Raw genomic sequence first — 71677 nt, forward strand, 5'->3', positions numbered from 1 at the left:
GTTTTAGATATTTCCTTGCATTTTGCCTGCGAGGACGCATGGAGAATATGCTGGTCCCATTGATTTGTCCTTGGATTAATTAAATTAGTTACATAAAGGATTAGGCTATCAGGAGGTCTTACACTATTAATTCTAAACTTTGGTAATGTTGGGATCCAAGGTTCATTCCACACATCAAGGAAAGAAGAGCCTGTGACATTCCACCTTAATCCAAGACACAGAGCTTCCCTCCCTTTTAGTAAGCTGTGCCAAGCCCAAGAGCTATTGTACCCTTGATTTGCATCTAGGAAGCTTGAGTATAGAAAATATATTCCTTTAAGAACTCTTACCCAAATGGCCTATGGATTCTTTAAAACTCTCCATGCTTTCTTGGCTAACATAACTTCATTAAAGAGTTCCAAGTCTTTGAAACCAATCCCACCTTCACTCTTACACCATGACAGCTTGTTCCACTTTGCCAATAGATATTTGATTTATTGTATGCTTGTCACCACCAAAACTTAGAAATAAGCTGGTGAAGCTCACTAATTAGAGATTTGGGAAGCTTGAACACCTACATTATGTAAGATGAAATGGCTTGAACCACTGGTTTAATGAGAGTCTCCTTGCCCGCTTGAGAAAGACAAATGCTATTCCAACCCTGCAACTTATTGATGATTCTTTCCTTAAGGAAAGTGAGAGCTTGGTATTTGGAGCTTCCCCACTCTACTAGAAGTCCCAAATATTTGGATAAAGATCTACAATTTTGAATGTTCAAAACTGTTGCAATATCTTTTTTCACTAGTTGAGGAGTGTTTGGACTAAAGGTGATGTCAGATTTGCTATAGTTAATGTGTTGGCCAGAAGCCTTACTGTATGCATGTAAAATCTCCTAAATAGGGTTTGCTTCCTCCAAAGTTGCCTTACCAAATACGATGGCGTCATCAGCAAAAAGAGATGGGTAAGAGTGGGACACTGCCGTGTTATTTTGTATCCAGAAACAAGATTCCTCTGTTGGGCTTGAACAAACATTTTGGAAAAAATATCAAAAATCATAAGGAAAAGGTAAGGTGAAATGGGGTCACCTTGGTGAATTCCTCTTGTGGGACAAAAAGAACAAGATGTTGTTTCATTAATAGCCACCGAGTATTCCACGGATGATATGCAGAAATAAATCAAGGATATCCGTTTTTCACAAGTGGACACTATCATAGGCCTTGTGGATATCCAATTTGATAGCCATGGCCCCCATTCTACCTTGTTTTCTCTTCTTAAGACCATGAAATGCTTCATGGGCGATTATAAATGAATGGAAAGATGAGATCTACCAGGTTGATATTATCTTATTCTTTATAATATTATAAGTGCGATGCTTACTATAAAATTTCATCTCTTTTATTAATATTCAATTTCGGATTAATTAATTTTTATCTTCCAAATATTTTTAATACTGATTATATGTCTGCATATATTGCAAATGAATCATACCATGATTTTAATTGATAAATGAACTGAATTTGCGATTGAAATTAAGTTAAAAAAAATCATTAAATAAAGAATTTATAATCATGCTTCTTAATCGTGAAATTAATATGGCTGGTCAAATATATATGAGATTTGACAAATGATGATTAATCTAGCTTAAGGCGAATAAAAATCTATTATGGATTCAAGAACTCATCCGAGAAATATGGCTAATTGCCTGGTATAGTAGAATCTAATAAGGAAAATTCGACTGCTGTAGTAGAAAACTTATCCAAACTCCAAGAAAACCATTTTGTTAGACCAGATAAACTAAATTTCCAAGCAATTTCAGTTCCATGAACAGACTCTTGACTATGATAGTGTTGTATCACCAAACAGCAGTCCCAATAAATGATTATGTATCATCACTAGTTCCTCTATAAGTTTGTACACTTGGAATGAAGAGCTTGGACTGAAAGAGGCATATCATATGTCATTCATGGGCATAAATCTATACTATATTCGAAAGAATGTTGAGAGAAGAAAGAAGTATGCAGGTGCAAGTTGGTAGGTAAGGATTTGAAGTAAAGGAAAAATACATGGTTATGAGGGAAACATGAACCAATATTTTTAACTGGTCTAAAAAATGCAGAAAAATGAAGCTACAGATTAGACACTGTAGTTAATTCAAACTTTGCAGGAAGTTTGTATAGTTTTTACCCATAAATATGTCAACTAAAGTTGGCATCACTAGTGGGCAACCACTGCCAAATGGGATGTTAGCTAGTGTCATTTCACAAATTACACAGGTAGGTGGAGTAATTACAACAAAATTTTCAGATGGTTAATCAATTTGCTCTAGCAATGCAGCCTGCACCGGATCAATAGGACAAATAGTAGTATCAGCAGAAACATCCTTTACATTTTAAGTGACATTAATAAGCTTTCTCAAACCAGCATAGGAAAATACAGATGAAATTATCAAATGATATGAATGTCCAATATAACTGCAATAATTAAACTACAGAATATTGCCGGATTTAATGCTTTGATACGAAATTGAATGATTTCATATTGTGTCTTAAATCATAGTTTGGTTCTGCGGATGTTAAATCATAATCAGTTTGGTGCAAAGAACATTATAAATCCTCAACTGGCTAGAGAGCAAACCAAAGCATGTACGAGTTGAAACTAGAATGCTGACCTTAGGCCTGAGAAAATTGCTCCACCTATTGCAAGGCTCAAGATCAGCTTTTGCAGTTTCTTCCCAATACTCCAGCAATCAATGGTTTCTGCAGGGAAGGTGCCTGTACATTATGTAGCAGGTCTTATACCAAAAGAAGGAAGAAGAGGCAACGTTAGCTTATGAGTTTCCTACACCATCACTCTTCAATTACTATCATAAGGAGCATATGATTAATAACGTTCTTGTCGTGCTTTTCCCAAATTCTTTATTTCTGGAAACAAAATTTTGTACTGTTTTAGTCCAGTCTAAATCTTTGCGTCATTTTCCAGACCATAGAAGATACACCACATGATGCAATCTTGTTAACAGATTCAAAGAATCCAAATGAGAGAAAACACCCATGATCTTGTTAAATTTTATAATTTAAAATTACAGAGAAAACTCCAGTAAGAGAAGGATATGTAAATAGTATCACAATCTGTACAAACTATTTGTCACAGAGATCATACCCCAAGAACTCTCGAACAAGAGTCAACAGCAGAGGGGACAACTTGCAACTTCTAGAGGATTGTTCTCAATCTGTATACTGCAATCACAAGAAAAATCCATTTTATCTCAGATTGGCCTTCCTCATAGCTTATAATTTATGAGAAACAAATTTCAATAGCTTTTAATTTATCAAGCATGGAAAATGCAGGAACATTACTTAGTGCTTAATGAAGAAACTCCAACATAGGCCTATGAACTGAAGAGGTGTTACTGAATTTCTTTCACACCTCAAGGTTGGATATTCAAGATATTAACTTGTATGTATGTGCCCACAGAGGCATTGGTGAGTTTTTTCACTCAAGGGTTGATATTCAAGAAATCTCTGTGCAAACACAATTAAAATGCATCAACAAAGCTTCAAAGCCAATCACAACATTAGATGACATTTAAAAGCTTCAAAAAAATATCCATCTCCATTTGTTTTGGAAAAACCATGGTCTTACCACAGGATGTGATTATACATATGGACTGCTCTGTGTGCCAATTCAGGAAAGTCACTAAACTAATGGTTTCCAAGATAGTAAATGTAGTGAAGTCTATCTCTTGTACTGTGCAGATTAATTGCTGGGACAAGTTGATGCATGAGATAAGGAAAGCTTACAAAGAATTAGGATATCAAGCTCTTCAAGCTACAAAGAATTTAAACCCTGATTTCTGGCACATAGTTAATCAACAAATGTTAGCTGCGAATATTTTCATGGAAAAGGGAAAGATATGGGAGTTAGCTCTTCAAAAGCAAATACGCTGATATTTAGGCTATTACTTTGGTTAATGAATCTTATTCGTTATCACCTATGCATAGTCCTCTTATTTCATTAATGTTCCTGATGTGAAAGATGGTGTTGCCTCAGTGTGAGTGACACCAGCTAGCTAGTTTCAATATTCAACTTACGATAACCCATTACTTAGCTGCTAATCCTTTTTGTGTTTTTAATTTTTACATCGTGTTTGGATTGAGTGCATCATAATTTATTAATTATTGTATCGTACTGTATTGTATTGTATAGTTTTTATTGAAAATATGTTTGGAAAGATGATATAATACATAATGGTAAATAACCTTTTCTTATTCAGTTAGATGGTGTGGTATAATATAATTAATATGAACATTATTAAAATACCCTTATTGTTGTTTTAAATATATAAAGAATGGTTTTAAACTTTGCTTGCACTATTTTAAAAACAATGAATTTTTCTCAGAATCAAAGAGTTCAATATTTATTACTGTTAGAATTATGACCCAAAATCCTAATTGATTTGGAAAATCATTTTCCTAATTTGAGTCAGAACTCCTATTTTAGTTTTATTCTTAATTTGAGTGGGATTACTAATTAAATTAGGACTGAGGGACTAACATTATAAATAGAATAGAAGTATTATGGAGAGATTAATTTAGCTTCGCCCATAGGGAGGGGTTTTGCCGACGGTGAGTGGCTTTGCCCACAGAGAGAGGTTGTCGCCCAATATACAAAGAGGTTTTATCAATTGCTGAGGATTTGACTCTACCCGTTAATGAGGGGCACTTACCCATTGCAGTGGAAAGAAGCTTTAGCCTAAGGTGGAAAAAGAACATAGAATTCTAAGAGGAAGGGATTCTTGTTCATTAGTGAGAGAGCTCTTGCCCATATTGTTGAAAATACTATTTGTGGTGTAATATTGTAATAATAAATATATTGAATTATGTCTAAAGGAGATTGAGAGGGACTAACTAATATATTTACAATAAGCAATTTGATATAGTATAGATTCTCTTGGTTATAATTAGATTTATGAGTAGTATAGTTTTGAGCTTGTAATAATGATTTATTATTTGAAGATAGTAAAGATGGCGTGTTCATGAATGTAGCTCTATATAAAAAGGGTGAACCACGTAAATATTGATATTTTATGTATTTGCTTTATTTCTTTACAGTTTACACGCTTTCGCGGTGCATAATAATTATTAATTGACAAAATAGATGAAATAACCTAGGTATATAAAATGAAATCACTCACCAACAGATAAAAAAAATAGATTCTAGATTAAGGTAATAAAAGAATCAGAAAATCAAACCTAACAATCAAACAAAAACAAAAAAGGATAATTACCAATAAAAACTCACACTTGCGATGAGTTTGGACTATACTCATACTCAAAATTGGTGGCTAAAGCAAGAGTAGAGAGGGGTACTAAAGCATAATTACAAATTTAACAAAGCTTCATAAGGGGCTATGGAGGACCTGTGATATGAGAGACATAGAGGATTAGCGTATGTGAGAGACTGAAAATTTTTTATCAAAAAGAGAAACTAAAGACGAGGAATAAGGAATGTTTATAAATAAAAAGAACAGAGTATAATTAGAATTTTATAAATTGTTAAATATAAAATTTTAATGCACAAATTTTAAATAATCTAAAACCATGGATTTGATAGTTTGAAAATAAATAATAAAATCATGGTTAAAAAACTATCACTTTAAAATACAAAACCATTATTTTTCAAAAACAATCTTACAAATAAGTAGCATTATATCATACATTATAAAATCATAGGAAACCATCATCCAAATAAGGGGTTACTTTCCCTTCTCATAATGTCATCAACTTATTTAGTAGCAGATATGCATAGTTTCAATATGCTATCCGCAGTTGATCTGATAATAACACCATTTTTTTTTTTTTTTCCAGAAAGCGAACTTGGTCAAGCAGTGAAAAGACTCTGCATCTTGCATATCCCATTGAGATTAATTATATGCTTCTTAAGCAGACCGAAGTAACAAACCATAATTAGTACTAACAGAAATAGTATTAATAAATGATGTTATTGTTGTGGACACTTGTCATACAATTCATACATAAGCGAAGATTACCACGTTTCATTATGCGTGTTATGACTATTAATAATCTTTACAACTTCATTATTTTACTATTAATTCTTAGACACGCAGTAACCTTGGACCCCTTTTTATCCAACGAATAATAATAATAATAATAATAATAATAAAAACTCTTTGGACTCGGTTCATATCACTCCTGAGTCCTCTTCCCTTCCGAAGAGCTAATTACATGTTCTGTTTGCATAGAATAATGAAAGTGGCTGAGATTGTGTGGAGATGGAAGACTTAAAATAATCAAATCAACTGCAACGATTGACCGTTTCCCATATATTATAGTTATATATTATTAGCCCTACTATTCCATAGAAAGCTTTGCCCTTTGTCATATCCTAATTGTGCATGAGAAATTAAATAAAGAAAAATAAAGAGAAAGAAAATCTAATTTGCTATGTTGTTTGCTAAACTATTAAAATAAAAGAAAAATATTAATACTTTTTAATAAAATTACAATAATTTTATCGAAACACATTAAACTTTATATTCTATACACACTATCCATCCATAATCAATGTGAGATCCTGAGAGATCAGCCCCGTCAGCGCTCATCAAAATAGAGAATTTAATTTTTTAAATTTTTCTCTTTATTTTTCTTTTTTACTTAATTTTTAAATAAAAAATTTTTTAAAAAAATTAAATTTATTTTCTTTCCCTTCTCTTTATATCTTTCGATTCAAAGTATTATAAACCAGTTTTTGTTAATTCCACAGCCGGCCAACCAAATTCACTAAGAAATAAATAAAATAAAAGCATAGAGAAAGAAAAAAAATCGATATTTTCCTTTCCTTGTCTTATTAAATTGGCCTTGGACTGGGACGTAACTAAAATTTGAACATAAATCTTTGGATCATATGGTCAAATGCGTTCAGATTCTTCAAACATTTTAATAAACCAAGTGTGAATACATCAGCATTAACATCATCTTTTTTTCCATTTACATCAACAAATAAACTAATAAACTTTAGATATATTATTAGCTCCAATTAAGGCTCAAATTTAAAATATTATAATATTTTAAAATGACTTCAATATATATTATTGAAATACCACTTATTAACTTAAACCTATATTCTTATTAAGACGTTACAACAAAAGCAGGTAAGATGTATACATCAGATGATCGAGGAGCTAATTTTGGGGCTGCTTAGATTAATAATTCATATTTTGCTGGACACACTAGAACTAGAATCTTTTAATAATTCTAATGATAAAAAATAAATAAATAAAGAATTCTATATGACCAAATCATAAAATACTTCCAAAGAACCTTTCCTAGTACAATGTATTAGTTATAACCAAATACTTTAATCTAATTGTTTTCTAATTAAAAATCTGTTTGACATTGGCTATTGAAACTGCTGTTGAGAAAAATATTTTTTTAAATTTATTAGTTAGATAGTGTTAAAAAATAATTAAAAATTAAATTTAATTAATTTTAAATATAAAAATATTAAAATAATAAAATAACTCTTTTTCAAATTACTTTTTTTAATAATATTTAAAATAATATTTTATTCAAAAAAATAATTTTAAACTCAAAAATTCAATGCCAAGACTTAAATGTCTTAATAAATTTACTCAGCCAATCGTACCTCATGTTCTACATAAAATTGCTCTGTTGGAAGTAACCAGGAAAAGTAGAAATAAATCCAACGACCAAATTTATAAGGTAAATTATAAAATGTATTTTGTGCGCTTAAAAATTATACACCATAAATTTATATAAAAATAATTATATAATAAAAATAAAAAAATAAGACGCATTAATTTACTAGTCAACGTGAATATATATGGAGTGTAGTTAATAATTTGTCAATTTATAATAAAATTCAAAATGAAGAACAAGAGAAAATACCTGAGGACACCAGTCGTCCGATTCATTCCTGAAAATCATCCAATGGTTTCCTTGGAAACCCAAAAAGCTGAGGTTGCTTCCTTCCTGGGTCAGAGAAGCTCCGTTGAAAAGTCGTGTTCAGCTCTCCATCCTATATATATACCCTCCCTTATCACTCCATCTTCCACTCTCATCCTTCCTCAACCATTTCAGAACATCATCTCCTCCAATCATATATATTCTTTGAAGCGGTCTTGGAAATGGCGACGCAGGCCCAAGTAGCATCTGCTTTGGAGATCATCGAACAGCATTTACTTGGTGATCTTCTCTCACCTGTTGGTATCTCTTGTTCCTCTTCTGCTTCTACCACCTCTCTAATTGATAATGTAAACATGGAGCTTTCCAGCTCTCAGACTGTGTCTGACTGCTCCCGGGCTTCCAGCTCTGACTCTGCCTTCTCAATCGATGATTACTTTAACTTTGACAATATTGATGATGATTTTTTTGAATTCGAAGCTAAACCTCAAATCATCCCTCTCACTATCTCAAAATCCAGTGATTCAACCTCCAGTTTTGAATTTGATTCAAAACCTCAACTTTTCTCTCAACCAAGTAACGAGTTCTTCGACTTTGAATCAAAACCTCAAATCCAAGTTCTAGAGAATTTCGTATTTGAAGCAAAACCGCTTTCTCAACCCAATGATGATTTCTTCAACTTCGAATCAAAGCCTCAAGTAGCTTCTGCAAATTCAAGCTCTCAAGTAAATCGAAAGCCATCTCTGAAAATTTCAGTCCCTAAAAAAACCGAATGGATTCAATTTGCTAACCCGAACCAACAATCGGACCAAATCAACTTAGCTGTTGAAGAGAAAAGGCATTATAGAGGAGTCCGACAGAGGCCGTGGGGCAAATATGCAGCGGAGATCCGAGATCCGAATCGGAAGGGCTCACGTGTATGGCTTGGGACCTTCGACACGGCTATCGAAGCCGCCAAAGCCTACGATCGAGCAGCGTTCAAGCTGCGCGGCTCCAAGGCCATTCTCAACTTTCCTTTGGAAGCTGGGAAGTTGCACACATGCGTCAACGACAGAAACGAACGGAAACGACCCAGAGAAAGCGAGATTGTAGAGGGAGAAACGAAGAAGGTGGTGAAGATAGAAGAAGCGGAGAGGGATGTTGCGTTGACGCCGTCGAGCTGGACGGCGGTTTGGGATTGTGTTGATTTGAAAGGGACAATGCCGTTGTCTCCATTGTCTCCCCATCCAGCGTTAGGATATCCTCAGCTTATGGTTATATGAGTAGCAGCTTTTTTCTTTTTTCAACATATTAGAGTTTTTGATCTTGCAGTGTTGATAATTGATAACATAATTTTTAATAAATAACTATCTGATTTTCTCCATCCTAATCCCTTTGACAACCTTTTTCATGATTGAGTTTTGTTAATTCAAGGAATTATATTGTGTAGCACATGCTCTTCTTATACAAAATTATTCGTTCTCTCTTTATTAATATGAAAAAAAAAAAAAGTAAAATTTGCGTTTAAGAAGCATTAAGCCAAGATTAATCCATCAACATGTAATCCTCTTCATTTAATTGTTTGTGTCTATCTCTCAACCGAAAAAAAAAAAAAAAATCTTTAGTGAAAACAAAGAGTAAGGCTGAGTATTTTGTTATAGCCCTAGTTAAAGTCTGTGAGTGAATTGAACGTACCTAGTGACTGATCTTCCAAAATTTCATATTGTTTGTAAACAGTGTGTGTATATGAATTATAAAAAAATAAATATTTTATTAAAATTGTTATAATTCTAACAAGCATTGAGTCGTGTATGTCTATCTTTTAACCAAAAAAAAAATCAACCGTAAATATTTTTTAAATACAACTGCACATATTAACTATTTATTTTTATCAGTTTTATCATTTTTTTCAATTCATTTTATTTTTTTTTTAATTTGATTATTAGCTAAATTCAATTATTACATTTAGTTCAAACTCAAATTTCACAAATAAAATTTTAATATTTTTAACGTAATTTTTATTTTTTGAATATATATCTATATAAACACACATACTGTCCATTGTCAATCAGCCAGTGCATGTATACCGTAAATATTGAATCATTAAAGATTTTTGAAAGGGGAAAAAAAAAATTGATATGGTTTGCTTGCGTCCTCTATTTGATCACCCAAAACGTACCATACAGACATCTTGTTCACACCCATTCAATTAATAGTTAGACACTCATTAAAAAATAATTTAACCATAATTAAAAATAAATGATTTTGCATGGCTACATATAATAAGAGTCGGTTTTACTGCATTTGGTGATGGTTGCTAGAGATTTACGTCATGTAAACGCAGACATTATATATATTCACGCCATGACATGGAATCCCTTACTCGAATATTATTATTATTTTTTAAAAAGCGTGTAAGTATTAATCTGATGATGATAAAAGCATTTGTAATATGAAATTAACATGAATTAACTCAATGTGTAGGCGTCATCTATTTGTCAATAAAATAATAATTTAATAATCGAATATAATACAAATAGCCAATAATAATTTAAATTTTAGTAATTACCGTGCATCATTTCATTTGAATAGCAAAGCCGTCTTTTTTTTTTATTTGTTATATTCTTCTATTTACTTGTTTTATACACGTAGTTTGAATGATCTCAATTTCTTATATATATATATATATATATATATATATATATATATATATATATATATATTCATTGTTCAAACTATACGTATGGATCATTTTGACTGTACAAGTTTGAATATATCTAGCTTTTTTAGCCACTGCCTATTAATTACTTGTGTGCTGTGGTCAGCTTCTATAGTTGTTTTCCAGAAACGTGTCTTTGCTCACTTCATGACTTTACCATATCCATATATAATTTTAAATTTATTTTATTTTTTTCAATATTAGGTATTAGAGGACATTTTTGATAAAATGATATTAAATACATAAAAAATATAAAACCCTATTTTTCTTCACTTATATAATAAGTTTGAATCATTTGTGTTATAAACAGCTTGTTTGTTAGATAATAGAAAGATAAAAAATTCCTACATTGTTGAACTAAATGAAAATGAAGAAGTGAAAAGATATATATATATATATATATATATATATATATATATATATGTATATATATATTCTATTATAGCACTTGGCATGTATGTACGTATTTGAAATAAAATAATTATTTTATTTTAATTTTCATAAATAAATTATAAATAAATGTGTTTGTTAACAAATAGATATATCTATTAATAAACAGACATGGTTATTACACACAAACAGTTATGACTGTTAAAAGATGTGTTTTTTAATAAATAAATATAATCATATCTGTTAGAAGAAATACCAATTTAAATAAACAATTATGTCTGTTGAAAATAGACAGACTTTTATCATCTATAAATATGAATGAGTTTTCAACTCAAATAAATAACACTTCTATTTCTTCTTCTTCTTCTCTTCTAATCTCCTTAAATTCGGTTTGTATAAAGAGTTCTTAAGAAAAATCTTAAGGAGTTGCTGTCTGCACATTTTTTGCTTTGTTGTATTCTGGAGATATATTATCATAAATTTGATCTAATTTAGTTGAAACAATTAATACCTTAAAGATAGTAATTCATCATGTCTCAAAACCTATTCTACACCTACTGCCTCAATAATTTTAGGGTATTAATCACCATAGAGTCTAAGGTTGTTTCCGTGATGAATCAAGAGTTTGTAAAACTTGATCATTTTGATGGGACAAACTATGTTCGCTGGAAAGACAAAATGCTATTCTTACTTACTACATTAAAGATTTCTTATATACTTGATCCAAGTCTGCCTACCATTTCGCCACCAACACAAAAGATTCTGAACAAGTGAAAGCAGATCGAGAAAAACATGAAGAAGATGAATTGTTATGTAGAGGCCATATTCTCAATAACTTGTCAGATAGGCTATATGATCTATTTACTTTTGTCAAGTCTCCAATTGAAATCTAGAAATCACTGGAGTTCAAATATAACTTTGAAAAACAAGGTGTGGATAAATTTCTCATCATGAAATTTTTTGAATTCCAAATGGTTGATAATATGTCTGTTATGGATCAAGTCCATGAGTTACATATTCTTATTTCAAAGCTTAAAGATTTGAAAGTGATAGTTCCTGAATCATTACAAGTTGGAGGAATAATAGTAAAACTTTATCCTAGTTGCTCCTAGTTGGAATAATTATAGAAAGAAATTACTGCATACCATATAAGATTTTTCTCTTGAATAGATTCAGAAATACTTGCGTATTTAAGAAGAAACAAGAAATCGTGATAAGAAATTTGCATCTGAATCTAACATAAAAGTTAATTTTGTGTAAAAAAGTTAGAATTTTCAAAAGAAAAATTCTGCAAATAGAAGAAAGTTTTCTAAAGTAACAGGTAACAGTACTAGTTATAACAGCAACAACAAATTAAAGAAAAGAAGAGCTTGTTACAATTGTGGTAAGAAAGGGCATTACAAACGTAAATGCAAGTTTCTAAAGAAACATAAAAAAGAAGATACGAATAATAGTGCTCAAAATTCCAATAAAGCAAATATAGTTGAACAAACTACTGAATTGATTGCAATGATATCATATTTGCATATTGGAATGATAACAGAACTCAATATGGCTACAACAACCAAATCCAATGACTGGCGATATGATTCTGGGGCTACTGTTCATATTTATAAAGACAAGACTCAATTTAAAAATTATGAAGAAGTTGTAAATGAACAGAAAGTTCTAATGGGCAATCATGATTCTGCTAAAGTGGTAGGAAAAGGAAGTGTTGAATTAAACTTCACTTTTGGAAAGAAGCTATTATTAGTAAATATACTATATATGCCAGAAATAAGGAAAAATCTTGTGTCTGCTAGTCTATTGTGTAAGAAATGTTATAAGGCTATTCTAAAGTCTAATAAAATAATTGTGTCCATAAATGCACTATTTGTGGGAAAAGGTTACTCATGTGATGGAATGTTTAAATTCAGTATTAATAATAATATGAATATTTTTGTTTGTACTGTTGAGTTATCTTTATCTTTATGGCATGATCATTTAGCACACATTAGTTTTAGATCCTTAAAATCTATAGCTAAACATAGTTTAATTTCATATATAGATGACAATAAAAAATCTCGTGAAATTTGTATACAAGGAAAAATGATTAAGAAATCTTTTCTAAAATTTAAAAGATCTTCTAAGTTATTAGAACTTGTGCATTCTGATATTTGTGAGTTAAATGGAATATTGACTGAAGGAGGAAATAGGTATTTTATAACTTTCATAAATGATTTCTCCAAATATTCTTATGCTTATTTAATGAAAAATAAAGATCAAGCATTCCAAATGTTTCAGATTTATAAATCTAAAGTTGAAAGATAAAAAGATAAAAATTTTTGAGAAGTGACATAAGTGGTGAGTATTTTTCCATTGAATTTTCTTTATTTTGTGAAAAAAAATGGAAGTATACATCAAACCAGTGCACCATATACACCACAATAAAATGGGTTGGCAGAAAGAAAGAATAGAACCTTAGTGGATATGCCTAATTCTATGCTTGTGAATTCTAATTTGCCAACAAATTTGTGGGGAGAAGTTTTACTTACCGCTTATCACTTACATAATAGAATTTCCTCTAGAAAATTTAAGGTTTCTCTATATGAATTATGAAAAAATAGAAAACCTAACTTGAACTATCTAAGAGTATGGGGTTGTTTAACATATTATAGAGTTTCAGATCCTAAAAGGATTAAATTAGGTCCTAGAGCTTTGAAAGGAGTTTTTGTTGGTTATGCTGAAAATTTCAAATTTTATAGAATTTTGAATTTAGACTCTAATGTAATTATAGAATCTAGAGATATTGAATTTATTAAAAAAAAATTCATAATAATTCTATACAAGATCTCATGAATAGTTCAAGTCAAGGCAATGATTCTAGTATTGATGTTAATTTTGAATCGTCTTCTAACAACAAAAGAAAGTTAGATTCTTCCATGAAATTAGAAGAAGTCGACGTGCTAGAAAAGAAAAGAATTTACATCCAGATTTTATATCTTCTCAAGCTATTGTCTTTCTAGTAGAAGGCAATAGATCAGTTGTACTTAACAAAATATCAATTTTGTTAAATGTAGAAGATGATCCTAAAATGTTTTAAGAGGCAATGGCTTCATGAGATGTGGCTTTTTGGAAAAAGGTAATCAATGATGAAATGGATTCATTATTATTTAATAATACATGGGCTCTAGTTGATTTGCCACCTGATTCTAAACCAATAGGATGTAAATGGGTTTTTAAAAGAAAATATAACACAAATGGATCAATTCAAACTTTTAAAGCTAGATTGGTTGCAAAGAGTTTTAAACAAAAAGAAGGAATTGACTACTTTGATATATACACACCAATGGCTAGAATAACATATATTAAAGTATTTTTATCTTTAGCATCAATATATAATTTATATTTACATCAAATGTATGTTAAGACAGCCTTTCTAAATGGTGACTTAGAACAAGTAGTATATATGGAGCAACTTGAAGGTTTTGTTCCACTAGAAAATAAAAGAAAAGTTTGTAAATTAATTAAATTTTTGTATGGTTTAAAATAAGCACCTAAGCAATGGCATGAGAAGTTTGATTCTGCAATTTTAGAATATGGCTTTAAACATAATAGTGTTGATAAATGTATTTATTCCAAGTTTACAGATAATTTGGTATGATAATTTGTCTTTATGTTGATGACATGCTTATAATTGGAATAAATATGGAAGGTGTGTATAATACAAAGAAGTATCTAACCTAAAAATTTAAAATAAAAGATTTAAAGGAGGTAGATAGGTATCGAAATAAAGAAATATAGTGGAAATTTTGCTCTTTGCCAATCTCATTATATTGAGAAAATATTAAATAAATTTAATTATTTAAAAGTCAAAGAAGCAAAAGCTCTATATGATGTTTCTTACAAATTAATTGAAAATTTTGGTAGGGCAATTGCGCAAATTAAGTGTGCTAGTGCTATTGGTAACTTAATGTATGCTATGCATTGCATTAGACCTGATATTACTTTTACAATATGTAAATTATCAAGATACACAAGTAATGTAACACCCCTATTTGCATAGTCTAGTATATTTCACTATTCCGGTGACCGGTGTCGGTTCGGACAATTAAGAGGATTAGAACCACACTTAAGACAACTAAATAAGCCCTGAACACAAATAATTAGTAATTGCCAATTAGTTAAGTATAAATAAGAAAAACAAAACATAAGAAGTTAAACAAGCCGAGAGTCACAGCGATGGGTGACCTTCTCGGGAAGGATTGCGAAGTCGATTTAAACTCAAATTTCGAATCGTAAAATGTGACACTGCTTTCCTTAGGACTATTGCGAACACAGTGGAAAAGAGAAAAATATGAAAAAGAATTGTTAAGCCAGTCAAATAATTAGGTCAGGAATCCAAAAGAAATATTGAATCATTTACAAACCGGGTCGAACCGGCGATGGGCAATTTGGTCAATTGACCTCTAGAGCTGACTCCTGACCTGACTGTCCAATAAAATTGGAGAAAAGAAAAATAATTTTTTTATCCTCTCATCTTCTCCTTGCCGTCCCTCCCTTTCTCTCTCAATTCTCTCATTCCTTTCCACCATTAACACCCATCTCAAGCTTTCAAAAGCTTGATTTTATTCTATAAATTCCCTAACTCCTTTAAGTAAATCTTATTCTTAGATCTTGACAAGCATCTTGTGAACAAAAAGGAAGAAGAAAGTGGAGAATTGAAGAACTAGTGAATTCACAAATTGAGATAAGTGTAACTTCAAGCTTAGATTTTTATCAAATGCATGAATTTAAGTTTAAATGTGATGAAATTTCATTAGAAATAAAGAAAACTATGCTTGAATAATGGGAGTGAGAATTTGGCAGCCATGGGGTTAGGAGATGTTGAAGTGTTTTAGCTCAATTAATTATGTAGGAAGCTTAATTGAGTGATGGAGTGATGTTAGTATGCTTAGAATTTATTAAATGTAACAATTATTGTAGTTAGGATTTTGACACCTAGGGTTTGAAAGAAAAAAATATAAAAATTTGTTAAATGATGTGTTTGACCTTGTTGGAGTTGAGAAATGGTCATTTGTGACTAATTGATGTATGTTGGAAGTGTTAGAATTAGGTTTAGATTCGGATTGGATGTGGGCAGTATGTAGGCAGCATGACCAAGGTCCCTTTTAGGGACCAAAACTAAAAATTTACAAGCCTAATTGGTGTGAGGCTAATTGGAATGAAACTAGATACAAAATGACACATTTTTCATTTAGAAATCATGGCCAAAAAGTGACTAAAACCTAATGAACAAATTGACCAAATATGGATTAGGCAATCTGACCTGTACAAAAATGACTAAATGAACAGTGTTTGTTCATTTGGCCATAACTTGGGCTAGACAGGTCTAAATGACCTGAAATTTTACCAGTAGAAAGTTGAGATATAGACCTAAAACTTTCATGAAGAACACAAATCCAAATTATACCCTTAACCAAGTCATTTAACCACCTAAAATTGATAACCTAAAACTGTCAGAACCAATTTGGTGCCCAGAAAATCTGGGTAAGTCTAATCCGGCAGCCATGATTCAAATAGCTATAACTTGAGCTACAAAACTCCAATTAGAGTGATTCAAAAAGGAGAATAAAGTTAAGACAATAGGAAACATTTTCTAAAATTTTGCCAAATTTTAACAGCAAAATGACCAATGGAACAGTGCAACATAGGATACCAAAACTGAAAATTTACAAATTTACAAATTTACTTAAAAGACATAAGTTTTGAGAAAACAACTAAAACCAACAAAATTGGTGACCAAAATATGGTATGTGAGTATAGTTGAAATTCCCAAACCTATTAAGCCTTAGAAAGTCAACAAATTAACTTGAATAGTATCATGAATAGTAACCTCGAAATACAAAATTTAAAGAATGCTAAGTTTAGCATATTAAAGCTAGGTATAAGTGAATTTGAATTTATTTTTGGATTTATAATGAGTTATGATACTCAAACACTGTGAAACTGTGTGTTTCAATGGAAAAGAATACCGGAAAAGAACCCGAGGGATCGAGTCAAGGCCAAGAGGCGACTCGCTTAAGGTTTGTGCACAACATCAATATGCTTTAAAATTTATTTACAAAGTGCATGAAATGTGTATTATGCTTTTGCTTTGAATTGTTAAAAGTTTATTTGTGTATGTTTGAAATGGCAATAAATGTTTAGTAAATTGTTAAGATAAGTTTTGAAACCATAGTGTCATGACCATATATTTGAACACCTCACTAGCATGACTAGTGGGGGAAATCAGTTTCGAATTTTGATTCCTTCTCTGGCTGAAGTGTTGAGGTGTGTGCCAGTAGAAGAAGAAAAAGAATGGGTGTAACTTCTCCTTAACCTTTGGCTATTGAGATAATATTTGTTTCGAATGGCATGATATAACTGTGTGTTTTTATGTAAATAGTTTTGAGACTTTTGAAATAAAATTGTTTGAACTAAAATCTTGTAAATCATGTTTTGTATTGATATCGCATGTTCAGTTTAATTCTTGAATAAATATGTTTTAAATTCCGCATAAATATTATTTTAGTATGTTGTGCACCACTGAGTCCTAGTACTCAGCGATAGCTGTTATTGCTGTCGCAGATACAGAGACTAGAGGAGCAGCAGAGTGAGCTGCTGAGGATTGTGGAGCGACCTACCCTGAAGTTCTATCGGGTATATTTTATACCCTGATTGTAAAAACTATTTTGATGTATATAACTGTATGGACATGTAAAATTGGTTATGAGCAGTTGTATAAAGTTGTATGGAGTTGTATAAAACTTGTAATAAATTTTAGTTTGGATTTTTCGTAATGTAAAATTTTGTAATAATGTATATAAACTGTTTTATCTTTAATGAAATATGAATGGAAATATTTTATTTTAATTTGAATGAAATTAATTGGTAGTATTTTGATGATTGTTGAATTTTGAAAATTGAGAAATGATATTGAAATTGGTTGGAATGGTTGTGAAATTGATGAAGTTGTTAAGATAAATCTTTGGAAGTGCTTTTTACAGGTATTTGAAGAACTGTTTTCTCAAAATATAGAAGGCACTCTACCGAAATTTCTATAAAATTTGCGGAAAAATAAAATGGGATAAAAATTTTTACTAGTTTTAAAACTTCGAAGAAATGATTTTAATATTTATTAGAAAATGCTCACCACTTATAAAAATAAGAAAATTGTTTTAAAATCCCTTGTAGGGTACTTAATAAGTTATCGGTAGGTGAAGTTCAGTAGTTCATTAGGTATTCTATGGGATTATGTTATGCCTTACAAAGGGGTAAGGAGTGACAAGTAAGCCTACTATTAAACATTGGAAAGTAATTTCAAGAGTTATTTGTTATTTAAAAAAAACTATAAACTTTGGTTTATTTTATAATAAATTTCCAATTGTATTAGAATGTTATACAGATGCTAGTTGCATAACTGGTATAGTATTAATGATAATCAATCAACTTTTTATTGGGTTTTTATCTTAGGAGGATGTGTTATTTATAAGTCATCAAGGAAACAAACTTGTATAACTCATTCTATGATAGAATCAAAATTTATAGCTCTAGCAGTAGCTGATAAGGAGGCAAAATGGCTGAGAAATTTTTTACTAGATATCAAGTTGTGGCCACAACCGATACCTGCTGTTTTCTTACATTGTGATAGTCAAGCAACAATATCTAGAGCTTATAGTAAAATTTATAATGAAAAGTCTAGGCATATTAGCTCAAGACATGAGTATGTGAGATAATTAATCTCTGATGAAATTATTATTATTACTTATGTCAAGTCTTATAATAATTTGACAAATCTATTTACAAAAGGACTCTCGAGAGACGTGATAAAAAATATATGTGCTGGATTAAGATTAAAAATATTCCATTAAATTTATTAGTGATGAGAATCCTATTTTATAATATTATTACTAAATAAAGTTTAAAGGATAACAATAAGTCATTAGTAAATATTGTAATTAATTACTTAGTATACTAAGTTAATGAAATGAGAATGAGTATTTATACTCTTAATAACGTTTAATATTATTACAAAAAAAAACTTCACCTGTATGAACATAGAAAGTTGTGCCGCTTCAACCAAAAGTGAGAATAAATTTTGTAAATGTTTATGAAAACAGGAGATAGCACAAGACTATATTCATGCTAAAATTTTGGTGAACTTTTAATTTGAACTAATCGATTAATGTGTATAGTATTTCCAATTCTATTTAATAAGAATTTAGATTTAAGCTAAGGCCACCGTAATTTTTTTAGAGCTTTAAAATACTTACAGTAAGAAAAAGTTTAAATCGAAATATACTTCTCATTATGCATGAAACAATGGGATCTAACAATACAAGCTAAGTGGAGGATTATTATAAATAGCTTGTATGTTAGATAATAGAGAGAGAAATAATTCTTCCATCGTTGAACTATATGAAAAGGAAGAAGTGAAAAAGATATATATATATATATATATATATATTATTATATTATGACACTTGACACATATGTTTGTGAAATGAAATAATTATCTTATTTTAATTTTCATAAATAAATTATAAACAAATGTGTTTGTTAACAAATAGATTTATCTATTAATAAACAGACATGTCTATTACACAAAAATAGTTATGATTGTTAGAAGATGTATCTTTTAATAAACGAATATAATCACATCTATTACAAGAAATACTGATTTAAATAAACAGTCATGTCTGTTGAAAATAGACAAATATGTTTATCTATAATAAGTGCCATGACTTTTCATCATCTATAAATATGGATGAGTTTTCAATTCAAATAAATACTATTTCTATTTCTTTTTCTTCTTATCTTCTAATCTCTCTAAATTCAGTTTGTATAAAGAATTCTTGAGAAAATCTTCAGAAATTATTATCTGTAGATTTTAGGTTTTATTATATTCTAAATTTATATTATCATAATCTTACAATAATTTAGTGGAGAAAATTAATACTTTAAAGATAGTGATTTATCGCGTTTCAAAGCCTATTCTACACCCACTACCTCAATAATTTGATAATTATTAGGTTATGTGAAAGTCAAAGATTACAAAAAGCCCTGAATATAGAATATTAATGGAGTTTTAGTGTTTCACATTGATTTAAAATTTGAGCTATACATAAGATATGGACAAATCTTTTCCTTTTGAATTAACTTTTAGGGCGAAACTAGACTTACTTTATTTTTTCTACATTGTATCAAAATTTACTTATATTTATCTGTAAATTTCACACTTCAAATGTTCATGTGTGAGCGTAAGAGGGTGTATAATCTCATATTAATTTAAAATAACGTATTTGAGTTATACATAAAATTTTAATAAACCTTCTTCTATTAAATTAATTATTAAAATGAAATTAGACTTGATTCTTTCATTTACAAGTTTCTTTATTTTTTTATACGATTCTTAAATATCTTGAAGTAGTAAGTACTAGTACAAACTCAGATTTGCATGGCTACTAATTTTATTATTTATTGAGTAAATATTATTGAATGATATAGTATTAAGAAAAATACGAAATTCCCATCTGAATCGTCTAAGTCTTGCAATCCCAAACAAACGAGTCTCTGGTATTCCAGAAGAAAACAAATGGGTCGTCCCCTCTATGACTTTTCGCTTCTCCCTCTAATGATATATCCATTCGTTGATTAATTTATTGGAGTTTTTTTTGTAAGACTTTCAGCAAAGGAAAAGATAAATATAATTAATGCTTGTAGGAGACATCTAGATATGTGTCTTCTGAACTTTCTTATGTCATTTTGAGTTATCATTTTATTTTGAGTTTTGATGAATAATTCAATGTTGAAAAACTCTTTATTAAAAGTTTGGTTGACCAAGCTTCCCATGTCATGTCTCTCATTTATTTCGCCTTTGTCAATCGATACGACCCCTTTGTTTTTTTCATGGACAGTCAAGAAATTTATTGCTCGCCGTCTAGAAATTTAAGGGTCATCTTTACTTAATTCTAATTTCTTTTTTTTTAAAGGTTGCAGTTTTTAAATATATTTTTAAGTACCATTAATATTATTATGTCAAGTAAGTATTATGGATTGAAAATGCCCTGATATCATTTTTAAAAAATAAATTAAGTTTAATATATTTAAAAAATAATTTAGTATGAATAAGAAAAGAACATCTAAAATTTTATAAAAAAAACACATTGCAAATTAATTAAAATCATATCTTGAGATTAAGAAATCTCAAGTTTGATTGGTTTACGATTATTTATACTATTTTTTTTATTTATTACATTTGTTGATTTATGTATACATATAAAAATATTTTTTAATATATTTTATAACAAAAAAAAAAGTTTCAAACTAGCTTTCAATTTGGGTTCCTATAAACAAAGAAAACGACTTTGGTTTATATCAGAAAAATCATATGTATCTCAAAAATTTGACTAAATCCCTTTATCTCACTTAATGGATAAAGGAAGGAGATGATAATATGTGTTTTAAAAATTTATAAAAAATAATTATTATATTTAATAAAAATAATTAATTAATATGTATTAATTTTTTCAAAATAATGAACAATTGTAAAAAAAAATGAGAGAGACAGTAAATTTTTTATTTATATATCATAGGCATAGAAATCATTTTTTGTTATTTAATTTTTTTTATTAAGATTGAACACACATTTAAATTAAAAAGAAAATAAAATTACTGTTTAAATTATAATAATTTTAACGTGATTTTTATTTTTATGAATGGAAAAAAAATATATTTTATTTTTAATGGTTTTAGTGTTTGCCATTGTCCTTCATTATTGTGACCTGTTGAATTTGAAGGCTGAACGTTAACCCACATCACATGGGCGATCACTGCTTCCTGCCAACGCTAATGCGCTTCTTTAGACTCATCCGCAGAAGTTTCTTTATGGTGCATTTTACGTCATTGCGTTTTTATGATTGTCTTTATGTTTGACCACAAGATAAAATGGATGTCATGATGCAATGATGAGATCAACCACAGAGAAACTTCTCACTCCAAATAGGAAGAAAGTGAGAAGCATCTTGCCAGGGAGAGGGATGCTTCTTTAGATGCTCGTAGCCATAGAATTCGTTTCGGAGCATTCCTTTAAATACCCTTTATCACTCCATCTTCTACTCAAAACACTCAACTCTTCCTCTTAAACAGATTTCAACTGATTCTCAAATGGCTGCAGCAACTCAACTAGCATCTGCCTTGGACCTCATCAAACAACATTTGCTCGGCGATCTCCTTTCACCTGTTGCTTCATCTTCTACCGCTACCTCTTCTCTAACCACCATCCATCTCCCGAGTTCTCACTGTGAGTCTGAATGCTCCCAGACTTCCACTTCTGATTCTGCCATCTCAATTTCTGATTACTTTATTGATGATGGTTTTTTCGAATTCGAAGCTAAACCTCAAATTATCGATCTCACTACCCCAAATTCTAGTGATTCAACCACTAGTTTTAAATTTGATTCTAAATCTCAACTTGTCTCTCAATTAAGTAACGACTTCGTCAAATTCGAATCCAATCTTCAAATCCCTCAGAATTTTGGAATTGAATCCACTAACGATTTCTTTGATTTTGAATCAAAGCCTCAAACTCATCCTCTAGATTCAAGCTTTCGAACAAGTCGAAAGTCGTCCTTGAAGATTTCACTCCCTAACAAAAACGAGAGGATTCCATTCGCTAGACCGACTCAGAAACCAGTGAATAGCAACTTAGGAGTTGCTGCTGTTGAAGAGAAAAAGCATTACAGAGGAGTCCGACAGAGGCCGTGGGGCAAATATGCAGCAGAGATCCGAGACCCGAACCAGAAAGGCACCCGTTTGTGGCTCGGAACTTTCGACACAGCTATTGAAGCCGCCAAAGCCTATGATCGAGCTGCATTCAAGCTGCGCGGCTCCAAAGCCATACTCAACTTCCCTCTGGAAGCTGGGAAGTTGAATACACGCGCAGACGAGGGAAATGATATTGATACACGAACAAATGAGGGAAACGAACGGAAACGAACAAGAGAAACTAGGACTGTAGAGAGAGAAGCTAAGAAACTGACGAAAAGAGAAGAACCCGAGAGGGATGTTGCGTTGACGCCGTCAAGCTGGACGGCGAATTGGTATAGTGGCGATTTGAATTGGAAAGGGGTTTTAAATGCGGTACCGTTATCTCCGCATCCGCAGTTAGGATGTCCACAGCTTATGGTCATATGAGAACAGAGCTTCCAGCAAATTAGAATGAGTTTTCGGACAAGCGTATATAGTGACGTCCTGTTGAATTGCTCTTGTACGTTACAGCTAGAATTGCTCATACGCAACAAAACTCCTCTGCATGTTTGGCATTCCCCTCCACGGGAGGTGCCATCTTTCTTGTTTATCAACTCTACTTTTTGGAATTGGAATTCTCTTTAGTAGAAGATAGTGATAGTTCTTGTGGCTTGTAGGTTTTTGACATTTGAAAAAGAAAATAGAATTAATTGCTGAATGTCTGAATTTTTTCTTTTTGATTCATTCCTATTAAAACTCAAACTCAATCTCAAGACTCTATAATCCTGAAGTTGAAAATAACTATAATATTTTTAAATTACAATTTAGTATTTCAATTATTTAAAATTTTCAATCTCCTCCTTTTTTTTTTTTTCTCTATCTTCTATCAAATTCTTTTCAGTCTCTTGTCAACTTTTTGGGTTGATCATTGGTGGATGTTTTCATTTATAGTCCCCTTTTTCTTTTTTAATTTTTTCATTTATTTCTTAATATATTAGAAGAAATTATTATTTAATTTTTGTAATTTAACAAAACTAATTACTTAATTTTTATATTTTAAAAAATATACTATTTAATCCCTATAAAAATTTTTGTTAAATTATTTAGTCATTTCATTAAATTTTACGTTATTTATACTATTCACATTACTATTTAGTCTCTTTATTTTAAAGAAATTAATTAATTGATCCCTGTATTTTGAAAAATATTACTATTCAGTCATTCTATTTTAGTGAAACTAAATCATTGGTTTATGTATTTTGAAAAATACATTTTTAAATAAAAATAGAAATTTTGCTAGATTAAATCTTAATTTATATATATTTTTTTAAATTTCTAATTTTTTTGGACATCATTTTTATGTTTTCTCTACTTAGAAATAATTTTTCTTAATTATTTAGAAATTTAAAGAAATTGATTAACTTTTTTATGTAGACAGTTTACACCATTTTTATTGACATATGAAAAAAAAGAGAGAATAAGGGGGAGAAAAGTATGATGTGGAGGAAAAAAAACATGGAGAGAGAAACAAGAAATGATAAGAAATAACAGAGAGAAAATTAGAATAATTTACGTATAAAAAATAATCATGAAACTAAATAGTTAACAGAGTTAAATTATAGGAATTAAATAATGTGTTTTTTTAAAATATAAGGATTTATTAATTAGTGATAGTGTGGTCCGCAAGTGCAGGGTCACAGTAGTATAGTTTTAAAAAAAGATATCGATCCACAGGGAATTGTGCTTAAATTGAAAATAAAAGGATAAGCTAATTAGAATGGCAAAATTTAAAGATATAAAATGAAATTTAAAATTAAAATTGGTATTTGAGGAATTTAAACTAAATCAAACAATTAACTAAATTAATTAAACTAGATTACCAAAATTTAAATTGAAGTTGCTATTTATGAAATTTGGAGGAATTAAATCTAAATTCAATAAAAATTAAAGTGATTCTAGAGATTGAATTTTTCATATTGTTTGCATGTGATTTATCCATAATTTAGCCAAACACATGAGAATTGCAATTTTGAGGGAAATCAATTCTTAAATTTTTGAAACCTTTTTCAAGCATTTCAAAGTTGGTTTTCATTAAATCAAACCCTGTTTTCACGGTATTTCAAACCTAACAAAACCCAATTAAAGCTCTAATTGATTTTGGAAAGTCCCCTTTAATCCTCTTAGCTTATCTCTAACACCAAGAAAACTAAGTTTATTGCAAGATTATCTATCCCAAATATTCACTTTTCAGTCCATCTATTAAGGATTAAAGCTTAACTTAATGAGGGCCCATTCATCAAGCAAGGCAACAAGCTCACAAGCAATAAATCAAAATGTAACAAACCTCATTTAAATGGCTAAATCAGTTCAAAACCACAACACAAAACAATATTTACAAACCCATCTCTAGAATCTCAAATAACTACTCACAAATCATAGTTCCAAGTCAAACCCAAGTGTATGAATGAAGAAATAATGGAAATCTAAGTTAAGGAATAGAAAAACCTAGAAGAATGGTGAAGTATCAGCTGCTGGAGAGTTGCAGAACGTCCTCTGCTGCTGCTGCTGCTTCCTTCACGTGCTCCTCTCTTTCTCTCCTTCTTTCTTGCCAAAAAATGCCTCTCTTCCTCCTTATGGAAAGAAATAGATAAAGGAGGTTTTATATGGGTTAGAGGTCTGCCCTAGAATGGGTAAAAAGGTGAAAGATTCCAGAGAAAGTGAGGTATAAAATCATAGTAATGAAAATGCCACGTCAGCCATTTCCAGTAAAAACGACATAGCTGAATCGGTTGTGTCGCGGGTTGTGTAGCGGGTTGTGTCGCAGGTTGTGTAACCTGCGGCCTGAGAAAAACTGAATATCTAACGATCGACACAACCTGCGACATAAGCTAAATCGGTTGTGCTGCAGGTTGTGAAGCTCTCGACCATTTTTTAACTCAACTTCAAAAATTTTTGCAATTCAACTCTAATCTCCTCTAAATGGCTACTCTAATCAAAATACACCAAATTTCTCCAAATTTAACCTACAAAACAAATAAATTCCAAAAATTAAACTAAGAAGTGTAAAAATTATAAAATTGACTAAATATATGTTAATATCTATAATAATAACTATGAACAAGGGTAAATTATGTGTAAAAATTACACCTAAATGATGATATAAAATGCATGCATCAAATTCCCCCATACTCAAACTCTTGCTTGTCCTCAAGCAAAATTGCATTAAAACTCATTTGGAAGGGAATAGAATCAGTCTTTGAAAACACAAAAATCACTAATCCAAACCACCAACTTACCCCTAGCCACCAACATTCCAAATTCCCACCAGCGAAACACAAAGAATGAAGTAATCACTCTCATAAATTACAGAATAGCTAAGAATTAACTAATCAAACCAAGCAACAAATACCAACCAGCTACAATAGTCAATTGTGCCAAAACAAACCTAATGAAATAGATAGCCAATGTGTCTCAAATAGATGGTGAGTAATGTATGAAAGATTATATTGCCAAATCCATATGCAAGCATAAAAGATCTAACTCTACTAATGTAACAAGCATTTTTCAAAGAATCATTAGGTCTTTTTAAGGGTTGTAATGGGGTCCAATAGGGTAAAATTGTGGTTAACAAAGAAAGGGAATAAGATAAACAAAATATGAGAATAATATTAATCATGAAACTCAAAGTGCATCCATTTTTTTTTTATAATAGAATTTTTTTTATCAAGAGGAAAAAAATTCACAATGAATCTCAAGTGCTATCACAATGATTATATAAAGGGACTACTTTTTATATATTATTATTATTATTATTATTATTATTATTATTTTATATGTGTCCCTATTTCATGTCACACCCAAAATTACCTTTGGGATATTTTGGTGACCCCCTTTTTTTTTATCAACTTTTCACAATTACTCTAACACTTTTCAAGATGTTTCAATCCTCCAAGTTTTTTTTATTATTATTTTTTTTATGCACTTAATTGCTAAAATATTATTCTCATATATAGGTGGTAGTGTTTAGGTTTAATGGCTAGGTAAATGATTTGGGTTCCAAAGAAATTAGGGAATTAAGGTTCAAGGGGGGTTTGCAAGGGTTGAAATGAAATTAAGGTAGGTTAAGGCTAAATGTGAGGTTTAAAATATAAAGGAATGCCTAAATCATATTCTTATCAAATGCAAGTTAAAAATTTCGCTTTGAAAGATCTAAGATGCTTGTTCTAGGAATGGTGAGACGACAATGACCATTTTCTTTCTTAAAAGCTTATTCAGACACTCAAAACACAAAATAACTAATCAGAATCTGCATACCTAGATAAATATATTAATTTTCAGCTATTAAGTAAGAGAAAGAATAATGCTTGAAACTTTGTACCCAGCTGGAACTTTCATTCCACTAACCATCTAAAGGCAAGTTGGATTGCTTGAATAAGTGGCTTATGAAATTCAAAGACTGGTTTAAAAATTCAAAAATTTTAAATGAATAAATGGAATGCATGAATGTATGAATGTATAATGAACCTATATGCAACTAAGTATGCATAACTAAGTGTATGAAGCTATATGCAAGTGTATATATGTGAATATGTACAAGTATGAAGTAATGAATGAGTATGTCACTATATGCAAGTGAAAAAGGAAAAATTATTTTTGCAAAAATTTTACCCTCTCCCCCATACTCAGAATGAACATTGTCCTCAATGTTAAAATATTGCAAGGAATGGGATAATTTGGCTATATGTGCATAAAGAATTATTACCCTGTTTTATAAGTGATAGCACAACTTGTGTTGAAAGTGACACAAGCTGAGATAAGAATTGTTACCTCATTGAAGGTGCAGCCAATTTAATTAAATAAAATTTGGACAGCTGCTGCACTCATTGCAAAAGAAACAATGGAATGAAATCCATTAAATCAATTAAACTCAAAAAGTTAAAATAGGGAAGTTAAGCTCAAAAATATAACCATCAAGTGTAAATCCGAAGTAGCATATCAAAGCAAGTGAGCAAAGTACTAAAGATTCAAAAGAAAAATGTTCGTATGAGCAACTAAAAAAAATACTGAATAAGCAAATGGTTCAAGTAAAAGAAAAACAACAGAAGCAAAATATTAACTAAACAAGTTAAAAAAAATACTAATTAATTAAGCAACTAAAATAAAGACATGAATTTTTTTTTTTTTCAAATGGGTTAGTGGGCTTTTTGGGCTTTGGTTGGTTGCGGGCCCATTCTGGTGAAGTGGGTTCTCAACCTGCAAAACAAACAAACGACACAAGTTAGAACACAAGGATGGGGGTTGTGCCAGAAGTTGTGAAATAATCTGCCCAAATTTTGCCCAGTGAACATAAGCGACGACACAGCCAAAATCGGTTATGTCGCAGGCTGTGAAATAATCTGCCCAAAATGTGCCCAGTGAACACAAGCGACAACACAACCAAAATCGGTTATGCCGCAGGTTATGAAATAATCTGCCCAAAATGTGCCCAGTGAACACAAGCGACGACACAACCAAAATCGGTTATGCCGCAGGTTGTGAAATCTGCTGCCCAAATTTGACAAAATTTCATAGTACCTGAAAAATGAAAACAAATTAGATTTCAAATGATTAGACCTTCATAACATGAATTCTTATTGTTCAACTTGTTATGTTCATCAAATACTCATAAAAAATAATTTTTTCAAAGCACCAATTCACACATCCACATTCAAATAATTTTCTTTTTAAACAAAGATGTCAAAGTTTGGAAAAATTTTCTCTTAAAATTAACAAAAATGGCAATGAGTTCAGCAATATCCACCAGCAAATACTCAACAATAGAAAGATGAAAATTATAAGTGAACAAATTTAAAACTAAAATTTAAAGCTAGAACTAAAACAAAAAAAAATTTTATGCTCATTTGCTTACAATGAATTGTATCCCATCTGTACAAGAAAATTAGAACAATATCAAACTCTGAATAAGGAGTATAGAAAAACTTAAAACAAATATATATGAAATAAATAAAGAATCAATGAAAAATTGTGGGTTATACCCAAAAGTGCTAAGTTTAGGTCTTTAGCTTGACCTTACTCACTCAAAATTTTATGGAGAATGAAAGAGATAGCAGGTTGCTATCTTCTCAATTGGCTCACCAATTGAATAATGCCTCAACCTTTGCCCATTTACCTTGAAGTTACCAGATTTTTCACCAAAAATTTCCACAGCACCATTAGGGAAAACTTTTACAATTTTAAATGGACCGGACCACCTTGATTTTAATTTTCCTGGAAAAAATTTTAACCTTGAATTGAATAAGAGAACCAAATCTCCTTCTTTAAAGTCTTTTTGCTTGATGTGCTTATCATGCCATTTTTTAGTTCTTTCTTTATAGATCCTAGCATTTTCATAAGCATCAAGTCTAAATTCTTCTAATTCATCAAGTTGCAAAAGTCTTTTGTGTCCAGCAGCTTGTAAATCAAAATTGATTGCTCTTATGGCCCAATAAGCTTTATGTTCTAACTCTACGGGCAAATGGCATGATTTTCCAAAAACTAACCTATAAGGTGTAGTTCCTATGGGGGTTTTAAAGGCTGTTCTATATGCCCAAAGAGTGTCATCTAATTTAAGGGACCAATCTTTTCTAGACTTGTTGACAGTTTTCTCCAAGATTTGCTTAATTTCTCTATTTGTGATTTCTACTTGGCCATTTGTTTGAGGGTGATATGGTGTGGCAATTCTATGCTTTACCCCATATTTTCTCATCAATTTTTCAAATTGGTTGTTGCAAAAATGGCTACCACCATCACTGATTATGGCACGTGGGGCACCAAATCTGGTCAAAACAAATTTTTTCAGAAATTTCACCACAACTTTTGCATCATTGGTAGGTGTAGCAATAACTTCTACCCATTTAGATACATAGTCCATCCCTATCGAGATATATTTATTTCCATAAGAAGATGGAAATGGCCCCATGAAATCAATTCCCCACACGTCAAACAATTCAACTTCTAATATGGACTGTTGGGGCATCTCATCTCTCTTAGAAATATTGCCTACCCTTTAGTACCTGTCACACTTGCTTACAAAATCTCTCACATGTTTAAACATATTAGGCCAATAGAAACCTGATGTCAAGACTTTTTCAATAGTTTTTGAGACACTAAAATGATCACCATATTCAGAGGAATGATAATAATAAATAATATCATTTATTTTTTCCTCTAGTATACATGATCGAGGAGCTAATTTTGGGGCTGCTTAGATTAATAATTCACATTTTGCTGGACACTCCAGAACTAGAATCTTTTAATAATTCTAATGATAAAAAAATAAATAAATAAAGAATTCTATATGACCAAATCATAAAATACTTCCAAAGAACCTTTCCTAGTGCAATGTATTAGTTATAACCAAATACTTTAATCCATTTCTTCAACAGTTTAACAAAGCGTTTCCTAATTAAAGCCTATTTGGTATTGACAGTTGAAATTATTGTTAAAAAATTATTTTTTTAAAATATGTTAGTTAAATAGTATTAAAAAATAATTAAAAATTAAATTTGATCAATTTTAATTATAAAAATAATAAAATTATTTTTTTTAAATTATTTTTTTTAACAACATCTAAAATAATATTTTATTTAAAAAAATAATTTTAAACTCTAAAATTCAATACTAAATAAGACTTAAATGTCTTAATAAATTTACTCAGCCAATCGTATCTCATGTTCTACACAAAATTGCTCTGTTGGAAGTAACCAGGAAAAGTAGAAATAAATCCAACGACCAAATTTATAAGATAAATTATAAAATATATTTTGTGCCCTTAAAAATAATACACCATAAATTTATATAAAAATAATTATATAATAAAAATAAAAAATTAAGACCCATTAATTTACCGGTGACGGGCATATATATGGAGTGTAGTTAATAATTTGTCAATTTATAATAAAATTCAAAATGAATAATAAGACACACTACCTGAGTACACCAGCCGTCCGATTCATTCCTTAAAATCATCCAATGGTTTGCTTGGAAACCGAAAAAGCTGAGGTTGCTTCCTTCCTGGGTCAGAGAAGCTCCGTTGAAAAGTCGTGTTCAGCTCTCCATCCTATATATATACCCTCCCTTCTCACTACATCTTCCACTCTCATCCTTCCTCAACCATTTCAGAACATCATCTCCTCCATTCATATATATTCTTTGAAGCGGTCTTGGAAATGGCGACGCAGGCCCAAGTAGCATCTGCTTTGGAGATCATCGAACAGCATTTACTTGGTGATCTTCTCTCACCTGTTGGTATCTCTTGTTCCTCTTCTGCTTCTACCACCTCTCTAATTGATAATGTAAACATGGAGCTTTCCAGCTCTCAGTCTGTGTCTGACTGCTCCCGGGCTTCCAGCTCTGACTCTGCCTTCTCAATTGATGATTACTTTAACTTTGACAATATTGATGATGATTTTTTTGAATTCGAAGCTAAACCTCAAATCATCCCTCTCACTACCGCAAAATCCAGTGATTCAACCTCCAGTTTTGAATTTGATTCAAAACCTCAACTTTTCTCTCAACCAAGTAACGAGTTCTTCGACTTTGAATCAAAACCTCAAATCCAAGTTCTAGAGAATTTCGGATTTGAATCAAAACCGCTTTCTCAACCCAATGATGATTTCTTCAACTTCGAATCAAAGCCTCAAGTAGCTTCTGCAAGTTCAAGCTCTCAAGTAAATCGAAAGCCATCTCTGAAAATTTCAGTCCCTAAAAAAACCGAATGGATTCAATTTGCTAACCCGAACCAACAATCGGACCAAATCAACTTAGCTGTTGAAGGGAAAAGGTATTATAGAGGAGTCCGACAGAGGCCGTGGGGCAAATATGCAGCGGAGATCCGAGATCCGAACCGGAAGGGCTCACGTGTATGGCTTGGGACCTTCGACACGGCTATCGAAGCCGCCAAAGCCTACGATCGAGCAGCGTTCAAGCTGCGCGGCTCCAAGGCCATTCTCAACTTTCCTTTGGAAGCTGGGAAGTTGAACACATGCGTCAACGACAGAAACGAACGGAAACGACCCAGAGAAAGCGAGATTGTAGAGGGAGAAACGAAGAAGGTGGTGAAGATAGAAGAAGCGGAGAGGGATGTTGCGTTGACGCCGTCGAGCTGGACGGCGGTTTGGGATTGTGTTGATTTGAAAGGGACAATGCCGTTGTCTCCATTGTCTCCCCATCCAGCGTTAGGATATCCTCAGCTTATGGTTATATGAGTAGCAGCTTTTTTCTTTTTTCAACATATTAGAGTTTTTGATCTTGCAGTGTTGATAATTGATAACATAATTTTTAATAAATAACTATCTGATTTTCTCCATCCTAATCCCTTTGACAACCTTTTTCATGATTGAGTTTTGTTAATTCAAGGAATTATATTTTGTAGCACATGCTCTTCTTATACAAAATTATTCGTTCACTCTTTATTAATATGAAAAAAAAAAAAAGTAAAATTTGCGTTTAAGAAGCATTAAGCCAAGATTAATCCATCAACATGTAATCCTCTTTCATTTAATTGTTTGTGTCTATCTCTCAACCAAAAAAATATATATATATATATATATATATATATATATATATATAATCTTCAGTGAAAATAAAAAGTAAGGCTAAGTATTTTGTTATAATCCTAATTAAAATTCGTGAGTGAATTGAACGTTCCTAATAACTGATCTTTCAGAATTTTATATTGTTTATGATAAGCATGTGCATATGAATTATAAGAAAATAAATATTTTATTAAAATTATTATAATTCTAATAAGCATTGAGTCATGTATGTCTATTTCTTAACAAAAAAAATTCAACTGTCAAGATTTTTTAAATATAACTACACATATTAACTATTTATTTTTGTCAGTTTTATCATTTTTTTTCAATTCATTTTATTTTTTTTAATTTTATTATTAACTAAATTCAATTATTACATTTAGTTCAAGCTCAAATTTCACAAATAAAATTTTTAATATTTTTAACATAATTTTTATTTTTTGAATATATATCTATATAAACACACATACTGTCCATTGTCAATCAGCCAGTGCATGTATACCGTAAATATTGAATCATTAAAGATTTTTGAAGGGGAAAAAAAATTGATATGGTTGCTTGCGTCCTCTATTTGATCACCCAAAACGTACCATAGACATCTTGTTCAAACCCATTCAATTAATAGTTAAACACTCATTAAAAAATAATTTAACCATAATTAAAAATAAATGATTTTGCATGGCTACATATAATAAGAGTCGGTTTTACTGCATTTGGTGATGGTTGCTAGAAATTTACGTCATGTAAACGCAGACATTACATATATCCACGCCATGACATGCAATCTCTTACTCGAATATTATTATTATTTTTTAAAAAGCGTGTAAGTATTAATCTGATGATGATAAAAGCATTTGTAATATGAAATTAACATGAATTAACTCAATGTGTAGGCGTCATCTATTTGTCAATAAAATAATAATTTAATAATCGAATACAATACAAAAAGCCAATAATAATTTAAATTTTAGTAATTACCGTGCGTCATTTCATTTGAATAGCAAAGCCGTCTTTTTTTTTTATTTGTTATATTCTTCTATTTACTTGTTTTATACACGTAGTTTCAATGATCTCAATTTCTTATATATATATATATATATATATATATATATATATATATATTCATTGTTCAAACTATACGTATGGATCATTTTGACTGAACAAGTTTGAATATATCTAGCTTTTTTAGCCACTGCCTGTTAATTTCTTGTGTGCTGTGGTCAGCTTCTATAGTTCTTTTCCAGAAACGTGTCTTTGCTCACTTCATGACTTTACCATATCTATATATAATTTTAAATTTTTTTTTTTCAATATTGGGTATTAGAGGACATTTTTGATAAAATGATATTAAATACATAAAAATATAAAACCCTATTTTTCTTCACTTATATAATAAGTTTGAATCATTTGTATTATACCAGCTTGTATATTAGATAATAGAAAGATAAAAAATTCTTACATTGTTGAATTATATAAAAATCAAAAAGTGAAATATATATATATATTATCTGTAGATTTCAGATTTTATTGTATTCTAAAGGTATATTATTATAATCTTACAATAATCTAGTGCGAGAAATTAATACTTTAAATATAGTGATTCATCGCGCTTCTAAACCTATTCTACACACACTATCTCAATAATTTGATAATTATTAGGTTATGTGAAAGTCAAAGATTACAAAAAGCCCTTAATATAGAATATTAATGGAGTTTTAATTTTTCACATTGATTTAGAATAAGGTGTTTAAGCTACATATAAGATATGAACAAATCTTCTCTTTTTGAATTAATTTTTAGAGTGAAATTAGACTTACTTTATTTTTTCTATATTATATCAAAATTTACCCATATTTATTTATAAACTTCACGCTCCAAAAGTTCATGTGTGGGCGTAAGAGGGTATATAATCTTATATTAATTTAAAATAAGGTATTTAAGTTATACATAAAATTTTAATAAATCTTCTACTATTAAATTAATTTTTTAAATGAAATTAGATTTGATACTTTCATTTACAAGTTTCTTTATTTTTTTGTACGATTCTTAAATTTCTAAAAGTAGTAAGTACTACTATGACTTCACATTGAATTGCTCCAAGTATTGCAAGCAATTCCCATTTTATCTAATTAAGAAAACAATATTTGTACATAGTTCAAACTCAGATTTGCATGGCTACTAATTTTATCATTATATTGAGTAAATATTATTGAATGATATAGTATTAAGAAAAATACGAAATTCCCATCTGAATCGTCTAAGTCTTGCAATGCCAAACAAACGAGTCTCTGTATTCCAGAAGAAAACAAATGGGTCGTCCCCTATATGACTTTTCGCTTCTCCCTCTAATGATATATCCATTCGTTGATTAATTTATTGGAGTTTTTTTGTAAGACTTTCAGCAAAAGAAAAGATAAATATAATTAATGCTTGTAAGAGACATCTAGATATGTGGCTTCTGAACTTTCTTATGTCATTTTGAGTTATCATTTTATTTTGAGTTTTGATGAATAATTCAATGTTGAAAAACTCTTTCCCATGTCATGTCTCTCATTTATGTCGCCTTTGTCAATCGATACGACACCTTTGTTTTTTTATGGACAGTTAAGAAATTTATTGCTAACCGTCTAGAAATTTATGGGTCATCTTTACTTAATTCTAATTTTTTGAAAAAAAAAATTATTTTTCCTTTTTTAATAAGGTTGCAGTTTTTAAATATATATTTGAGTCTCCATTAATATTATTGATGTCAAGTAAGTATTATCGATTGAAAATGCTCTAATATTATTTTTTAAAAATAAATTAAGTGTAATATATTTAAAAAATAACTCAGTATGAATAAGAAAAGAACATCTAAAATTTTATAAAAAAAACACATTGCAAATTAATGTGGGGTATTGACAGATTTTGATATAGTAATTAAAATCGATATCTTGAGATTAAGAAATCTCAAGTTTGATTGGTTTATGATTATTTATACTATTTTTTTTTTTATTTATTACATTTGTTGATTTATTTATCCATATAAAAATATTTTTTAATATATTTTATAACCAAAAAAAAAAAGTTTCAAACTAGCTTTCAATTTGGGTTCCTATAAACAAAGAAAACGACCTTGGTTTATATCAGAAAAATCATATGTATCTCGAAAATTTGACTAAATCCCTTTATCTCACATAATGGATAAAGAAAGGAGATGATAATATGTGTTTTAAAAATTTATAAAAAATAATTATTATATTTAATAAAAATAATTAATTAATATGTATTAATTTTTTCAAAATAATAAACAATTGTAAAAAAAAAAAATGAGAGAGAGAGTAAATTTTTTATTTATATATCATAGGCATAGAAATCATTTTTTGTTATTTATTTATTTTTTATTAAGATTGAACACACATTTAAATTAAAAATAAAATAAAATTACTGTTAAAATTATAATAATTTTAACGTGATTTTTATTTTTATGAATAGAAAAACAATATTTTATTTTTAATGTTTTTAGTGTCTGCCATTGTCCTTCATTATTGGTGACCTGTTGAATTTGAAGGCTGAACGTTAACCCACATCACATGGGCGATCAATGCTCCCTGCCAACGCTAATGCGCTTCTTTAGACTCATCCGCAGAAGTTTCTTTATGGTGCATTTATGTCATTTCGTTTTTATGATTGTCTTTATGTTTGACCATTAGATAAAATAGATGTCATGATGCAATGATGAGATCAACCACAGAGAAACCTCTCACTCCAAATAGGAAGCAAGTGAGAAACATCTCGCCAGGGGGAGGGATGCTTCTTTAGACGCTCGATGGTCATAGAATTCGTTGCGGGGCATTCCTTTAAATACCCTTTGTCACTCCATCTTCCACTCAAAACACTCAACTCTTCCTCTTAAAAAGATTTCAACTGATACTCAAATGGCTGCAGCAACTCAACTAGCATCTGCCTTGGACCTCATCAAACAACATTTGCTCGGCGATCTCCTTTCACCTGTTGCTTCATCTTCTACCGCTACCTCTTCTCTAACCACCATCCATCTCCCAAGTTCTCACTGTGAGTCTGAATGCTCCCAGACTTCCACCTCTGATTCTGCCATCTCAATTTCTGATTACTTTATTGATGATTGTTTTTTCGAATTCGAAGCTAAACCTCAAATTATCGATCTCACTACCCCAAAATCTAGTGATTCAACCACTAGTTTTAAATTTGATTCTAAATCTCAACTTGTCTCTCAATTAAGTAACGACTTCGTCAAATTCGAATCCAATCTTCAAATCCCTCAGAATTTTGGAATTGAATCCACTAACGATTTCTTTGATTTTGAATCAAAGCCTCAAACTCATCCTCTAGATTCAAGCTTTCGAACAAGTCGAAAGTCGTCCTTGAAGATTTCACTCCCTAACAAAAACGAGAGGATTCCATTCGCTAGACCGACTCAGAAACCAGTGAATAGCAACTTAGGAGTTGCTGCTGTTGAAGAGAAAAAGCATTACAGAGGAGTCCGACAGAGGCCGTGGGGCAAATATGCAGCAGAGATCCGAGACCCGAACCAGAAAGGCACCCGTTTGTGGCTCGGAACTTTCGACACAGCTATCGAAGCCGCCAAAGCCTATGATCGAGCCGCATTCAAGCTGCGCGGCTCCAAAGCCATACTCAACTTCCCTCTGGAAGCTGGGAAGTTGATTACACGCGCAGATGAGGGAAATGATATTGATACACGAACAAATGAGGGAAACGAACGGAAACGAACAAGAGAAACTAGGACTGTAGAGAGAGAAGCTAAGAAAATGACGAAAAGAGAAGAACCCGAGAGGGATGTTGCATTGACGCCGTCAAGCTGGACGGCGAATTGGTATAGTGGGGATTTGAATTGTAAAGGGGTTTTAAATGCGGTACCGTTATCTCCGCATCCGCAGTTAGGATGTCCACAGCTTATGGTTATATGAGAACAGAGCTTCCAGCAAATTAGAATGAGTTTTCGGACAAGCGTATATAGTGACGTCCTGTTGAATTGCTCTTGTACGTTACAGCTAGAATTGCTCATACGCAACAAAACTCCTCTGCATGTTTGGCATTCCCCTCCACGGGAGGTGCCATCTTTCTTGTTTATCAACTCTACTTTTGGAATTGGAATTCTCTTTAGTAGAAGATAGTGATAGTTCTTGTGGCTTGTAGGTTTTTGACATTTGAAAAAGAAAATAGAATTAATTGCTGAATGTCTGAATTTTTTTCTTTTTGATTCATTCCTATTAAAACTCAAACTCAATCTCAAGACTCTATAATCCTGAAGTTGAAAATAACTCTAATATTTTTAAATTACAATTTAGTATTTCAATTATTTAAAATTTTCAATCTCATCCTCTTTTTTTTTCTCTATCTTCTATCAAGTTCTTTTCAGTCTCTCGTCAACTTTTTGGGTTGATCATTGGTGGATGTTTTCATTGATAGTCCCCTTTTTATTCTTTTACTTTTTCATTTATTTCTTAATATATTAGAAGAAATTATTATTTATTTTTTGTAATTTAACGAACCTAACCACTTAATTTTTATATTTTAAAAAATATATTATTTAATCCCTATAAAAATTTTTATTAAATTATTTAGTCTATTCATTAAATTTTATGTTACCCATATTATTCGCATTACTATTTAGTCTCTCTATTTTAAAGAAATTAATTAATTAATCCTTGTATTTTAAAAAAATAATACTATTCAGTCGTTCTATTTTAGTGAAATTAATTTATTAGTTTATGTATTTTGAAAAATATATTTTTAGATAAAAATAGAAATTTTGTTAGATTAAATCTTAATTTATATATCATTTTTTAAATTTTTAATTTTTTTGGACATCATTTTTATGTTTTCTCTACTTAAAAATAATTTTTCTTTATTATTTAGAAATTTAAAGAAACTGATTAACTTTTTTGTGTAGACGATTTACACCATTTTTATTGACATATGAAAAAAAAGAGAGAATAAGGGGGAGAAAAATATGATTTGGAGGAAAAAAATATGGAGAGATAAATAAAAAATGATAAAAAAGAAATGACAGAGAGAAAATTAGAATAATTTAGGTAAAAAAAATAATCGTGAAACTAAATAGTTAACAGAGTTAAATTATAGGAATTAACTAATGTGTTTTTTTAAAATATAAGGATTAATTAATTAGTTTCATGAAAATAGAGAGACTAAATAGTAAGTTGACTGATATTGATTAATAAAAAATTTGATGAAGGATTTAAATAGTTTAACGAAAGTTTATAAAATGACTAAATAGTATATTTTTTAAAATATAGGGATAAAATAGTTAATTTTATTAATATATAAAAATTAAATAATAATTTTTCTAATATATTATTATTGTCAATAATTTTTAGATTAATATCCTTTTGAACTGAATCTGCAGAGTTATCTTTCAATGGTGTGGAGTTCTTAAGCATAGTAATGTAATTAGAGTAGGAGTGTAATATATTATTATTATTATATAAGTAATTTTTCTTAATTTTTTTTGTTTAAAATTATAATCCTATGAAATTTTATACTTAATATTTATGTTCTATAAAGTTCTCTTTAAAATAAAAAGGTTATAATTATATTTATACATAACATAAACCTGAAAATAAAAAGGAAGTAGTCAAAATCTTGATTATTGATAATGGCGGTCATACGGTGGAGCTATGGTTTGACATTTCAAAATGAAGTTTGTAAATTAATCAATTAACAACTCTCATAAATTTTGCAACTGTCACTATCGTCCCAACCGTTGCACAATGTTGTTTCAAACTTACAGAGCTTTGAATTTGAGCGTTCAAATCAAAGTTCATGCCTCGTGGCTTCAGGATTTTGACTTTATATGCAGCATCTTTAATTTCATCTTTTGATTACTGCTGTTTTCAAATCTGTTTCTGCAGGCTTCACCCATTTCTCAGTCTCACACCTCATAATATTTATAATAACCACTCAGTGTTATCCATGTAAATCAATTAAGCGTCTGTCAAAGGAAAGAGTGCTAATCACTTAATTTAATTATTATTATTTTTTTCATATAGTTGAGAATTATGAAAATGAAGTATATAATTCGTAGGCCAGCTTCTTACGATCATGGGGTTTGACTTCTTATGATCACATTCAAAGAATCAAACACCCTGAGATCATATATATATATATATATATGATCCCAGTAATTAAGCAGGAGCGCAGCAGCAATCACACACCAAAGTCTAAAAGAAAGATATCAGCGTGATCTTTGGCAAATAAAGAATGTCATTAATCACAAATATTTTCAATGTTTGATATAATAATCAATCTTTTGAATGCTTTTAATTAAAAAAAGAAAAAAAAAAGAAATTTCCTTGTGAATATATAGTCAAAGTTCATGCTATCCTAATTAACCAATTAAACGAGTCTCTGGTTTAGCAGTGGAAAACAAATGAACTGGTCTTTCTCTAATGACTTGTTCTCATATCTATCCATTTGTTTCTTGTAGTTTTCTATGACTTGTGATTTGTGCTTACGTGAAGAGTGAAAAGACCATCTGCAAACACATTAAACCTTTTTGTTTTTTCGTAGGGTACACTATACCTGTTCTCACCTAGGTTTTTTTTTTTTTTAAACATTTTTCTTTAAAAAATATGAGAATTATATTTCAAATTTAACTTTATAATTATAGGGATAAAAAAGTAATTTTATAATTTTTTAAATCACTTTCTCTCTAAAATGAAGAGAAAATAAATAGTAAAAATATTTATTATTTTCTATCTTTATTTTCTATTCTTTTTAATTTTTCTCATTTCTAAATAAGAGAATAGAGAAAATATATTTATTTTCTTTCATAATTTTCTTTCCTCTCTTGTTCTCCTCCAATTCAATAATAACCCAAGTAACCGCCCCAATGCCGGAACGAAGAGAAACAGCAAAACAACTTTGAAGCCGACAAAGGGAGGAGGTGGAGGACCTCTTTAACGTCTCAAATGCACTTTCGAGTCGGCCATTAACTATTGGCATTTTGACCTCACAAGATATCACCGCTGGATCTACACCCTTACGCCTTTAACAAGGGATGAAGCGACTGCTCTATCAACTCTCCAGCAATGTGCAAAGAGACACAACCACAAGCATAAGAAAGAGAAAAACAACAAGCATAACTTAAATCAATGGTAGCCACAAGTACCCCTCAACGTTTAAGCCCAGTTACTAAAAAATTTCGAAACTACTATTTACAATTCACCATTGTGGAGAAGGAACCCACTCATTGGGTAGGAAGAGGCAAAGATGCCTTTCCCTATTTGGAAAAGCAGAAGAAAACCATCTAAAAAAACAAATTTAAAAATCTGAAACCCTAAGAAAAAACTCAAAAAAATGGGAGAAAGGTCGCCTTTCATCAACTAGTTTTTATAATATATCAAATTCATCTTTTGAATATATATATATATGTCTTTTGGCATTCAATTGTAAACTGTACTTTTATTTGCTAAGATATGTGTCTTATATATTAATCTTAGTAGTTAATGATGTAAATAAATATGATAATGTTTAATTATATTCATTAACTTCTAAATGGATTGTCATATTCACCTACTCTCTCTTTTTTTTTTTTTTTTTTTCTTTTTCTAATCGAAGATAAGATTGCATTGCAGAATCATTGGGGCAAGTTCAGAAAAAGTGAAATTCAAATTGAAGAGTTCTTCCTTACGTATTGGGTTGACCGAGCCGGAATAGCCATGTCTTTGATTCAGTATATGCAGCAGCCTTTGTCAATAATTGAACGTAACTACTCGGACATGGCCATGTGAGCTAGAGGCTTGTGGGGGAGATAAGGACAGTCGTGTAAGAAAATTATGTATTTTTAATGTTTCATTAATTAGCTTGATTTGTAATTTAAACAACTTAATTAATAGCTACAGTACAATTCTACAATGGATTCAGTCATTTTCTATCCTTTAAAGTAGTACTAGTTTTTATTAATTTTTCATGATTGGGTCAAAGAAGTGGAAATAATATAACAAATTAAATTGATGTTTTAAACCGCTAATGTCATTTCTTAAGTAAATTTAACATTTTATAAATGTAGTCAAATCACTTGATTAATTTAATTTGGCAGCTCAGTCCCATTTTAAATTTTATTCTCGTAATCAGTACTCAATAAATAATTTTTAAATCAATGCAATATACGACAATGTTAATGACGGCTTCATTGTTAATGATAGGTGGAAGTGGTGGCTAACAACTGTAGCAGCCATTGGTCATGGCGGCGGAGGCAATGGTAGTTATGGAAGATGCACGGCAGCCGGAGGCGGGAGTATTATATATCATGCAGCTTGCTTAATATGCCTAAAAAATCTTGATTTAGCATATAAAACATTGGACATAATAGGGCAAATAAATTAAGGTGATCTTATTTACATATATCATATCAAACATTTTTAAAATTTTGAACTTTCCAATGCACATTGAATTATCAAATTATTATAAAATACATCATTAGTTAATTAACATATACTTGAAGAATATTTAATTTATTTACAGATGTAGACGATCACATGAATCAATAGATTTGGATAAGGATGAACGTGTCTATTACATGTCACATCTTGTTTATGTAGTGCTTATATAAGCATTGAAATCTATCTTAAAAAAAGAGAAAGAAAACCCTAGATTTTACCAAGGCCTAGATCAAAGGCCGAGCCCTTCGATTGAAGACTACATGGAAGGCCCATTTTTAACATCTGGGCCATTCTTTACTTTAACATGATCTGGTGGTGCTAACTTGTTGCTGGCTGTCTATTTATTTGGAGGCTATGCCCACTGAAATGTTTGTGTGATAATCATGAAGAAAAGAAATAGAATATCAAAAAGCATAAATGAATCAGATAATTCTTGGAGAGCAGCATTCTTTGTGACCTCTTCCCCATGGAATCTAATTAATATTTGAACAAAATTACTTTCTCATTTTCAACGATTAACAAATAGAACAGATGATTGGAATAATAATTTCTTTCTTCAATACATAATATTTTTGTATTTTAACTAATTTTATCATATTCTAACATCGGAAAAATATTTTTTCTATTTCACTAAATCCTATTCAGAAAATGACTTTTTGACCATTCATTCAGCAATTTACTATTAAATCAGAAAGATAAATTAATCTTTTAATGAATAATATCTGAAATTCCTATCATTCAGATAAAATTTAAAAAAAAAATTAAAAGAAACAATTTAAAGTTAAAAAATTAATTTAAAAAATGAATAATACCAGAAAAAGATATTATGTTTCATTTTCAAGAGTACAAGCTAAATCGTCCAAATTATAAAATATATTGAAGAACATGGAGACTTGTTTCCCCCTTTTTTTAGAAAAGAAATCACTTTTGTTTACGTTCGATGCTCACAAGTCCCAACCATTCCAACTTCCATGTCATTGGAGAAATCACATTCCCTCAATTTCTTGTGGATAATTGGGTGTCCTTACTATAAGCCTTCAATTAAGATGGGCTAAACTCTAAAAGAATTGGTCCAGGATGCTGGATCGACTGGGTTGTAGGGATTTCTAAAGACAATGTCGTCAACCTCATGTGCATTAATTTAAAAATAATTAATTTATAATACATATAATTTATTATGAGACCGATTGTATATTATATATATATATACACACATTAATTTCATGTGCCAATTTCATTAATAATTCAAATTCCTCGAATTAAAAATGCATTTTGAAGAATTTTTTATTATGATGTTTTATTTATATATTTCAAAAGGCACATTATGAAATAATTCACCGCCAATTTTAATTTCGTTGGTAATAATGTGGTCCCTTCCAGCATGATGGGATGGGTTCACGAACACTTGTAATATCCAAATTGTTCTTATCCATGTCCACTTGTCTAATTGTGTTCCCCCTTATTACGTGGATTTCACTGGAACGTCCACCGCACATCCATCCCATCCACCTTCTACATAATCATTTTTTAAAAGACCTTTAAATTGTACGGGTTTTTGTTTAGAATAAATTATTTAGAAAAATAAAATTTAATTAAATTTTTATAAAATTATATTTAATTTTATATATTTTAAAATAAAAATTTTTGAGAATTAAAAAATAATTAAATTATTTCATTTTAAATATAAAAATTAATAAAATTAAATTTAATTAAAAAATGTGATGTTTTTAGAGTGATGTTTTTAGAGTTCAATCTCTCTAGTCTTCGTCTAAGAGAATATCCCTTGAAACCTACGATTAGGAAATTTCAAAATTCGGACAAACAAATTAAAGACAAATTATGTATTTGTAGCAAGGCACGATACTTGTAATCAATACTTGTTTGTTTCTCAATTTAAATGTGATGTTGCTTAGTAGCCTTATTATCAACAAAATTTGTATATTTTATAATCTAATTCTTGAATTTGGATTTCATTATAATGAATCAAAAGAAGAATAATTAACCAATTAAATTATTTGCGTAATCAACCTTATTTTCCATGTAATAAGGGTTAATTTAATTGGAATAACTTAGTTTAGGAAATTTAAGCTTTCAAAAAACATGAAAAAAATGATTTATTTGATTGTCATGATTGTTTAATTTATAAGGAAATTGATGGGTTGCATTTCATTTGTGTAGGGGAAGTTAATTCCTTAACATAACTCAAAAAATTTCAACTTTCTTAATATTAAGTTCTTTTATTTTTAACTTTACCCCTCTAAATTTTTTTGCAATTGCGATGTGTTTCATATATAAAAATTTAATTAAACTCATATTTTTTTATTATATTTTATGATAAACTTTTTTTTTATTATATTTTGTTTATTAGTATGTCATAAATACTCTATTAAATTAAATGTGTTAAATATTATAAATTTTTTATTAATAAATTTTTACTTTCTAAGAATTTAGTATATAAGCGAAGTGATGATTCCTTTTAAGACCACAAGCGACTTGAAGAGCATATGATCTGAGATTGAGTTGGTTCATTTGGCACATCTCTGTCACGTGATGTCTCAAAATCACGTGCTGTAATCCTGTCCAAGCAATGCCATTTATTCGTTTAAACCACTTCAGATCTTTCCAAGTACTTTACACGCTGCTGGTGCCATTTCCATACATGTAAATGTAATGTAATAACAGGGAAGTAATATCTAAAAATTTTAATATTTGTTTTATTTTTAACTTTGTTTTTATTAATTACAGCAACAAGATAATTGTGATATTGCTACTTGTCATAGACGATACTGAAAATTAGCAGATCATGGGAATATGCGCCAAATCCATTGAAAAGAGTAAAATACACGTACTTTCTCTTTTCTTTTTATTTTGATTTTATCAAAGTAATATTTAAACAAAATTATCATAAAAGCTCCCCAAATTACGTAGGTTTTAATAATTTAGATTCCCTAATTTCGATAATAAAAAAATAAGGTGGTTTCCCTCGTGTTCTTCATTTAGCAAAGAATGAAATGGAGATCTTTTTAAAGCTGATTTGTTCATTTTGTGCTTTGTTGTTGTCATTTTCAAGTTACACCCAACACCCATTTCACGCCACAAGTTTTCCAAGATTCCCACTAATTTAATCTTGGCTTTTAGCATAATACATGGAGTTTAACCATGTCTTATATTACTCATCACCAAGTGAAGTTGTTATAATTTTTAGTCTTTAGATACTTGTTTGCTTCTCCTCTGCATTGCCAAGATTTACACTTTGTCATGCCAGCTCTAGAATTTGACTCCAAACGACGATGAATTCCATGACATTTTCTTGTTGGAATCATTGATTTTTTTATTCCTGGATATACAACTTTAAGCTTGCCTCAACTGTGTGTATATAAACTAAGAATTTGATGGTGCTTGACTTGTGGGTTTGTGAATACTGTTAATTAAGGTAGTTGGGATTTGAGTACTGCAGTCATTAATGGAGTTGAAATTGCTTGATTCTAAATCGGTGTCCTTATCCGAGATAGCTCTCGTGGGAAGGACATACTCGAGTCCATTTTCGAGTTTAGGGCATGTGGCAGGTGTTAGATTCTCTCCAGAGCTCGGTTCTTGCAGAGGTAATTCATTATTTCTATCTGTTAATTGCTAAATGGGTTGGATAAAATCTTGGTATTAGCTCTTGATTCGTAATTTGTTTTGTTAGATTTTGTGTTCTTTGTCTATTTCCCTTCATTATCTTGGCAATCGAGCAGAACATTCATCCATTTCTACTGGAAAAAGGTTGTTTTTTTTTTTTCTTTATAGGGAAGTTCAGGCCTAGTTTCATGTTTCTAGAATTGGTTTGCGTTTGAATTTGCAGTTCGTCTTTTGCTGTGTTTTGTCTGCTTCTTTATTGATTAGTTCTGAATTTGCAGCATACATTTGTAATTTAATATTCGCTTGGTTTCTTGCGGGCATGGTTTATAGGACAAGTAGAGAACTAGCATTTCATCTTCGCAGATTTTTCTTTTATTTTGGTTCTTTTTCGCAGTTCGAGCAAGCAATTGAAAGTTTTGGTTTAATGGTTTTTTTTCCGTTTCTTTTCATTCTTATGTTTAGGGATATTTCTGAAGGTGTCTAGTTCAAGTACTTCAAATGGTACTTATCTTTCAAAGAAGTCTATTAATTCAGCTGACCAAGAAAATACTGTTCCTGAGAATTTTTTGTATCGGATTAATGGAGCAAATGGTTCTAATTCAAGTCTGTTTTCTGGGTGTATGAAAGAGCTTGATGCGTTTGACGATGAGTATGGTGGTGTAGTTGTTGATTCAAATTGTCTACCAAAGAATTCAGATGACTTTGCTGCTTCTCTTCATTTTTCGCTTGCTCATTGGAAAATAAGGGTGAGATTTGTTCCTATTCTAGGACCATTCACTAGAGGAGATGTAAAGTTTAAAGCTTTTTTTCTTCATTTTTTGCTTTCTCATTAGAAAATTTCTTTAATTTGTTAACTTCATGGATCTAGGTTGGGTTCATAAATATGAATAAGAACCTTACTTAAATTTCCATGAAGCTAACAAATTCATTTGAAGGGTCTAGTCTGGGATCAGATTACAAATTTGCTTGTCTATTTGGTAGAAGCTTTCACTTTTCATCTTCTTCAGACTGAAAAATACTTCATTTTTCTTGTTTGCATATTCACAAACATGCCAAAATCTTGAAATGGTTAACACGTTTGTTGACTTGATTTTAAGTACTTCCCTTTTCTTCTAGAGTCAAACGGCATCACGAGATAGAATGCAATCTTCAAAGAACCTGTTATTTCATTAATGTTCAGTGTTGACTGCAGGGAAAGAAGGGAATTTGGCTTAAGTTGCCAGTGGAGCGATCAGAGCTTGTTCCCATTGCTGTAAAGGTAATTTTTGGACATGAATCTTTAGCATAACGAATTATTTTTTTTCAACCGAAGGTTTCACCCATTATGTTTTAGCCTTCTTGGGCCTGATTATATACAGTTCCTCATATTACCTTGGAGCTTGGATGATTCCTGATAACTCATTCACTCTTTTTAATCTATATGTCCCTGAGGTGAGTAATTTAATTTGCAGGAAGGTTTCCAGTATCACCATGCAGAGCCAGCATATTTGATGTTGACTTACTGGCTTCCTGAAGAACCTTGTATGCTTCCTGCTAATGCTACACATCAAGTAGGGGTGGGGGGATTTGTCATCAATGACAACAATGAGGTGCGTTTTTTAAGGATGCCCACATAAGCTAACATACACAAATAAGGAGCATATTCTTTAAGCCTGATATATTATTTCTTTCTTTGTCATTATTAAAATTGGTGTACTTTTGATTGTGGTTTTTCTTTTGCCTATACATGTTCTGCAGTTCATCCATAGCAATTGGTGTCCTTTCTTGAGATTCTCCTTAACCTAATGTTAGGAGTACAATCACCAAACGTTTGACCACTAGAATCAATGCCTGATTTCTCGAGTACTGATTGAGCAAAATTTCACACATTGTTTCCACCAAAATTCTTGTTCTGAAAGGAAGGTTTACTTAATGATATTGAAATGTCAAAATTCTTGAAAGAGTGAATTTAATGTAATGACGGATGTAATTTTATTTACTACAGCTTCATTTTTTTTATTTGCAGTTCAACTTTATCCATCCTTCGGACAACTTGCACATTAAATCATCTATTTTAAAGATTTTCAATTTTTTTAAATGTTTATGCAAAGCTTTCTGTTTTATCACTTGCAGGTTCTTGTAGTACAAGAGAAATTCTGTGCTCCATCCTTTTTGGGTCTTTGGAAAATTCCAACTGGTTTCATTCATGAGGTAACAAAAGTACTGAACATGTATACAATTTAAATTAGAAGGAAAGAAAAGCATTAATAATTTATTTTGTTTAACTTTCAATTGTTTTATTTTTTGAACCAGTCAGAGGAGATTTACACAGGAGCTGTGAGAGAAGTCAAGGAGGAAACTGGTGTAAGAATCTCAGGCTTCATATATTTTCTCCATAATTCACAACTAAAATATTAGACGGTAGTCAAATTTTTGTCAGGGATGTTAATTAGCTGCCTTCTTGTTTTAAATTGCAGATTGATACTGAGTTCATTGAAGTTGTGGCATTCAGGTAATAACAATGATTTACAAAAGGATTAAATTGTAGATACCACAATGGTTACCAGAGGTAAGAGTACAAGATATATCATAATTGCGCTGATTACAACTGAAACTGGTCAAAGCCAAAGTAAGTTTGCAAATGCAAAGTAAGCAATAAAATATCACAATCCAAACCATCAATTGTGGGACTTGAACTTGGAAACTCTTGGTCCCAAGGCCTAGGCCTCGTTGGCTAATGAAAGAGATTTTGAACCATAATACTGTGAGACTAAGTTTAGCATATCATGCATTTATTGGCTAGCAATGACATAACTAGCTTTCAAGCATGTCCTCTAGAAACCAAAGTGTGGATAGTATTTTTATTTTTACTCAACATCATCTCTAATCTTCACTGTTACTATGATTTCAGGCATGCTCACAATTTGGCTTTTGACAAGTCAGATTTGTTCTTTGTTTGCATGTTGAAACCCTTATCAACTCAGTTCATTGTTGACGATCTTGAAATTCAAGCAGCCAAGGTAAATCATTTACACCAGTAACTGTCAAGCTAAGCTCTTATCAGAACTGTCAAGCGAAGCTTTACACTGTTCATCCATGCGTAATGATAGATATTTGATGGAAGGGTCAGTGAGGTTTAATGGACATTAAATCTGAGCTAGAAGCTTCTTAGAGGATGCATCGAATTTGCTTTTATCTGCATTATCTGTGGACATCATGACTAGTTTCAACTTTTTGAACCTTTTTGTTTCCCTATTGCAGTGGATGCCCTTACTTGAGTTTGTGGAGCAGCCATTGATTCAAGGAGACAGCATGTTCAAGAAAATAATAGATATTTGTATTGCACGGTTGGGCAAACGTTATTGTGGGTTATCTGCTCATCATTTGGTCTCCAAATTTGATGGCAGGCTATCCTGCCTATACTATAATGTTATCGACTCTGCAAATGACAACTGCAGAGGCACCTGAGGCAGTCCAATATAGTACTTCCCATTGCTTACCAAGTTACCATCCCTTGCCTGTTGTCTTGTGGAAATGCATCTCTTATTTCCCCTTGGTGTGTTCATGGATAGCAACAAAAGTGCAAACGCATGGAATTAAAAATTAAAGGGTAAATATTGCAAACTTTCGGAACTACAGCTTATATGTAACATATATTTATGTTTCTTGCTTTCTTTATCTCTGGCTGGAGAGAAGTAACATGTAATTTAAAATCTCTGAATGCAAAATATTCTTAATTTTAGTTTTATTGTACACGTGTAACATTCACAATTTCTTCTATCTCTAATAGATATACAATGTATATTCCTTCTGCAAGCAATGACTTTCGGCACTCGACAATGCCTAGCTGCTAACCAAATGGTGAAATTCTTGGAAGAACTTGGTTCAAGAATTTCTTCTTAACAAGGACCAAGTAGGACTAGGAATTGGACAATTGCTTGTTAGTTGGCTGGTCAAAACGTAATACTTAATTGGGCCGGCAGAATCAACCTCCTTTCTCCCACCAACATGTCCTGGTGAGAGGCAGTAGATAGACAATGCCATGTGTGACATGGTCATGCCAATAAAGCGTGGTCCCAGTTTCTGGCAATAGAATTTCTGAATTTGTAGTCATGTCATGCTAGACCTCTTCTTTCCCAATTATGAAGTGGTCACTTGGCCAGTAACTAGAAGCATTCTTTTTAATAATTAAGAGCTGCAGGTTCTGTTTTAAATCATGTTTTTGCAACATCTACTATTTTTATCTCTTTAAGATTTTACGGCGTTCATGGATTTCAGGTCCCAGAATCGCCTGTCACTTTCCGTCCTCATGAAAATTTGGTAGGATAAGTCTCATTTTCCTTGTGAAAAATTCCTATAATTCACAGATTCCCTTGCATTCTAAACTTCCGTCAATCCTTAAAAAAGAGAGGAGCTTTTTCATCGAAGTTTCACTTCAGCTGCCTAAAATCAGTAGTCAAAATAGGGGAAAAATAATCAGTGAAATTTGATCTCTGTAACTTTTCTTTAATGACATCGCCTTTACCATTAAAATAAACAAATCATTTTTATCTAGTATGGTTAAAATTGACAAGGATGAAAGTCTATTTTTTATTAATTAGAATTTCGGTAGAAGCACTTTAGATTATTTATCTTAATACTTTATTTGAACAGGTGAGAAAGGAAGAAATGAAAATAATAAGCTAAAATAAGTTTGTAAAGATACTTTCTCTTGCTTGAATAGAAGAGATAAAGTAAAGGAAAATAACAAGATAAGTATCATTTTTCTCTAATTTTAGAGAAAAAAAAAATAAGAAATAAAGAGGAAAATTCAACTTTTATTTTCCTTTCTATTTATCCAAACAGAGTCTGTAGACATATCAAATCAACATAGAAGAATGGGTTCTTAAAATTATCTGAAAAGAGACTTAGTGTTAATAAATTCACTCCAAAATATTGATAGTAAATAATAAAAAAATAAAACAAACAGTTCATCTTATCGACATGTACTGCATCTTTCAGATTTTGCAGAGCAACAGTGTGAAAGTGAAGAATTTGAATAGAATCATGATGCTAATCGATGTCATTGTCTTCCTAATGAAGTCCATCGAAGCAGTCAAATTGAAGGGCCAAGCATTTATTAAATAATATAACTTATTTGACAAGAAGGATTGAACATATAGATTGTAGATAAGCTGCAATTGTGACAGATTTTTTTTTTCCCTGATAACCAAATACCCAGTAATCAGGATTGTCGGCCATATGAAATGTAACTTGGAAGAAAATTTATCCAGTTTACTTGATAGAATAATTGTCAACTTTTTTTTTTTAATAAGGCCAACACTTTTACCAATCATTCTGTTAATTTCTTCATAAGCTTGGCTACACATGTTGCTTTTCCTATGTTCTTGTAATGAGACCATCTTGCCAACTGAAAAGGACCATACACACACAGTAAGCAGAAATAACTTTCAAGTCAATATTCTACTTGACATAATACCTCCAAATGAGGCAATTGTTTTTCTTTTATTCTTTTCTTTTTATTTAAATTTGAATTTTTGTCATTAGATCAAGGGTGAAATCGATTTTGTTAAACACTTTAAATCAGGAATTCGATTTTGTTAAATACTTTAAATCACGAATTTTCTTAAAATTCAAATTTTATAAACTATTAAATGTTAATTAATCAGGATAATGGGTAATTTTTTTTATTTTAATTGCAATAAATGAATAATAAATCAATTTTAGTACATTGATTTTAAAGTATAAAATGAGAGAAATTCTTGAATTTAAATCTCTTCAATTACTAAAGAAATATTATGATCTCACGTATTTAAAAATTAGAATATGAGTAATTAATTTGAAAAAAAATATATATATAGGTAATTAATAAATTTTAGCTTAACTAATTAAAATCAATGTCACTTCAAAATAATAACAATAATAAAAAAAATGAATTAATCATGAAAGGTTCACGTTATTTACAGAAGGCCCTAAGTTTCATGTCAGTCCTCTTTCCCCTTTCTCACATCACAGCAAAAAGTGCTTCAATTCCCTCTTTGCTCACCGATCTGAGACCTCTGTTTCAGATTAAATACCAAAAAGAAGAAATCTTTAGTGAGTTTTTTTCCTCTCTCCATCTACATATCTATAAAGTTTCTATTTTCAATTTTTTTTTCCGCTTTATCTCTAATTGTTTGGAACTTCATCAGTTATAGGGTTTCTAGCTTCGATTATTTGGGGATTCTCTTGCTCTCACTTTATTGGTAAGGTCAATTCTGCTGTATTTTCCGTTTGGTTCTCTAGAAAATGCACGATTGTAATGGCAAGAATGAGAATTTTGTTTTATTTAGCCTTTTTCTAGTCTCAAATAGGCGTGCTTTGAAACTGCAAATTACTTAGCTTTTTCTAATTTTTATTTTTTTAATTGGTTAGAGGGTTTTATTGGTTTTTGGTGTGGAAGATGGTGAGCTTCTGATAAAGAATTGGGGCGGGAATTGAAGGACTGTTGATTGCGGAACAATGCGGTTGTTTCCGTTGAGCTCGAGCGCCAGTTCGAGTTCAAGCTCGGACAAGGAGCAGGGTAATGGAGGGAGCAATCGCGCGAGGTTGTATCTAAACGTGTATGATCTTACGCCTGTAAATAACTACCTTTACTGGTTTGGCCTTGGGATCTTCCATTCCGGCATCGAAGGTGATGTGCAGATATTTTGTGTGTGTTTTATGGTGTCGATGTTAGAATTCTTTTTTGCCCATGCTTAATTTTAAATAATTCTGGTTTTATCTAGTTTAGTTTGCGTAGCTGGGGACGTAGCATGGTTAGTGTAAAGACTAGTTTACATGATATGGTGCTTTTTCTCTGGTTGTTGTCGAAAGTTTAAAGAGAATCATCGTTGATAGGTGTATGAAGATCTGGTTGGCAAATCTTATGGAAGACGTATGAAGAGAATAAGAAGCAGAATGTGAAACTGAATAGGTTCTGGCTTTTTTAGAAGTGTCTCCAACTCTAGAAGCTAGTTTAGCATTATAGTTCACAAAAAGCAAATAAAACAACAATGTAGCTTTCCACATCCAGATGCTAGTTTTGTTCCTGAATTGCTGTACAAACTAATAGGCTCCTTAAGATAGTTTTCTTGGAGAAGTCCTATTGTCCTAAACATTGAGACCAGAAATCGCAATAGATTGCTTATGAGAACAAAATTGGTTTGTCCTGAACAGTTCTTTGGACCTAGCAAAAAGAGGAGAAGAAAAGTGAAGGATTTCTTTTGCTTTTGCATTGATACACAGACAAAAATAAGTTTGAGCCTTCTTTATTATATTTTGTAAATGTAGGAGAATATCATCATCATATCCAAATTCAGGCAGCAAGATTATAATCTATGCCATAATGAGCTTGTAGATCATTCTGTATGTTATGAAGTGTGATTTTACTGTTCTTTATTGCAATAAAGGGTCAACTCATATGTGAAGAACCCTTTGCAAATAGAAATTATAATCAATGATATTTATAGTTGGTCATATGTGAGTTGTTAAACGCTGCTGTTATTTAGGTAAGAATTTATTGAAGTCCATTTTCAATAGGGTCCACACCCCAAATGCCAAAAAACCTTAAATCTGAAGGTCTATTCTATATGTTATTAAAAATCAACAAACTGATGCCAATTCCAAGGTGACTGAATTTAAATACCATGCACAGGTTGGAAAACTTATGATGTCTTGTGTACCATTGATATTGAATGTGCTCTTAGTTGATAACTAACTTGGTTGATAGGACTTCAAATTGACGTTAAGTTTAGGCAATAGGAAAAGCCAAGGATTTGTTATGGTAAACTTGCTTTTCTTGCCTTTTGTAATTTTAAAACATAATTTAAAAAAAAAGCAATAGAAGGAAAGAAAGAAAAAGAGAAAAAAAGTTTAGTAAACTAAGCCCATAATAACTAACAGTTTGTTTGGCTAGCTGCTTTTTGCTTTTTCAACAAATGTTGATAGCTTTTAGAAAACAAATGCATTACTAAGAAAGTGAATTTGATGAATATTTGAATTGCACTTTGCATGAGACAAGAAAAAGGCAATTACAACAAGCCAAATATTACTTTCTGCTTCTAAAACAGTGAGAAGCAATAAAGCAAGCAAGCTAACCAAGTGGAGATTAATCTTTGCCAATCATCATAAATGATTCACTTGCACTTCACTCTCTGTCATTTATCAGCATGTGTATACTTCCATTGAGCTTCATTTGCTCCAGCCTTTTTATTTGCAACTTTTATGTTGCACTAACATCATATGTGCCTGATCTATAATCAGTGCATGGAATGGAGTTTGGTTTTGGAGCCCATGAGTACCCTACCAGTGGGGTATTTGAGGTGGAACCAAGAAGTTGTCCAGGCTTCATCTTCCGACGATCAGTGTTACTGGGCAGCACCAACTTGTCCCCTTCGGAAGTTCGGTCATTCATGGAACATCTTTCTGCAAAATATCATGGGGACACTTATCATTTGATTGCTAAGAACTGCAACCACTTTACTGATGAAGTCTGTTTGCAATTAACAGGAAAGCCTATTCCTGGATGGATAAATCGTCTGGCACGAGTAGGTGAGTTGCATGTTTATATTGCATAAGAAATTACTGTACTGTTCTCTAATAAGCATCTAAATTTTAGTACATTGGCTACTCCATTTTCCAAATTTTAAATGTTTATCATTGTAGGAGTAGATTTTAAATCTAGATCCAGGTTTGCCTGGCTCTCTGACTATGAATTAATCTTCTTTTTTTTTTTTTTTAATCTACTTTCTATCTTAGATCTTAAGAAGGCTAATAACTGTAAATAGTGCAGAATTTTATGGAATGAGTTATTTGGTGAAGTTGAATGGTGTGGTAGCAAGCTGATCAAGGAGATCTTTTTTGAAGTTTCAGGTTCTTTCTGTAATTGTCTACTGCCGGAAAGCATTCAGATAACAGCAGTTAGACATCTTCCTGATCATCCAGCTTACTCTGGTAAATATTTGCCGTTATTCTTGTTTCTGAGACTTACTGGTTCAGATTTTGGTCAAATTTTCTGCCTCCTTGCTGTAACAGAATTTCTGTTAGATCGACTGTTCAAGAAGATGACACATCTGCATGAATAAATTGTTTTCTTCTGTGAGAAGATTGATTATGCATTCTTTGATCTCTTCATTGATGTTTTGCATAATGGATCAAATATAAATATACTTGCTTATTACCTGAATATTTTTTGCAAATGCAGATGATGATGGGTTAGAATCTGTTGTATCATCTGTGTCAGCAGAGAGTGAAGGAGAGGATTCAGATCATCATCTGCTGACTATACCCAATGGTGATGTTGCATTTGTAAAGGAAAAACCAGTAAGGCTAGCAAGGGAACTCATGTAGAATTTTCCTGCAATTCCTATTCTTTCTATCTGGGGTCTTTCTGTTTGTATTTTAGCGTATGAGCTTCTGTGTATCAGTGATAGTGAGCATGCCTTTGGCCTAACTAATTAAATCCTTTAGTGTTTATTTCACAGTACAGTGATCTTGCCCAAGACTTCTGTGATGCCTGCATCTTTTTTCTTTTTTTTTTTCTTCTTCTTCTTCTAAATGTATGATTTTACTTACGCATGGTCCTGTATCTAATATTTATACAAGTCATAGTACATAAATTGTTTTGCCTTGTTGATAGATGCTATCAAATTCAAAAAATCTCGTGTTTGTAATTTACAGATTGTGAATGTTGGAGATTCCAAAAGAGAGAATTTTTGTTTTATTCTTTGATTTTGGGTCTTCATAGCTTTCTGAATTCAGAACGCAGTTGAACCTAAGGCCATGGGATCCAGAGTCAAACTGATTGCAATTGGATTTACTATTCCATTTATTCAGATTGGAATTTTATTATAAACTTTGAAAATAAAGTTTAATTTTAGTTTTGTTATTTGGAATATATTATTTATTATATTTTCCGAGTAGGTCTTTGTATTATTTAGTTCGAGACAGAAAGGGTAACGCGAGGTCTTAAAATTTAATTTTATTTGATAACCGAATCATTAGGATTCTAGTCCTATGGCAATTAAGTCTCTGATGTGCAGAGTCCAGCGATAAAGGCCCCAGAAATTGATGTGCAGAAAAGAACTGCCTTGAGAGTAGAAAAATGAAATTTTAACAAGGCCCATTGAATTGATTTTACTTTCCTAGGCAGCACTCGGAGGCAATCTCTTGTTTTCATCCACAAAATAATGAGTTGGGTCTCAGTCTAACCCCTTTTTATAACCTCTCCTAGCCAAATTTCCAACCCAATGACCACATGCGATTCTTGATGACTCAAAAAGTAGGTTAAAAACTTGCTAGAAACTCATTATTTCATTGGCCTCATGCCAACCCAGGAACAAAAAAGGGTCCTAATCCAATAATTCAGTCCATGGTTAAAACTCGCAAGAAACTAATTGCTTCATTGATCTCATGCCAAGTGAATATGCCCCAGCTTAAAAAAAAGAATCTAACACAATAATTCAGTCATATTAGACCTGGCCTGGTCGTCTTACAGGCTCTTCATTCTAAAACTTCCAGTCATTTTTGGTTTGGCCACAAGCTCTATCTTTTCTAATTTTGCTTTCTAATAATCCTAGAACTTGATTTTCTTTGTTTGCCTGGGAGGTTACCTAGAAAAGTGGTTCCTGGTAGTAATGCAAGTCGGAGGGGAAATTTAAAAAAGAAATATATATATTACTTACCATGTAAGCATTTGGCTTCCAATTAATCTTTGCACATTATTCACATTTTCATGTTCTCCATTCTATTTGTATTTGTATTTGTTTTGGATCTTTGGTTGAATGATAAGTTCATATTTTTCTTGCCGTATTTGGAGAGGATGAAACTCTTAAACAAAGAGTCACTTGAGTGAGGTTTTATTTGATTTTGTGAACCTTTGGATAACACTATTTCTATATAAAGGAATTAGAAGTTAGGAAATTTTTTCTTGAAACCAATTCACTACGGATAAAAAATATAAACATATGAAATTTATGAATTTAATAGGTGAATTTTACTTTAGTTCCTGATAGATGGAAGTTAAATCAAAAAATGCCTCACCATTCATTTTATGTCTTGAGTACATACTATGGAGAATTGGTTGTGAAATCCATCTCCTACGATGCAAGAAAACTTCAAATTCCACTTTCATAATAGTCCTTATCTTGCTGATAATAAATTTGGTCTTGCCGCCTTGGTTTAACTTGAAGCTTTCCTGCATGTGATGAAGATTGTGAAGCAAAAGGATGCCAGTGTAGACTCCAAATAGGTCCTAACACAAAAGAAGGCGGAGGTAATTTTCATTTATAATCCTGTTTTCTTCTAATGCTTCATTCAGATTCTCATTGGTCATTACTTATTCAGAGCATAGTTACTTGCCGTGTACTGGTTTTCCAATCAAGTACTGGAATTTAGCTGCCAAGTTCTTGAAGGTTCTGTTATGTATCTTGGCAGTTATACTGCTAGTAAGCATAAACATATATCATTTAAAGAAACCCACTTGTAATTGTAGTCTGCCAAAAAAAAAATGCATAATACAAGTAGGAGGAGCATTGTTGTTGATATCTTTTAAAGCGGGTTAGTTCCAACGTGTATTTAGCAGCAAAATGGAAGGAGAAAAACCTGGCATAAAAATTTTCAACTAAGAATTATGGTATGGGGATTCTTAAGCACATTTGGCTTTTGCCTTGTGAACTTGTATCTTTCTTTTCATGGAAGATTTATGCCCCGGAAAAGATATGATCACAACAGTTGTGTTATTAACAAGAAAAGAATAAAGGAAAGGCATACCCCAAGAAGTGATTAAAAAGGAGTCATCGAATTTAGTGAAGGTAGAAATGCTTCGCTTTTATAGTAGAACCCACTGTTGGGGTTTTCGGAAGAATCATACCCAATTTATTGGTTATTTTATTCAGCTGGTGATTATATCTCTTCTACAATGACATTATGTAAAGAAACAAAATTTTAGCATGAATGGAATGCTATATTTATAAAACAAACAAGAAACAATAACGCTTTGAGCAGAGATCGCAACCAGTAATGTACCCCACCAAATTACTCTTTTTGAACCCTAATTCAATCTCTCTCTGATTCAATCAGATTATTTTTCTACATGACTTCACCTCTCTTTCTGCTAATATTCTCACTACCATGAATTGTTTTGTCATCTTATTAAATATTTCCATATCACACTTATGCCCAAACTTTCCATTGAGGCATCATAATTTTCTCTACTTGTCATACATTCTTGATATTTTCCAGATGGTTCTAGCCATCACAGGCTTCTTGTCACATTTCAGCTACTTGTTTGGGTGGCTTTTGTTGAGGTGAAAATTCTACCCTGACTTGTTTGCAAATGTGTCAGGGGGCCATCCCAGAATACCCAAAGTGATATAAGAAAGCATGTTGTGCCTTGCTTAGTGAATCAACAACAAAGAAGGGATAGCAAAGCTGGGGTGCAAAGACTTCCTCGCAGAATCGCACCAAAGAGCAAAGAGAACAATATGCGGCTGGTTTCAGCCACATAACATCATTTGAAGAGATACTGGTTAGGTTGGCAATGGTAGAGGAAAACGATTCAGATAAGTAGTGAATTGGAATATCGTAATTTACGATGGAATCATCTACATGTTCAACTAATACCAAATTCTTCAGAGCTTTGTACTTACCATTGATCATCTAAACACTTTGGCTGCCACATGCCCATTATTGGAATTTACTTCAACACTACTGTAAAAATTATAATGATTATTATTGATAATTATAATCAATTATTATTATAAAAGATCACTTATACAAGTGTTTCCATAAGCGGCGTTTATGAGAACGCTTGAAAGGCGATTAATGATCATCGACACAACCCGATGTTTTTCAATCTCACTGCCTGCCTATGTGCAACTGGTTTGCGTCCAATGATGTCAGTGTAACAGTACATGAACAAATTTCTCATGAAATGCACCAATATTAGATGAAACATGATCGTTTTTCATACATTTGTGATTCAAGATGAGTATTCATTTCAATAGGGGGTCATGGAAACCACGTTTCAGCACTGTCTAAGCAAACACATTATTCATCAATTATACATTCGAAAATTTTGGAAAAGAAAGAAAACTCGTCAGACCATTTGTATGCAATTTCAGCCGCCTCTCAATAGACATGGATGTCTACACTAATACCTCCCAAATGATTGGCCCCAATTGAGCAGCAGCTATTCTTCGTACTTAGTTGCTTTCCCAAAATCTTTTGGTGTGTCTGACAGCGGAACCAGAGACAGGATATTCTTGCCAGTGCTCTCTTGCCAGCAACCCGAACTCGATAGACCACACTTAGATCCCATATCTCTCTTCTCACAGCATCTGATTCATGAGTGGGATCAAACCCATCAAGGTCTGACTCTGTAACGACAACTACAGAACCATCATCAAAAGCCACAAAATCCTGTGATGGTGCTGGCCTTGGAGTTTTCAAGATGAGATCAGTTGTGCTATTGTGAGGACAATTTCTAACTTTAAGATTATAGTATTCCTGAACAGCCTGCGATGACAACTGATAGTTAGCAACCTCTTATTAAGTAATATGGTATAACAATTACAGTAACAATAAACATGCCAAGATTATCGAGTAGCATACCCCCCATCTTTTGGTACCACCTATATGATATGTTCAATAACATGATGTGCCAGGCAAACTAAACTAACCTTATTATTTATTAAGGGAACTCAACAGATTCCTAAACTTCCTAATACTAAATTGCTGTGAATCTCTCATCAGCTTGGATCAGAAATCTTGCCAGGAAAGTACCTGCCACTGAGCAGATGCTAGAAGCACCCTTGGCCTGATTGACCTGACATAATCAAATGCACCATCAGGTGTCATCTGCTTGTGTTGCACCTGAAAACAAAAAGTATCATAGGACATCAAGAATAGACCAGAGATTACAACAATGTTAAGTCCATTTGAGTACTGACCAGGTAACATATAACAATGGTTGTACTGCGCCCCCTACCAGCCTTACAATGAACATACGTAGTCCATCCTTGCAATACATTCTCTACAATCAAGATATGAAATACCAGAATCACATGCGAGCACATTTTCCACTTCATATAAAAGTTTCCATCCTATCTAAAAATGACATAAGATATATAGGAAGCTTACCATGAATAAAATCCACAGCTAGACAAATATCACTTAAGGATGGTGCAAAGTAGTAGTCTCTTGTAGGAATGACCAGATGGTCAATGCCATGAGTCTAGCAATAATATTTCAATAATTTAATAAAAATATATAAAATTTTAAGAACAGTGAAAAAAAATGAAGCAAAAAAGCATATGGATTCTGATAATTGATGTGCTAAAACTCTTATAAAAAATTACAGAAAAGTACCAAAAAATTAAAATATGTTTACAAAGAATAAATTCATGAAAAATGTAAGACATGGAATGAGAAAGCAAGAAGTAGCAAGTGGAGAATTATAAGCATGGATGGCTTTTCGTACACACACACACAGAGAGAGAGGGAACAAGCAGAATCACACACATGATATAGAGATGTAGGAACCAAGGTCTCATATGGCTCATTCAATGTTATCACTCCATGAACACCAAGCTCCTTTAGGCATGGAACATCTGTAGGGAATGGAACAGCGCCTAACAATATAAACTGCCAAAAAACACTTGTTAGAATTAGGTCAAAGTTTGACTGTCACAATAAGAGTAACCAGGTAAAATTCATTAATTAGAGATTCAATATCCTGTAAAAGTTTAAAATGACCACCAGAATCTTGAGCTTTGAAAAAATAAACGGTAATATAATGCTGTGTTTTAATCAAAGATGCACACAAACACATCATACAAAAAAGAAGAGAGGTGAGAAGAGATTCACAGTAAAATATAGAAACGAGAATACAGATATTCTGTGCAAAAATACAAAGATTTTCCTTGAAAGAATTACAAATGCTTCCCATCAAATTTTAAAAACAAATATATCCATGTTTTCAGTTCTAAACCTTCATCCTAGGATGCAAGCTTCCAGCAGTAATCGTAGAGTTTTAGGTCTAGATAAACTATAATTAATACAAATCAAACTCCATAAGCATTTACAAGTGGCATAAAATTTCTTGGGTTTTGACATCATGAAGTGAACCAAAAATTAAGCAAGGTCCAACCAGTCTTGTACAAAGGGATTGGTAAACGTGATACAACTTTGCACACAATAGAAACCTCCCACTAGAACAAGAAATGCGGAAAAAAAAATAACATTTACTGAATTTGCATAGTTCCCGTGATATGATAAACGTATTATTAGTTTCAGCAGAGCCTTTTGCTTGACATTCGTCTGAGTCAGGAAGTTTGCATTACGCATTGATTGATCCTCCATTGCCCACTTTTCTTCTCTCGAAATAACAAGACTCAAGATACCCTAAAACATGATTAAAAAAATCCTAACTAACAAGGCATAGTACAGCGCTCAACGCACATAACCAGAAAATCAAAAAATTGAATGTCAAAGTGAAAATCCAATTAACAAAATCAACACATTGGAATTTTCCTAAAATAACACAAAATCACATAACAAATGCCACCAAATGGCAAATTTATACCTCATCGACCCTATCCCACCAGCGGAATTCAGCCTGAATTCTGTTCCTAACAACATTGTAAAGTAAAGTGGGGTAAAACAAAGCCCGAGCCCCTGCTCCAATGAAAACCCTCTTCGCGTCCCATGAAACAACGCCTTCGCTATTGCTTTTATTAGCAATTTCCACGGACGATATCTCCTCCGCCTCTCTCTCCACCTCAACACCTTTCAATTCTTCAATAATCATAATATCCTCAATATTCAAACAACAAAACCAAATCACAACGCCACCCAAATTGCACACCAAAAAGCCTAACAAAAGTATCAAATATATACAGATATGCGTATTTATTTACACAAATTGCCTATCAACAGATGAACAACGAAATCTTTCACATCACTAATAAAGGAAAGCCCTAATAAATTGGCAGATATGATTGACAAAAACTGGAACTTTTGCAGGGAAGACGAATACAAAGAGCGAGAAGAAAAGAAGATATTGATTTGGGAAAATTTGGATAGTGATTTCCAGGAGAAATCACAATGAACATGGTATGATTGTAAAAAAGAGGGTAGAATAGGAGCAGAAATCTGTAATTTGTTGATTCTGATAGGGAGAATTTTAGAAAACCCTAACCCATAGGTTTTGTGGTTTGGGATTGCCTGGGTTCTACACTTTAAGCTTTTGAAAGGGGAGAGAAAGAAAGGAAAATTGAAAGATTGGAGATGGGAAGGCCGGAGGATCGAGAGAGACAGATCGAGACAGGGAGAGAGAGGAGATGTCAAAATGAGATAAAGTGACGTGGAGGAGTTGAAGCACAGATGTGAAAAATGGCTGCAGATGACACGTGGCGCAAGTTATTGTGGAATTTTAGGTGAACGTTTGGAGGCGTTTATTGGACCTGGCGTGGACATTGCCGACATTTAATATCACCAGTGGATTAGTTTTTTTTTTTTTTTGGAATTACCAATTACTTAATTTTATTAGCCTATTAATTTCTATCTACTTTTAAAATTCTTTTGAAATTATTAGATTAAATTTTCATATTAAGATTTATATAAAATTAATCATAATATATAAAATAAATATATAAATTTAAGTATAAATTGTGATTTACCAACTGATTGTTTATTTTAAAATTAATAATTTTGTCTTATAATTAAAAATGACTATTAAAAAAAAGTATCAAATGTGGGCATTAGTCCATTGGACACATTAAAAACAAATAAACAAATAAATAGGCAAAAACGAGACAGTTCGGTGAAAGGCAAAGATAAATGCAAGCTATTGGCTTAGGATCGCCACAGACTCAAAAATCGTGGGTTACAATTTTTGGATTATTATTTAAGTTGTATAATATTATGAATTTAAATTAAATTACTATGAAACTATTTAGAAGATGGTTTTTAAATTATCGATTTCGATTCAAATTTTGATTTAAAATGATTTAAAGGACAATTTAAAAAATGACGATTCAAAATGATTTAGAAAACATTTTAAGTAAAAAAATTAGAAAAAAAAATTGTATTGATTTAGAATTTAAATTATATTTATAAAAATATTTTAATTTTTTTAGAAATTTTTTAATTAAAATAAAATAAGAAAAAGGAGAATGAAAGTAATTTATTTTCAAAAAAAAATTTCATAAAAAATTTAATAAGTAAACACTTGAACTTATTAAAAAAACTAGAGGTAAAATTAATTTTTTTTAAAGAAATTTAAAAAATATGTATTAACTTAATTTTATTTATGTATCCCTTTAAAATTTAGAAGAATCAAAATTTCTAGCAATATTGTTTGTCTTTTTTTAAAAATTATATGATAATTGATAATTAAAAAGTATAAAAGAGAAAAAAAATTAAAATAAAAAATATTGAAAATTTTATTAGAGATATAAAATAATAACAGAGTAATTGAGATAGTATTAAAAATTTTTAGTGAACATATAAAATAATAAAGTAAGAAAATTAAGATAGTATTATTAATTAAAATGAGTGTAAAAAATAATTATTTAAAGAAATTGACAGAAATTAAAAGAGTATCAAAAATTAAAAAGAGTATAGAGAATAATTATGTAAAAAATTAATTATATATAAAAATAAATTAAAAGTAGAGTAAAATATTTATTAAATTTTTTTATATTTAAATCACGAATTTAATTCGATTCGAAATCGTTTGTTTAATCTCATTTGAAATTATTGATTTATAATTTCTAAAAAATATAAACTTAAATCAAACTGTAGAATGATAATTTTGATCAATTTAAAATTAATTCTAATTTTAATTAATTTAATCTAATTTTGACGGAATCATTTCCGATTTAATTCTGATTCGAAATAAGGCCGTGACTATTTTTATATTAACACCTGTCAATGTAGAAAGAACCCAAAATTAAATTGATAAGGTCTAGCACACAATTCTAGATTCCCCCAAACAGCCTCTTTCAAACCATAAGGTAAGCTCTGTTGAAGTTGACGCAAACACAATTTAAAAAAATATATATTTAATTATTTTAAATTCTTACAATTAGAATATATTATATTTTTAATTTTAAATTAATTTTTAATACCATCAAACTTATTTAACAAATTATTTTTTTCAATTTTAACTATAAAAATATCAAATGAATTCTTAAATACTATTAAAAAAATTTTAGAAAATACTAAAAAATATTAAATACAGGGATAAAATCTATTATGTTTTCGAAAGGAGAATTCAAGTTTAACCCTTAGAGAAAACATCGATGAAATGACATGGTTGTAAACTGTGAAATGAATATAGACGATACTTCGTTATTTTTAATAATAAATATATTATCCAATCATGAAATTCATAATTCAAAAACGAAGCACACGTATGAAATTCTCTATCAATCCTTGTAGTATATTACATGAATAAATGTATCTATCATCCTCGTCATCCAAGCATTATGGAGCAACAAATGGGAAGTGGGTGCTTAAGCGTGTTCTCAGAAATCAGAATGAGTCCAAGCTCCAATGTGTTGCTTAACAAAGCAAAATGAACCCAAGAAAAACTCTTTCAGATATAAAGGATAAAGAATCTACCCAATATTCAATAATGCAACCGCCCATTCACTCAGAACCAGGAATTTACGAAAGAAAATGGAAGGGTTGGCAAAAAATTCCAAATTCTCTACTGCTTACACAATAGTATATACCAGCCATAAACATTAAAGGAAAAAAAAATAAAATAAAAGTTAAGCCGCCTCATACTAATTGAAGGCAGAAATCTTAGATTGCTTTAAAAAACAATCCAACGAACATCCTAATAAAACATCACCAGTTATGCATTCCCAGCTGGGAAAATTGCTTTGACAAAATGTGTCTCATCAACATTTTCATGTAGTTTTCATTCCCATCAATAGTAAAAAGATAATGACATGACTTAAAAATAAATGATCCTCATTATACATTACAAAGAAAATAAGGTGAAAAAACAAATGAAAAAAAGTAGACAGACATTGGAGGACCTTAATATAAGTGCGCATCACATCCTGGAATATGAGTAGAAAATCCATTCAAGTAGCAACAAAAAGTAGGATAGCAATTGAGAGCAGACAGCAGAGAGAGGATATCGTTAACCTCCTTGATTGAACAACTTTACAAACTACAATAGAAGATTAAAAACTGCAACAACAATATCATTGTGTTCGCCAGGCACTTTCATGTAATGATTTCATTGCAAATATAAATGTCTAATATGAAAACTGTTTGACAATGGCAACTTGGCATTCAATTGAAGCATCCTCAGAATCTCATCCAGCAAACCAAGGAAATACAAACAATTCAACTTCTCTACAAGACTACAACAATGACAAGGACTACAAATTTATATCAGACAGAAACTTGAGTAAAATGGGCAATGTGTCAAATATAAACCACAGCTTTGACACTAAGCATCTCCAGGATCTACTTTTATTGAAGATAGGAAAAAATGAGAAGCAGCAATCATATGTCCTAAAATGAGCAACTCCTGAAAATTCCACGGATGAAAAACCAAAAGAACCAGATCTCACAAACATTGAGAATCCCATGTCTTCTACTCTTAAGGAATTTTAAAAAGATACATAAACAAAAAACGAAAACCAAGGACCATAAACATTTTCCATGTTCCAAAACAATACATCAATCCAAGAAAGAACCAGATCTCACGAACATTGAGAATCCCATGTCTAAGGAATTTTAAAAAGATCCATAAACAAAAAGCCAACACCAGGGACCACAAACATTTTCCATATTCCAAAATGATACATCAATCCAAGAGTAATGGCTACATTGCTACATAGGAGTACTTCCGAATGAATACTCATGACATGGCTGTTCATGTAGAGTTCGGTCATCATGGATAACTTGTTTACCTCCCTTTTTCTGGGGACTTTCCAGGCACCAGAACATTTCATTTGTATTAAGCACACAAGGCACTCCAATTTGGCTAGATGACTTCACCAAGAACTTTTTAGAGCCTTATCTAAATTTTTGCTCAATCTCATTCATCACAATATAAAAGTCAAAGCATCACAACTAGTTAGAATCTAAACTCCCTCTCCTGTACAAGGGAATCATAGAGAACACTAGTGCAAATCCTATATAACCATAATACATTTTTGTGAAGAAAAAAAAAATACTGTTGATAATTTGATCAAACAGACTGCAGTATGAAAGGATGAGCATTGGCTGTCTAAACCCTAAACGCCAAAGAACTCCAAGATCAATGTTTACTTTCCTTCTTATAAAGTCAATTTCTGTAGTTATGTAATACACATCTCACTTGCCAATGCACCAAAAGCAAATTATAGTCAAAGAACCAAATAAATACCAAAGAAAAAAATATAAACCAAAATCACACTAATGAACTACATCCAAGAAGCTTTTCACTAAGCAAAGAGCTTCAACGTGCCATCTGTTGAAGTGAAGCAAAGGTTAAAATTGTTAAAAAATATATATAATAAAAAAATTGAAGTTCAAATCTATCTTTCCTTAATTTGGAAAAGAAAATGGAAGATTTAACAATGCAAATTACAAACTCTCTCATGAAGTCACTATCAAGATGCACCAGACTCCAAATAATAAAAAAAATGTCCACATATCAATATCAATTTAAAAGGTAAACCCCACAAAATTTAGAAGATCTTGCTTGGCATTGAATACAGCATTCATTAATTGATTTGTATTGCTAAAGGAAATAAAAATCAACAAATTATCAAAGCAGAAAACCAAGTCGAAATTGATACTTGCCAATTTAAGTTTGAGATTCCTCCTGCTGCACAAAGGATAGACACCTTATTAGCCTGGGAAAAAACAAAAGGTAAACATATTTAAAGGATCTCCCTTCCCATCATCATAGCAGAAACTCTTTTCGTTTACATTGCATATTTCCACTATATTTCTTTAAACAACTTTTGAGCTTTCTAGCTGGAACTTTCACTCACCAACATTCACTCATATCTTTTCACCATTATGATAAACTCCAAAGCTGATGATAATTTGCATATGATTCAATGGTTATTCATAGAAATCTCAATGTTTCAATTAATATACTTTGAAAGTCAACACTGATGAGCTCCCACAGCCCAATAACAGATTCACATTTTCTTCGAACCAGACACTAGAAGAAAAATAGCTGCAAGCTACTACCAGAACCTTTTCACCAGATCCTTTTCACCAGATCTCTAGCAAAAATTATTTGGTATTCAATCAAATTCTAAGCAACCAAAGGAAAAATAGCCTTACACCTCTGCGAAGTGGCTAACGTTATCTGGAAAACAAAATTAGCTCCCACTTAGGCAAAAGACAAAATGAACAGCCATTTACCATTTATTATATGGCTACACCACAAAAAAATTTCAGTTTCAGTAACAAGCCATTTACATTTATGCAAATAATTATTTAGCATCTAATAACAAATACACACCTGCTGGGAGAGAACCATGTGAACAACAGCTGGCCCATGACACAGCTTTTCTTCTGGAATCAAGATTACTCTCAAATTCATCTTAAGTAAACAATGAGTGATGACTGCCGAAGTTCACTTCCGAAGGCCCACAATTTAAAATGAATCAAAATAAGGTGCAACATCTATATTTTCAAAAATTAATTCTCTTGCATCTCATAATCTTCTTCACATGACAGAATCAATGATTGTATATAGAAAATTTTACTCTAAAATATCCAACAAGGGTCTTCAATGAAAACAAATTCATCTTTTGTTGTGCATTACATTCCAGTGTTAGCCAATTCTGCAGCAAGCTCATTATCCCCAGATTTCTTCAGGTGTTCAACTACTTTATCAACATATGGATGCTTTAGAGGTGTTCCTTTTTCAAGCATTGACCTTGCAAGCTTTGTAGCTTCTGCTGAGTAGCCTTGTTGATAAAGACCAACTAAAAGAATAGAATAGATATCAGAATCAATGGTAGGGAAGCATCCTATCTTCTCAGTTTCTTCATATAAGCAATACCCATCAAGCACCCGGTTTTCCAAACAAAGCTCCTTAATCATGAGACTCCATGCCAAACCATTAGGTTTCACTCCACTGACTAGAATCCTCCTAAAGAGCTTCTCTGCCTCCTCAATTTTCTTAATCCTTATCAAACACACAACGAGAGAACTATAGCAATCACCGTATGAAACGCTACCTCCTACCACAACTCTATCAATCAACTTATAGGCCTCCTCTAGATGGCCTTCCATACAAAGACCTTTGAGCAGAGTACTAACTGTGACACGATTTGGAGCACAACCAAAAGCCTCCATTCTATCCAAAACTGAAAATGCATCCATTGTCCTACCCTTCTCGCATAAACTCTGTATCAAAGACGTGTAAGTAAGAATATTTGGATTACAATCCCCACCCTCCTTCTCCATCTCCCCTAACAACTCCATTGCCCTCTCCACACTCCCAAACCTACAAACTCCATCAATAAGCGTTGAATATGCCACTACGTTAGGCACACAACCATGTCCTCTCATAACTTTAAACAAACTAGAAGCCTCCTCCAGTCTGCCTACATCACAAAACCCTTTAAGCATTGACATATATGTGACCATATCAGGATAAAGATCTATCAAACCCATCTCTCCCATCAATTTTTGAGCCATATTCATATCACCCTTGTCACAAAACAACTTAATGACAATGTTATAGGCATTAGTATCCGCACGTAGGTCAAATTCAGGCATTTTCCTCAGTACCAAAAGGGTCTCGTCAGCAAGCCTACACTCTTTACACAAACTCAAAACGACCTTAAATGTCTTAACATTAACCACACACTTCTCTACCTTAAAAGCCTCGAATAAATCCAGAATAACTCGCGGGTTTTGCTCAATCTTAAACAATTGACAAGCTTTACCATACATAAAAGAACTATGCCTATAATTTGAATGGCAACCAGCCCAGATAAAAAAGCGAAGACCAATTTGAGAATTGTTAAAGGAGCATTTGTTTAAGACCTCATTGACGCACGCTGTGTCCAATTTAGCTTGGATTGAATTCAGAGCTCTCTCAGCATTTTCAGGATTCTTTTGCAAAAGAGTGTAAAGTTTATCTGCCAAGGAAGTGGCGAAGTGTGAAGCAGAGATTTTGGGGATTTTGGGTGTTATAGATTGCGAGAAAAATCGAGTGAATGAAGAGCTGGACATGGGTTTATGTGATTTGGTGGTTAGGGATTAAAAAAAGAAGAAGAAAGAAACAAAAAGTGCGACCCTAAACTTACAAGCAAAAATGGCAGTACCTGGAAACGCCAGATTTGGAGAAAGAAAGCAGAGTCCGATTGCGAATCAACCAGCCCGACCGCTGCCCGAGTCAGCACCGTGACATATTGGCACTGTTAGAATACTGATTTCACGGCATTGGAGGCTCGCGCAGCCCGGCCCAACAGTCCACATCGGCTATAAAAAAAAATTTAACAAGCTTGGCCCAATTCAACTAATTTCGCTACAAATTTTGTATATTTTTATATTTTATTTCAATCAAATGAATATTAATTATGTAAATTATTTGAAAATTATTATCTTTTAAATTTATTATTTTATTTGTTTTCTAATTAAATACATGAAGTCTTTATAAAATGAAATATATAAAATTACAATAAAAAATAATTAATGACACATAATCTCCATATATAAAATAAAAAATTACTTATAAATAAAAGGCTTAATTTAGTCTGCTTATGACGTGAAGAGCGCAGCTCTCTTAGGTTTGAAAAATGGGATGATCTTAAATCAACTTATTAAGCATAAGCACACATATAAATCATTATCTTAAAATGAAAGAGATGATTAATTAAGAATGTTCAAACCCCATGAACATTTTTCAGAAAGCAAAAGTCAAAAGCATACAATGGCAGGATGAGCAGGGAAGCCAAATGCTTTGTCATTTTTCAAGTTTTATTTAAGGTGAAAGAGGGTAGGCTTAGCCTTTAAGTGCTTTTTTTCTTTGGCAAATTAAAAACCTGGAATCTGATCCATTATCTGCAAATCTTTCCAATGTGGATAACTTTCGGCCACAATTTTGAGAAGACAAAGATACCTTAATTATCGATCTAGTCCATCTAATGAGGATTATGGTCCTTTAATATATTTTTAATTATTTATTTGTTTGCTTATTCATTCCTCCTTGATGATGAAATATATAGGCAGTGTAGTGTATCTCAGGTTTTAATTAATTTTATTATTATATTTTTTTTCAAGTATTTTAATTAATTTTATTATTATATTTTTTTCAAGTATTAATAAATAAAAATTGTATTAGCTAGTGAGATCCACACCTTTAAAGTAATTACCAGGGGAATTGAAGAATCCCCCATGCCATGCCATGCAACCAAAACACACTATTCTTTAACAGAGGATTTTATATATTCCTTTCAACTATAAAGAGATTCTTGGCCAGTCTCAGCTGGGGAAAGAAATTAATTAATTAATATTTTTTTATTTTTTTAAGCTTAATTTTTAATCCGTTGACGGGGCATAAAACACAAAGTTAAAGGGCAGAAATTCCTTTCAATTTTGGATTGGAAGGTTCGCATAATATATATGATTATGCATGGGATTTTGGAATTTAATTCTCATAAAGCCAAATACCTACCTTATTATGCCATAAATCGTGAGAATATATTTACGCTTAAATACATTAGCATTTTATTTTTAGAATATTGTATATGCTTTTACTCATCAAGAACCCATTCAACTAAAATAACAAGAGAAATTATTATTTAATTTTTATATTTTTATAAAATTAATTATTTAATTTATATTTTAAAAAATATACTATCTAATTATATATCTTATTTTTATTGAATTTTTTAATTTCTTTTATCATTTTTTAATCAAATTATTATTTAGTCACTGTATTTTAATAAAATTAATTAGTTAATCTATATATTTTAAAAAACATATTAATTAATTTATATAATTTAATTCTATTAATTATAATCTCATAATTATTTTTTATATTTAAACTATTATAATCCTATTTCTCTTATTTTTCTTTTATTCTCTTTTATTTTTCTCTCTCCATTTCTCCTCTCTTTTCTCCACACTCATATCCTTCTCTCATTATTCTCTCTCTATTTTCATTTTTTAATAAAAATGATACAAATTATTTATGTAAAAAAATTAATCAATTTCCATAAATATTTAAGTAATCCAGAAAAATTATTTTATAGAAGAGAAAACATAAAAATAATATCAAAGAAATTGAATAAAAAAACTTAAATAATTTAAGAAAAATATAAATTTAAATTTAAGTAAATTTTTTTATTTTTATCGAATAATATATTTTTTAAAAATATTATATTTTTTTAAAATACATGAACAATAAATTAGTTTCATTAAAATAAAAAATTAAATAATATTATTTTTTAAAACATAAAAATAATTTCTTTTTAAATAGAGTAATTAAATAGTAGTTTAACTAGTTTTAACTAATAAAAAATTTGATGAAAAAATTAAATAATTGAATGAAAGCAAAATATAAGTAATAAATAATAATTTTTTAAAATTCTTTAAATCTAAAATATATATTAATAGAAAACTGACTGTATATACAGTTAATTTGATCTCAAAAAAAAATTATATATATATATATATATATATATATATATATATCATTTTTTAATAAATTAAATGGAGTCCTAATATTCCAACCGTGCAAGTGATGAAGAAATGACTAGGAGAGACTTTGCATCTTCTTCTCTCTCTCTCTATTTTCATTTTGTTTTTTAAAGTAATGGAAAGAAGATTGGTCAGGAGGGAAGATAAAGGAAAGCATTGCCCTCCAAAGTTGCAAACAAACGTTACTTGTTCTTATTATTATAATTTAAGGGTATTTTATGAGCTCCACAAAAAAGCTAGCGTACGCAGTCCAAAAGAAGAATCCTCCGTCTCAGCATCCACGCAACCTATTTGCCCCTCACATTATCCATATTTCCCACAATACCCCGATTCGTGATTCTTCTCCATTTTATCTGCTCTGCAATTTTCCTTCCCAATCCTTTGTACAAATAATGTTCATTTTTTATTAAATTTAAAAAATTTACAAGAGAGAGAGAGTGGAATTTGTTGAATGTATACTAACAGCATTCCTATTCAAAACTTTTCCCATAACTGGACCACCTGTGACCAAAGATCACTTTTTTTTTTTCTATCTAATCCTGATACAAAGTGAGAAAGCTGGCAGGT

General features: G+C 31.1%; 8 protein-coding genes across 12 annotated transcripts; 6 read left to right on the forward strand and 2 right to left on the reverse strand.

Moving 5' to 3' along the window:
* The first annotated feature begins 8053 nt into the window (after positions 1–8053).
* LOC110634426 (ethylene-responsive transcription factor 6-like) lies at positions 8054–9285 on the forward strand. The gene has a single exon (XM_021783411.2). The coding sequence runs from the start codon at positions 8147–8149 to the stop codon at positions 9182–9184; it is 1038 nt and encodes a 345-aa protein (XP_021639103.2). The 5' UTR covers positions 8054–8146; the 3' UTR covers positions 9185–9285.
* Positions 9286–22011: 12726 nt separating this feature from the next.
* Positions 22012–23497, forward strand: LOC110636761 (ethylene-responsive transcription factor 5). Its single transcript, XM_021786590.2, has one exon. It carries the CDS (start codon positions 22198–22200, stop codon positions 23224–23226), a length of 1029 nt encoding a protein of 342 aa, XP_021642282.2. The 5' UTR covers positions 22012–22197; the 3' UTR covers positions 23227–23497.
* Positions 23498–30901: 7404 nt separating this feature from the next.
* LOC110636743 (ethylene-responsive transcription factor 6) lies at positions 30902–32125 on the forward strand. The gene has a single exon (XM_021786570.2). It carries the CDS (start codon positions 30987–30989, stop codon positions 32022–32024), a length of 1038 nt encoding a protein of 345 aa, XP_021642262.2. The 5' UTR covers positions 30902–30986; the 3' UTR covers positions 32025–32125.
* Positions 32126–36212: 4087 nt separating this feature from the next.
* LOC110634457 (ethylene-responsive transcription factor 5) lies at positions 36213–37570 on the forward strand. The gene has a single exon (XM_021783464.2). It carries the CDS (start codon positions 36272–36274, stop codon positions 37298–37300), a length of 1029 nt encoding a protein of 342 aa, XP_021639156.2. The 5' UTR covers positions 36213–36271; the 3' UTR covers positions 37301–37570.
* Positions 37571–44685: 7115 nt separating this feature from the next.
* LOC110634455 (nudix hydrolase 8) lies at positions 44686–49213 on the forward strand. 2 transcript variants are annotated; one of them, XM_021783462.2, is made up of 10 exons: positions 44686–45399; positions 45881–45919; positions 46046–46164; positions 46611–46676; positions 46870–47007; positions 47531–47608; positions 47711–47761; positions 47875–47909; positions 48309–48417; positions 48659–49213. In XM_021783462.2, exons 1-10 carry the CDS (start codon positions 45261–45263, stop codon positions 48863–48865), a joined length of 981 nt encoding a protein of 326 aa, XP_021639154.2. In that variant the 5' UTR covers positions 44686–45260; the 3' UTR covers positions 48866–49213. The 2 variants fall into 2 exon arrangements, with proteins under 2 accessions (XP_021639154.2, XP_021639153.2); XM_021783461.2 differs by having other exon boundaries at positions 44690–45399; positions 45881–46164.
* Positions 49214–51334: 2121 nt separating this feature from the next.
* Positions 51335–54912, forward strand: LOC110634444 (deSI-like protein At4g17486). Of its 3 annotated transcripts, none has more exons than XM_058138015.1 (6): positions 51335–51493; positions 51589–51642; positions 51812–52070; positions 53681–53968; positions 54284–54370; positions 54621–54912. In XM_058138015.1, exons 3-6 carry the CDS (start codon positions 51899–51901, stop codon positions 54764–54766), a joined length of 693 nt encoding a protein of 230 aa, XP_057993998.1. In that variant the 5' UTR covers positions 51335–51493; positions 51589–51642; positions 51812–51898; the 3' UTR covers positions 54767–54912. The 3 variants fall into 3 exon arrangements, with proteins under 3 accessions (XP_057993998.1, XP_057993999.1, XP_057994000.1); XM_058138016.1 differs by having other exon boundaries at positions 51840–52070; XM_058138017.1 differs by having other exon boundaries at positions 51336–51493; positions 54290–54370.
* Positions 54913–58360: 3448 nt separating this feature from the next.
* Positions 58361–61784, reverse strand: LOC110634437 (phosphatidylglycerophosphate phosphatase PTPMT2). The gene is made up of 6 exons (XM_021783430.2): positions 61002–61784; positions 59939–60061; positions 59558–59651; positions 59368–59450; positions 59201–59290; positions 58361–58933 (listed from the first exon to the last, which is right to left on the reverse strand). Exons 1-6 carry the CDS (start codon positions 61224–61226, stop codon positions 58547–58549), a joined length of 1002 nt encoding a protein of 333 aa, XP_021639122.2. The 5' UTR covers positions 61227–61784; the 3' UTR covers positions 58361–58546.
* Positions 61785–66793: 5009 nt separating this feature from the next.
* On the reverse strand, positions 66794–68857 carry LOC110634445 (pentatricopeptide repeat-containing protein At5g47360). Of its 2 annotated transcripts, none has more exons than XM_058137894.1 (2): positions 68731–68857; positions 66794–68544 (listed from the first exon to the last, which is right to left on the reverse strand). In XM_058137894.1, exon 2 carries the CDS (start codon positions 68354–68356, stop codon positions 67214–67216), a length of 1143 nt encoding a protein of 380 aa, XP_057993877.1. In that variant the 5' UTR covers positions 68357–68544; positions 68731–68857; the 3' UTR covers positions 66794–67213. The 2 variants fall into 2 exon arrangements, with proteins under 2 accessions (XP_057993877.1, XP_021639135.2); XM_021783443.2 differs by having other exon boundaries at positions 66794–66825; positions 66912–68814.
* Positions 68858–71677: the final 2820 nt, after the last annotated feature.

Source organism: Hevea brasiliensis, chromosome 16 (assembly GCF_030052815.1).
Source record: "Hevea brasiliensis isolate MT/VB/25A 57/8 chromosome 16, ASM3005281v1, whole genome shotgun sequence".
In the NCBI taxonomy this organism is placed as follows: Eukaryota; Viridiplantae; Streptophyta; class Magnoliopsida; order Malpighiales; family Euphorbiaceae; genus Hevea; species Hevea brasiliensis.

Coding starts and splice junctions, on each gene's coding strand:
- LOC110636743 (XM_021786570.2), top strand. CDS start 30,987: ATGGCGACGCAGGCCCAAGTAGCATCTGCTTTGGAGATCATCGAACAG.
- LOC110634444 (XM_058138015.1), top strand. CDS start 51,899: ATGCGGTTGTTTCCGTTGAGCTCGAGCGCCAGTTCGAGTTCAAGCTCG. Junction 52,071..53,680: donor CTTCCATTCCGGCATCGAAG/GTGATGTGCAGA, acceptor ATCTATAATCAG/TGCATGGAATGGAGTTTGGT. Junction 54,371..54,620: donor TGATCATCCAGCTTACTCTG/GTAAATATTTGC, acceptor TTGCAAATGCAG/ATGATGATGGGTTAGAATCT.
- LOC110634445 (XM_021783443.2), bottom strand. CDS start 68,638: ATGTCCAGCTCTTCATTCACTCGATTTTTCTCGCAATCTATAACACCC.
- LOC110636761 (XM_021786590.2), top strand. CDS start 22,198: ATGGCTGCAGCAACTCAACTAGCATCTGCCTTGGACCTCATCAAACAA.
- LOC110634426 (XM_021783411.2), top strand. CDS start 8,147: ATGGCGACGCAGGCCCAAGTAGCATCTGCTTTGGAGATCATCGAACAG.
- LOC110634455 (XM_021783461.2), top strand. CDS start 45,261: ATGGAGTTGAAATTGCTTGATTCTAAATCGGTGTCCTTATCCGAGATA. Junction 45,400..45,880: donor AGAGCTCGGTTCTTGCAGAG/GTAATTCATTAT, acceptor TCTTATGTTTAG/GGATATTTCTGAAGGTGTCT. Junction 46,165..46,610: donor TTGCTCATTGGAAAATAAGG/GTGAGATTTGTT, acceptor TGTTGACTGCAG/GGAAAGAAGGGAATTTGGCT.
- LOC110634437 (XM_021783430.2), bottom strand. CDS start 61,226: ATGATTATTGAAGAATTGAAAGGTGTTGAGGTGGAGAGAGAGGCGGAG. Junction 59,291..59,367: donor CCATTGTTATATGTTACCTG/GTCAGTACTCAA, acceptor TTTTGTTTTCAG/GTGCAACACAAGCAGATGAC. Junction 58,934..59,200: donor TAGCATCTGCTCAGTGGCAG/GTACTTTCCTGG, acceptor TTGTCATCGCAG/GCTGTTCAGGAATACTATAA.
- LOC110634457 (XM_021783464.2), top strand. CDS start 36,272: ATGGCTGCAGCAACTCAACTAGCATCTGCCTTGGACCTCATCAAACAA.